Source organism: Ascidiella aspersa, chromosome 3, assembly GCF_963924565.1.
Source record: "Ascidiella aspersa chromosome 3, kaAscAspe10.2, whole genome shotgun sequence".
Classification (NCBI taxonomy): Eukaryota; Metazoa; Chordata; class Ascidiacea; order Phlebobranchia; family Ascidiidae; genus Ascidiella; species Ascidiella aspersa.
Window position 1 is genome coordinate 18,452,656 of NC_139449.1, and position 66,372 is coordinate 18,519,027.

Here is a 66,372-nt window from a genome sequence, read left to right on the forward strand (position 1 = left end):
TTTAACCAAGAGCTAGCCAACCTACAAAATCTCGCCCTATCTCATCCTACAATTTTAAAGGCAAAATAAACATATTTATTCAGCACCTAGAAAAAAAATATTTTACAACCACACTAATACAGGTCTATATTTTAGGAATATCAAAAAAAAAAATTAAAAATTAAAAAAAATATTAATATTGAATATTAATATTCGCCGAATATTAAAATATAAAAACATTTGCCAACCGTTTAACCAACAAATTGGGGTAGACCTTGAACACACCTTTCCAACGATACTCCACATGATGCCACTGATATGGGGGATAAGGGTTTAAATCGACGATAACCGATATTTATATTCATAAATAACCATGCGATATAATCGCCATTTTTGCTCCCAGTAGCATCCCCTCAAAATGAAGAGAAATTTTCACTTGCCAACCGTTTAACCAACAAATTGGGGTAGACCTTGATCACACCTTTCCAACGATGCTACACATGATGCCACTGATATGGGGGATAAGGATTTGAATCGACGATAACCGATATTTATATTCATAATTAACCATGCGATATAATCGCCATTTTTGCTCCCAGTAGCATTCCCTTAAAATGAAGTGAAATTTTCACTTGTCAACCGTTTAACCAACAAATTGGGGTAGACCTTGATCACACCTTTCCAACGACGCTACACACGATGCCACTGATATGGGGGGTAAGGGTTTAAATCGACGATAACCGATATTCGTATTCATAACCGATCGCGATAATCGTAAAACACCTGTAGCTCACACAGTTCGCATTGGAAATGGGCGAAATTTCAGCACGGCGTTTTAGTCTAGCGTACCTGACCAATGAAAAAAGAAAATTCGAAAAATTTTAAAGTTTAGAAAATTTCATTTTTACAATTGAATATGACCAATATCGCGATTTTTGCTCCCAGTAGCATCCCCTTAAAATGAAGTGAAATTTTCACTTGCCAACCGTTTAACCAACAAATTGGGGTAGACCTTGATCACACCTTTCCAACGACGCTACACACGATGCCACTGATATGGGGGATAAGGGTTTAAATCGACGATAACCGATATTCGTATTCATAACCGATCGCGATAATCGTAAAACACCTGTAGCTCACACAGTTCGCATTGGAACTGGGCGAAATTTCAGCACGGCGTTTTAGTCTAGCGGACCTGACCAATGAAAAAAGAAAATTAAAAAAATTTTAAAGTTTAGAAAATTTCATTTTTACAATTGAATATGACCAATATCGCGATTTTTGCTCCCAGTAGCATCCCCTTAAAATGAAGTGAAATTTTTACTTGCCAACCGTTTAACCAACAAATTGGGGTAGACCTTGATCACACCTTTCCAACGACGCTACACACGATGCCACTGATATGGGGGATAAGGGTTTAAATCGACGATAACCGATATTCGTATTCATAACCGATCGCGATAATCGTAAAACACCTGTAGCTCACACAGTTCGCATTGGAACTGGGCGAAATTTCAGCACGGCGTTTTAGTCTAGCGGACCTGACCAATGAAAAAAGAAAATTAAAAAAATTTTAAAGTTTAGAAAATTTCATTTTTACAATTGAATATGACCAATATCGCGATTTTTGCTCCCAGTAGCATCCCCTTAAAATGAAGTGAAATTTTTACTTGCCAACCGTTTAACCAACAAATTGGGGTAGACCTTGATCACACCTTTCCAACGACGCTACACACGATGCCACTGATATGGGGGATAAGGGTTTAAATCGACGATAACCGATATTCGTATTCATAACCGATCGCAATAATCGTTAAACTCCTGTAACTCGCACAGTTCTAAATGACTTCTCACATATAGTATCAAAGAAAAAATGGCTTTGTTCTAACCACGTTCTCACATTCATTGTCTTTCTTTAAGCATTTAGAAGTCTCTGTGCCAGACTATTGTTTTCGTGCCATAGTATTTGTTATCTTTTCGCACCATCTGCTCGTGCCGAACGTGTAAAGCGAAAATGTGTAAAGCGAAATATAAAGTTGAAGCGCAGCACTTACCGCAGGCGCAGGAGTCTCCTTTTTTAGGCCGCTGGTTGAAGGGGTGGATGTCCGTGCTCCAACGGTCCTCTAGAAGAAAATATAGCTTCGAGTTAGATTAAGATTAAAAGTATTAAAAAGACAATATAAAGTTGAAGCGCAGCACTTACCGCAGGCGCAGGAGTCTCCTTTTTGAGGCCGCTGGTTGAAGGGGTGGATGTCCGTGCTCCAACGGTCCTCTAGAAGAAAATATAGCTTCGAGTTAGATTAAAAGTATTAAAAAGACAATATAAAGTTGAAGCGCAGCACTTACCGCAGGCGCAGGAGTCTCCTTTTTTAGGCCGCTGGTTGAAGAAGTGGACTTTCGTGATCTAACGATGGTCCACTCATCTTCCTTCCTCTGCAAGTAAGTTCCGTTTAGAAGTCCAAACTCTCAACAAGTATTAAAAAAACCTTTGCAACATGACTTACCGCAGGCTTGGGGTCCTCCTTCGTAACACTGCTGGTCGATGGCGCGGACACCTGTGCTCCAACGGTCGTCTGTAAGTACGTTTAAAGGTCCAACTTAACTGTATTGGTAAATGCTAAAGATTTTACAAAACCACTTACTGCAGGCTGGAGGTCTTTCGTAGCCCCGGTGGTCGACGCCGCTGGCTTCCTTGTTGCCATGGTTTTCCACTCTCCGTTCGTCTTTAAGAAACATATGTTTCAATTAGCATAGTTGAAATAATTTTGTTATCTGCTGAATTAATTTGTTATCTGCAGTCCTACCTCATTTGCGTGAAAACCAAATTCGAACATCGACGAAAAGGGGGTGCTTCCTCTTAGTGCCTTGGGAAAGATCTGAGAACATAAAAAAGGTAAAAAATATGTACTTCACTTAGGTAAAAATATGTACTTCACTTACCACAGACAAAGCACCATCTTGTTTGGTGTGCACGACACGAACCTCCTTGGTCGCTTTGTGACACACCTGAAAAAGGGATGTGTAAGTTTATAATGTAGCCTACTCATGTTTTTCATAAATTAGTTTTTAGCGTTCAAAATGACATTAAATTAAACACCACATATACATGCACATATGCTCACTTCCGTTGTGGGAAGAGCCGGGAAGTTGCTGAGGGTTCGCATCAGGGGAATCGGAACCTCTGTTGTGGGAAGAGCCGGGAAGTTGCTGAGGGTTCGCATCAGGGGGTTCGGGACAGCTCTCTTCTCCTCCTCCGCCAAGCACCTGGTGACTCTCTCTTCAATCTGCAAAAAATAAACACGGACAGCACTCAGGGAAATATGGAGGCTGTCGGACCACTTCCCATTTGCGAAGGCTCCGCCCCTTCTTCCTCGACGCTGATCCTCATCGCGCTGTTCAACTGCTGCACCATGCAGCCCTGGGGAGTCAACTGGGGCAGCACTCCGGTGTGGAAGATCTAAGTGCAACAAATTACAATAAGTTCACATGAAAAACGGTAACCTGTACACAAAATGACATATAACAACCTTCGCTCCTGGATACAGCGCTTTCGTGAGGCGGATCAGAGCTCTCGTATCCTCCAAGATCTTAGAAACAAGTCTAAAAAGAAACATAGTAAAAAAACGTATATAAGGTAAACTAATAAAACATTATCAAACAATACCTTGAAGGGGAGGCTGATGCTTCCTCCGGGCTGCTGCTGACCACGTCGTTAGTGCCAAGGCCAATAACGACGACAGCAACTCGATCCAGTATTCGGCTGTTTGACAGCTCGGTAATACCATGCCTGGTGGTACCCCCGGGAATACTCACGGCGCATACATCGAACGCGAAGTTCGACGATGGCCTTACGTGGCAGGGCTCGACCAAGTTCCGAGCATTGCTGTCGGAAACATAGAGGAGCCGTTTGCGGGAGCTCGGTAAAGGAACCTTCCAGCTCACTTGCTTCCCGCAAATTCCTCTGCCGTAGTTCTTCGCTGGAGGCCGAGTACCTTTAACCAAGGTTCTAACCTGTGATAAATAACAACTATGTAAGCTACTGCGAAAATGTAAATTATTTTAATGAAAAATATATACAAAATTCCCCATACTCTTACCTTGCTCTAGCGGAAAGTAGCATCGTCGGTTCGAATATAAGGCATTCTATTTCACAGAATGTTATAGAAATTCAATAATTTTGACAGTATAATGGTACTTAGAGGGTCTTAAAGACTAGAATTAGAACGACTTTACGCACGCGTTATATAGAAGGTCTCTCGTTGATTGCTTGAGCCATTGATTACAGGCGGTTGAGCCCGAGCGGGCCGATCAGACGCTGATACCGACCATGCTAACAAACAAATTAAAAACTGGTAAACAACTTTGGAGTAAACAACTTTCTGGTAAACAACTTTGGAGTAAACAACTTTTTGGTATGTACCTAGGCTAAAATACCATTCTTAAACAATGAAATACATTTAGGATATTGAATAATTAAAATATAAACATACATTTCCTTTGTTGGGATGTACAGCACTGTTTTGGATGTATAGCAAAGTCCAAAACGAAAATTACAAGTTCAGAAAATATTTTGACCTTTGCTAAATTTTATGACATGGCCGAAATATGTCGTAGGCCTGCTCATATTTGTGAGACCTTGTCGCGTTTGACTTGTCAAAACAGATGTTTACTGAAAATTGCGATCTAGTGGATATATTAAACCTGGAATACTACAAGTAAAGCTCAGAAGTTTCTTAATACTGTAATAATTTGACAGTGAAACAGAGTTTTTAAATAATGACATTCTACGTACTTTTTTCGCTTTACACGTTCGGCACGAGCAGATGGTGCGAAAAGATAACAAATACTATGGCACGAAAACAATAGTCTGGCACAGAGACTTCTAAATGCTTAAAGAAAGACAATGAATGTGAGAACGTGGTTAGAACAAAGCCATTTTTTCTTTGATACTATATGTGAGAAGTCATTTAGAACTGTGCGAGTTACAGGAGTTTAACGATTATTGCGATCGGTTATGAATACGAATATCGGTTATCGTCGATTTAAACCCTTATCCCCCATATCAGTGGCATCGTGTGTAGCGTCGTTGGAAAGGTGTGATCAAGGTCTACCCCAATTTGTTGGTTAAACGGTTGGCAAGTGAAAATTTCACTTCATTTTAAGGGGATGCTACTGGGAGCAAAAATCGCGATATTGGTCATATTCAATTGTAAAAATGAAATTTTCTAAACTTTAAAATTTTTCGAGTTTTCTTTTTTCATTGGTCAGGTACGCTAGACTAAAACGCCGTGCTGAAATTTCGCCCAGTTCCAATGCGAACTGTGTGAGCTACAGGTGTTTTACGATTATCGCGATCGGTTATGAATACGAATATCGGTTATCGTCGATTTAAACCCTTATCCCCCATATCAGTGGCATCGTGTGTAGCGTCGTTGGAAAGGTGTGATCAAGGTCTACCCCAATTTGTTGGTTAAACGGTTGGCAAGTGAAAATTTCACTTCATTTTAAGGGGATGCTACTGGGAGCAAAAATCGCGATATTGGTCATATTCAATTGTAAAAATGAAATTTTCTAAACTTTAAAATTTTTCGAGTTTTCTTTTTTCATTGGTCAGGTACGCTAGACTAAAACGCCGTGCTGAAATTTCGCCCAGTTCCAATGCGAACTGTGTGAGCTACAGGTGTTTTACGATTATCGCGATCGGTTATGAATACGAATATCGGTTATCGTCGATTTAAACCCTTATCCCCCATATCAGTGGCATCGTGTGTAGCGTCGTTGGAAAGGTGTGATCAAGGTCTACCCCAATTTGTTGGTTAAACGGTTGGCAAGTGAAAATTTCACTTCATTTTAAGGGGATGCTACTGGGAGCAAAAATCGCGATATTGGTCATATTCAATTGTAAAAATGAAATTTTCTAAACTTTAAAATTTTTCGAGTTTTCTTTTTTCATTGGTCAGGTACGCTAGACTAAAACGCCGTGCTGAAATTTCGCCCAGTTCCAATGCGAACTGTGTGAGCTACAGGTGTTTTACGATTATCGCGATCGGTTATGAATACGAATATCGGTTATCGTCGATTTAAACCCTTATCCCCCATATCAGTGGCATCGTGTGTAGCGTCGTTGGAAAGGTGTGATCAAGGTCTACCCCAATTTGTTGGTTAAACGGTTGGCAAGTGAAAATTTCACTTCATTTTAAGGGGATGCTACTGGGAGCAAAAATCGCGATATTGGTCATATTCAATTGTAAAAATGAAATTTTCTAAACTTTAAAATTTTTCGAGTTTTCTTTTTTGATTGGTCAGGTACGCTAGACTAAAACGCCGTGCTGAAATTTCGCCCAGTTCCAATGCGAACTGTGTGAGCTACAGGTGTTTTACGATTATCGCGATCGGTTATGAATACGAATATCGGTTATCGTCGATTTAAACCCTTATCCCCCATATCAGTGGCATCGTGTGTAGCGTCGTTGGAAAGGTGTGATCAAGGTCTACCCCAATTTGTTGGTTAAACGGTTGGCAAGTGAAAATTTCACTTCATTTTAAGGGAATGCTACTGGGAGCAAAAATGGCGATTATATCGCATGGTTATTTATGAATATAAATATCGGTTATCATCGATTTAAACCCTTATCCCCCATATCAGTGGCATCATGTGTAGCATCGTTGGAAAGGTGTGTTAAAGGTCTACCCTAATTTGTTGGTTAAACGGTTGGCAAATGTTTTTATATTTTAATATTCGGCGAATATTAATATTCAATATTAACATTTTTTTTAATTTTAATTTTTTTTTTTGATATTCCTAAAATATAGACCTGTATTAGTATGGTTGTAAAATATTTTTTTTCTAGGTGCTGAATAAATATGTTTATTTTGCCTTTGAAATTGTAGGATGAGATAGGGCGAGATTTTGTAGGTTGGCTAGCTCTTGGTCAAAGCCCAGCATCTGTTTCAGAAACGCTTCGCAAAAATATTAGCAAGTCTACGGCGGTTGTTTTCCAGGAATGTTTCTATACATGATTGAATTTTTGAAGGTTTTTTCAGAGGGTTTATAGAATGGCAAATCGGTTAGAACCTGCTAGGTTTGGCCGACATCGGTCGTCGCTGGTAAAGTAAGTGAGAAATAGTTTTGCTTTTGAATCTTGAATTGTTCGCTTTAGTTTGCATAAAATTTAACTGATAAACAAATTGAAAAAACATTTTTGAAAAGCTTTTAAAAAAATAAACTAATTTTTAGAGATCTGACCCAGGTCGCTGCGGATGTGGTGCTTTCCCTAATCAGCGACATCGGATGTATACTTTCTATGGCTGGACTTCTCTTCACAATTATTGTGCATCTTATCAACCGGTTCGTGAATTTTTAACGTACTTTTTACGAAATAATTACTATCTTGAACGGTAAATTAGAAAAAAGGGTGTGAACAGCTGATGGTTATAAAACTTTTTCAATCTTAACACTACTGGCAAAATTTATCATTAAACGTTTCAAAGAATTTCTTTTGTTTGTATGATAATACTCATGCTGTTCCATCTAAGGCCTAAACTATATTTTTGGCTGTTTTAATTACGTGAACGCAAAAAAAGTTCGCATTTGGCGCGAACATTGCCCTCGTTTGGCCATTGTTGTGTCTCTGAAGCATATCTATTCAGCCGAAAGGTACTATGGCATGTTGCACTTCACTGTATGACTTTAAGTTTGGCAAACAATTTCTATTAACTTGGATTATAACATACCGTTTTTTATAAAAATTTCCCCCAGTTCAAAAAAACAATTTTAAGAAGTTTTTTCTCGCTTTTCAATTTGATTTTGAGCTGCATGTGTGCACATGAGTTTGCTCCAAAACAGCTCATCTATGTAACAGTGTTGGAGTAAGAAAAGTAGACATGTGCACTCCCAGTCCCCCAGACCATACTTCAGCATACCCCATATGTATTTCTTTATGTCACAAAAAATTGTGCGCCTTCAGCGCAACTTTTTGCTGATCCATTTACTTCCTAATGGTCTTGTTTATCGCCTAAATATGGCAACGTTGATACATTCCTTTGACGAACACATCATTTAAGTTTTGGGGCACGACGAAAATCCGAATAATTTATGCCAAAAATGCTTGTCACCAGAAGGCTAGCAAGATTCTGACAGCCTGCCAAGTTACCTGCTATTAGGGTTCCTCTTTTTCCCGGATTTTTTTACTCCCGGGGAAACGGGATTGAAAAATAAAAATTCCCGGGAATCCCGGCGAAAAAATTATACCTAATTACGTCATAATGATGTTTAAAATTATTTTATATCAGCTTTAAACATTTTATTAAGCTTATTTATGTTCTGTAGTATTGCTTCTGCAATACACGATCTCAGTCAATAGTCAATACTGACTCCAAAGAACACAATCAGGCGCAACAATCGGCGGAAAAACATTAAATTACCGTATATCGGTTGCAATTGTGAACACACAATAAGATCTAAAAAACAACAATATCTAAAGCCAAATATAGAAAACCATAGTACTAAGACCAACGCCCATATAATAAAACCAAATACGCAATAATATCTAAATTCAACGTAATAAGGCCTGAATGGCCAAAATAACGCCTGTAACTGAAGGTAAAGGGTATGGGACAATCGGGGGCCATGGGTGTGTCATCGGCCGTTCGGTGTCGACGTTTGTAAGCCCTAGTTTGACCGGCGCCGCTGTTTTCATACGGGATTTTTGCACCTGTTAGGAGCTGGGTAATGGGTGGGGTTAGAAAATGGGTTAGGGTTTAAATTATTAGGGGAGTTGGTGATCGACTTAGTTGTGTGGTTTGGAGTTATGTAAAGTGTTGTTTAGGACTTCCGATTTAGACGGTATTACAACTGTTAGGTATTAGGCCCTAGTCCTATTTTGGTCTTATTCCGAAGCAGTGACGTGCGGTGAGGTTCCTAGATAGTGAGGCACTAATTTCTTCACCTAAGTTTTGAACAATGTCTCAGCTTAGCTACTAAATCTTACTCCAATTTAGTTAAATTTTGTAAGAAACAATCAATTACACTACAAGAAGTCACATAGCCTACACGAGTACACGACGAAGAAAGGTTTCATAGTTGTGACGTTATAATTGCGACATGCCTCCAATCATAGCTAAATCGTTTAATATGTTTTCTGGGCGACTTTGCGAAAGAAAAAGGCACGCATACAGCGTATAAAACTTAAGCGCTGCCTTTCTTCGCGTATTTCGCCATATTTAGTTTTAGAAAAAGTTATTTCGTTGGAAAACGGTGAATGGGTGGAGTAAGAGACCAATGTCATTTAGATAAGAGGTGTTTAGACTTGCATTTCTGCAATTTTCAGCTCATTCTGCAATAAGGAAAAATATTTGTCGTTCGCTAAACTTGGTTAGGTGGCGTTATTTTGCGTAATTCGCAGCAATTACTCTTCGAAAAAGTTATTTCGTTGGAAAACGGTGAATGGGTAAAGTTAGAGACCAATGTCATTCAAATAAGAGATGTTTAGACTTGCATTTCTGCAATTTTTAGCCTATTTTGAAGTAAGTATCAAAAAATAGACATTATTGGTTTGTGGTAAACAGACACACGATAGGGTAACGCGGGAATACAAGACGTATCAAATAGATCAGGGACGGCGAACCTTTTTATCGCGCGGGTCACAAACACGACCTTAATCCTTACAAAATGCTCAAATGGGTCATTTATTTAATTATTTGCTAATTTGCTACGAAATTTGCTGCTGCGTCGTTTTAAGTATCATTGCTTGCGTTGGTAATTTTTGTATGGTTTCAAATTCGGATTACCACAAATTTAAGAAGCTAAATAGGTTAGTTATGCTGGGGCATTTTTTATGGGATTACAGAATTCAGCAGAAAGCTTTTCAGCATTGTTTATTCTTTGTCTGCGAACTCTTAATTACGTTTTACAGCGATAAATAAAATGTTTTCAGTTGTCTGCTTTTCTGCACGCATTTGTTGAAGTGCAGTTAATGTAGGCATAATCGCCACCCTAAAACAGTTTTGCACGACCCACAGATTGGCAGCCCTGATTTAAACAGTATAGTGCTATCTAACGAAAAATTGTTTTTTTTTTGAATTTATCCTTTTGATGAAAATGATTGATAACATTTCGGTATTTCTAAAGAGGCAAGTGGGTCATTAAAAATCTGTGGCGGGTCACTTAGTGACCCGCGGGACAGTGGTTCGCCATCCCTGAAATAGATTAAACGCGAAAGGCCGCTAGCACTTGGATCGGCGCTAGGTCACGCGTCAGGAGACAACGGCCACGTGTGTAGTGACATCAAATTGGGCAAATGTAGAAGCGAAAAATAGGAAAATAACCATAACGCTACAACCAAACACCAAACTAATCTGCTTAAGGCTTAACGGGAATCTGGGTTTACTTTCTAGTATGTGTTGTTAAAAAACTCTCTTATACTTTTTACTCCGTTTTCTTTAACCAAAGCGTCTTGAGCCCCTTGCACTCTATGAGCCCGACCCGACAGTATGCTACGACAGTTTGTTTAGTTTCGATTTAGTGGAGTTCAGATAGTACGGCGGTCATGTCTCCCCTGTTGAAATCTACACAGGGTTCTTTAACATTCTTGTGATAAGATGTCGCGTTTTGGTTAAATTTTGTAACATCATGTCATAAAATTTATATTGCCCCCTTAAAAATACCTAGATCCGCGCCTTATAGTGTCGAACTTATAATGTTGAGTTTCCTCAAAGGATTGTGAGAATTTGTCATCGAAATAAGACGTCAAAAGTATTAAAACTCAAGGCTTCTTTTCGGTTGTGTTACAGAACCCTTTCTCTTTTAAAATTTTGACCAGAACAAAACGCATAACAAAGATTTGTCTTAATAAATAGAGACACAATAAGTTACTGTGTTTTTTCAACAAATCTATATATTAAAAAGAATTCGAGAAGTATTTGGGTCGCGCGACCTTGGTACTAGTAATTTTGGTTCGCGTGCCAAAAAGTATTTGCAAACCCCTGCTTAAAACTGTCACAAACAATACTTTAGGTTAATAGGAATCAAATAATTTTACAACTAATATATTGTTTTGTATTCATGAGCAGTGCCACAACACTAATATATGGTGTCAAACCATCTCTTTACTCGTTCCTTAATAGAGTATACCCATAGTTTTATTAGTTTTTTAGTCTTTTGTCCCTTTAAACAGTTTGTGTGCATTGCATTGAATTTTAGTCAGCAGTTGCTCCGAAATTGATAGGCTTTTACCGTAAATCAGTGGTCGAACTGTGGGCCGCGGCCTAAACCAGTGTTGTAAACAAGTTATTTTGAAATGACTTAAGTCCCATGTCCCAGTCAAGTCATTCGTAAATTAACTTAAGTCCAAGTCAAGTCTTTTCAATAAATAACAAGTTAAGTCCAAGTCCAAGTCATCGGTTGCCCAAGTCAAGTCTCAGTCAAGTCATAATTAGAGCAAGTCAACTTCAAGTCAGAACTTTAAACTAATAATACACTCGTCCGATTGTGAGCAATAACTCAAGTAAACAAGAACATAAATAAAGCAAGCAAATTGTTTTATATGCAAAAATTAAGATAAATAACCCAATTTTAGAAAAATGCCTAATGAAAACACTTTATTTCAACGTAAGTCATTTGTCCAAAAGACTTAAGTCAAGTCAAGTAATTTTGCCCAAAAGACTTAAGTCAAGCAAGTCATTTGAAAACAGCGACTTAAATGTACTTAGGTCAAGTCATTGACTAAAGTCATTACAACACTGGTGTCCACAGCCAAACGCTTTGGGGACTTCTGTACACTTCTTACAAAATACAATTTTTACCAAAACATATATCTATAGTTAATGCAATTTTATATTCAACATGTTGTAATATGGCTATTGTATCGTGAGTAAAACAATTACGTAATGTATGCACATTTGCGTTTCTTGCGAACTTTTTATGCGATTTCGACTCCACCTGTGGAACATGTGGGATATATCTACGGCGGCAATATTTATGAGTGCAAACGCTTGAATTTGAGACACGCTTTTAATTTTAAACTACAATGAAATGCCCCAAGATTGATGCAGGAGCAGCTCGTATTGTGTTAAATATTTCACAGATAGAAACGCAAACATCTGACAGTAGTAAAAGATTAAGGGAGTTTGCGATGGCTTTCTGTGTAGCTGTTGGTAACTGATTTACAAACTTTACAACATTCACGTCGTTAACACGTCTGTAGCAAAGCCGTCTACTGTTTCCGAGGCCGCGACTTTGCAGGGTTAGGCTTAGCTATACGTAATAAGAACGGTAGAATTATCAAAAAAGTAAGTTGTACAGCCTTGGTGTTTATAAATCAGGCTGGATCAACAGTTTTAGCGCAATCGATGATTAACTAACAGTCAACCAAAGCAGCAGTTTAAGTGCACAGCAATTGCAAATGAGTTTGTTTCATAAGGCCGACAGTGGGTGAAATGTTCCAACAAACTATAATTGGGGCTGCCAAACTGTATTTTAGCCCAATTTTACTTTGCAAAAATAAAATAATTTTAAAAATAAATAATGAATTATTATTCGAAACGTTCACAAAATGCCACCTTGAATTTTTTGCGCGCCCTTCACGCTAACAGGACTCAAAACCAAATCGTGCGCACACTGTGCAACAACGCGGTAATGTAATGTTTTATTTGCAAGGTGAAATATAAAACTTCAGCAATATTGTAGGACATATAATACTTGTGAGATATAGCCGACTACGAAGTGCTGTTAGCTTTTATCGTTTACACCATCACCGAAGGTAGAGTTGAGGCCCTGAGAGGAAGCAAGGGAGACCAGAGAAAGTTAGGTGTGGTCTCAGACGAGAGACAGAGCGGTCTCTAGAGAAGACAGTGCGGTCTCCGGGCGAGAAGAGTAGACATAGACTCATAGAGCATATAAACAGATACAAGAAGAAGGCGATATATAAAATACCACAGGAATATCGTTGGGCAGATAATGTTACCGCTAGGCAGAGGTAGAGCCTCTACAATATCATTCATTCTTTCGACGCATTTTTGATTTTCTCAACAAACTCGATTAATAGACCGAAAATGCTTTTTGGCGAAGTATATTTCTCTTAGCATGCTATGAAAATAAAATGGCCACTTTTGATGACGTCAAAACAAAGTTTTAATATATATTTGCAACATTTTTTTACGTTAGAACTTCTCCGAGATTTAGTTCCCGCACAAGTTTAACCAATAACAGCAAATTCCTTGAGGTAACTTAAATTTTTGTGAACGTTTCCACGCTACCTTTCCCACCCCAAATAAAAGTTTGAGATCTACCCTGTTTCTTTCAGGTAGCGTCTAAATAAAATGAGAAATTTTAGACGACGGAAATTTTATTTAATTATATTGCTGACTACTCTAGCTGTGACTGCTGTCCTATTATCTTATGCAAACGCTCTAACAATTTTCAAGCTTCACAAAACGTTCACAAGGTCCGACATACTTTGGCCTGAAACCAAAATAGCTTCTAATATTTACGAAGAAGAGCCCGCATTGCTCAGGCCTGAAGGTCACAGCGTTGACAAAGTCGGTGAACTGGGTGATCCAGTAGAGTTGAACTTGAATAGTAGTGAAAAGGAGGAACATGATCGATTGTGGAATATTTACGGAATCAACCACTTGTTAAGTCAACGAATTTCTCTACATCGAAGGTTGAAGGATCCAAGGCCAAGAGAGTGAGTTGAGCTTTGTCGGGTTAGGGTTCTTCGTAAGTTTGTTTGGTCTTATTTGATTGGCGTAAACTCCTTTTTCCTCCCTTACGACCCCAATAACTGTTAATTCGTCCCCAGCAAAACCACGACGTAATCTATACCTTTTTGTTTATTATTTCGATGTACCCCGCTGACAGAAAATAAAACCTACAGGCAAAGTGTGGTTAAAATAAAAAAAAGTATGTAACACTGCAACAGACACATCATCTGCGCCAAAGGCCAAGACTTGGTACAAAATTTGGATGCGCTAATTGTCTGACAGTTGAGTTTGTTTGAACGTATGATACATAGGTATTAATTTTATACCTGTGTAAAAATACCTTCCTTGGCGTATATTTCTTTAATAGCCACGTAACAGTGATGCAACAATAGACTTAGATAATGGGCCTAATAGACTCTTTACCATACCAATGATTACAGTTAATTAATTTTTTTTACCGCTTATAACAGACTAAATAACTTATTTTTTATCCATTTTTTCTCGCCAATTCCTCCCTGGACCAAATTTCCTATCCAAATTTACAAATTCCCCCCTAAGGGAGCCAAGTGGCTCCCTTTGAGTGCCACTGCTGACTGCTCTATAGGGTTTTACTTTGCTGATTTAAATTATTCCGAGGCATGATTTAAAATCTTTATCTGGTTAGATTTGTGCCATATTACAATGTGACAATGTGTTATTACAATGGCTTTACCAATTTGTTTTGGTAAGATTTTGTTTTTAGCATTTTTCCCTCCTACTCAGACTAGCCTATGCCATATTCCAGCAATCTTTCGTCTTGTTTCGAAGTAATAAATAAAGTCCACGCTTTGTCGATTGCCCTCTTTTCAGTCCCGCGACTAGATTTTGCTATGGTTGGTGTGCTGTGGTGTATTGGTAAAATACTGTTCGTAAAACGGTCGACCTGACTACGCTCGTTAATTCACATAGGACTGCTATTTTTAAATACCGACTATATGCCTATATCGAATATGTATATCATGTTTCTTTTTTGCAGGTGTCGATCCCATCAGGCAAATTACGCAATTTTGCCAAAAACATCGGTTATTATCGTGTTTTACAACGAAGGATGGACCACACTTTTACGTACAATATACAGTGTTTTACATAACACCCCAGATGTACTTTTAAAAGAGATAATTTTGGTTGATGACTTTAGCAACCACGGTAATATTTCGTCCATTTTTAAAAACAGTTCACATCGCTATAAAGGCCTATAGCAGGTCTTGGTTTGTTTAATTCATAATACACTTTATGTGCAGAAAATTTGAAACAACAACTAACAGAGTATTTAAGATTTTTACCTAAAGTCCGCTTGAAACGAACAGCAAAACGCGAGGGCCTTATAAGAGCACGGCTTTTTGGTTTGGAACAAGCAACAGGTATATTTGCCATAAGTTAGCAAAATGATTGTTTATATTAGTTGTCGAATCTCATGAAGATTTATCTTTAAACTATATGGCTAAACCGAAATATCTTGCTTATCAGGAAAAGCTCATATATACGAATCAGCTAATGAGTATGAATTCTGTACAAACATAGTAAGCCCTGTTGAAAGATTGTAACCTGTGATCCAAACTTTAGTGGTCAATAGTTTTATCTAAAATGTCGGGTTATCAACCTGTGCCAAATTAAAACTGCTATCCTTCATGCAATGATCTGACCTCTAAAAAATGTTACTTCCAATTGATGACAGAGCACTTATAAATAATGTAGTTGTATCAATGCTTATAGGTGAGGCGGTGGCTTTTGTGGATTGTCACTGTGAATGCACATTACGCTGGCTTGAACCACTTTTGGAAGAAATTGTTAAAAACAACGCAACAATTGCAGTTCCTGTGACGGACGACATTGATTCAAGGACCTTCAGGTACGACCCTTTCGTGTGTTAAACCAGGGTTTCCCAAACTGTTGGTGGTCCGCGACGACTGCACAGGTGGTCCGTGGCGATATGACAATAAATTAAAAAGTTACACATATACGTTGTACAGCAGGGGTAGACAACCTAATGGCCTGTTATTTATCCGACCCGCAGCTTCTTTGACAAACTAGACACGAGTCCATTTCTCATACTTTTGACTATTTTAACTATGTAAGTGCGAAAAATGTTCGCGCTTTGCGTTAACGATCTTTATTCATCAGGTTTGTTTACGTTAAGATGCTGTCATTTGAACTAGATTAGCGCTTCTTGCGCTGATGAAGACTGACTGTCAAGTGCCAAAGTGCTTCGCGTACAAACGGAAAACGTATTTAAAAAAAATGGACATACATTTTTATTTTTTATTTTTGAAATGTAATAACAACTTGCAAGAAATTTGAAAAAAATGCCGGTTGAAAAAGCCTACAAAATCAAAGTTGTTCGTTCATGCAGATACTACTATGGGTATGGTGAGCCAAACATTGGGGGTTTCACCTGGCAGCTATATTTCCACTGGAGATCTATGAGTCAGGAGAAACGTAGCAAAAGGAGATCTTTGGCAGAACCAATCCCCACTCCTACCATTTCCGGGGGACTTTTTGCAGTCAATCGAAGATATTTTCAGCACATTGGAACCTATGACGAAGGTATGCAGATCTGGGGTGGTGAAAACGTCGAGCTTTCATTCCGGGTTTGTTAATATTTTTTAATAAACTTTTTGATAAACGTTTGCAATTTCCACAAGAATTTTCCAGCAAAACTCTAGGTGCCATAGACTAAATGTGTACAATTATGATCAGGGCTTGGCACTGTTAATCAATATGCTGTTGCCATGGCCGCCCGCACGGTGGGCAAGGGGTGGCTCTTGCCCCCCCCCCCCCCTGGAATTTCAAAATGCGATTATTAGTATTATTTATAAGTGTAATATGTATTACTTATGAAGGTTAAAAATATTATACATTTATCCATTGCCCCAAGTGGCGTATCCAGGGTGCGGGGGTTCTTACCCCCTTTTTCTATCGTTTTTTATTCGTTTTTCTCATGGTTTAACCAACTGTTCGAAAGTAATTGGTTCACGCGTCTTAATCTCATGCGAAAACAAAATCGAGCGCAAAACGCCGTTTTTCGTCTTTTATTTGGTCGACCGTAAACGCTGGATAGTTTTTGTCTCTTTCGTTATTTGTTGAGGTTGACTGATTAGGAAGTGTGTATTCGACAATTGACAACGCTAAGTCAAACCTTTTTTGTTTTTTTCCCGCTAAAAAACGTCGAGTTATACGCAGAAGTCGCAGCATGTTCATCGCTGTTCGGTCTATGCGCTAATATCCGACGTTGGTGTAACATCGACATTTTTTTTGTATTTTTTTAACTGAAGCAGATTCTTAAAAGAAGATAATGGTGACTGATTATGGTGGCGCGTTTTAAAGTCTCCATTTTTAAGTAATGATAGTTAACGCAAAATTATGCTCTTCAAGCATACTCTAGGACCACGTGCTAAGTGTGCAATGGACACAACTTATTTCCCTCAATCGCAGCTTGTAATTTAGCTGACTTGGCACACAGCTCGGCGCAAATGTTGCGGTAAACGTGGCGTAATAACCCTCGGGAAAAACGTTCTTCGTTTAGTATTGCAGGTAGTGAAAGACGTGCTTGTAATTTAGCGCTAGTTCCGTTCTTGGAACTTGAAAACTGCGCTGTTGATAGTCGAATTATGTGTGATTCTACCACAATTAATCACACATATTTCACGGTCTTGGTTTGCTTTTTTTTGCCCGAAGTTATCGATTGCACACCGTGATTTCGCAGCTGGCGCCTGACAGGATTGTCGACGACGCACGTGCTCGCTTTTCCTGTACGTATTCGACTGTTTCTGAATGTTTTTTTTATCACGTCTTGCAATCACCATTTTATGACGTCATACTGTCACTGTTTTAACGTCTTTATTCATTAACGTCGGACGAAGTTGAAAATTCAGGAACGCCCCTTTTTGATTTTCTGGTTACGTTCCTGGTGCCCCTGGCTGTTGCTGCCAGGCATTGTGTTAATGGTACAATTCTTCTTTCGGTCAACGTTTCGACCACCTATAAGATTGCCCGAATAGGTGGTCGAAACGTTGGCACTTTAATAAAATTTTGCCGGAAGAACAATTGTACCATTGGCACTGTTAACTGCTTTTAATTTAGTTGTACGTAGGTTTGAGTAGGATAGGATAGGATAACGCAGTAATGACCTGTATAGCAGAATTTGTCAGTTGGGTGTCAACGTTAAAAATAGAATAATGTAAGAAGAGTGAAAGCATTTTGCCGCGGTATTCGAATGATTCATTTTGTCATTTCAGACATGGATGTGCGGCGGCAGGGTAATTATCATTCCCTGCTCCCATATCGGACATATATCACGTGACATTATGACTTATCCGCGCGATCATTTCTGGCAAAACGTAAGGAGAGTGGCCGAAGTTTGGCTGGACGATTACAAGAAACACTTTTATTTGCGCGCACCTCCAAACGAGTTAAAGGTATTTTCATCATAACCTATATATTGATACTTTATATTTGGGATAACTACAATTTATAATTAAAAAAACAGTATTTTGCGAAATTGAGTCACCAAATGCACACATTATGTTAATTTTTTAGTTTAATATTATTTGTTATATTTACTATTTATTGTGGCTTAGAATATCTTAGGTTTTGAGATTTGTCTTTGATTTTTTAACTCAACTAATGTCGTTTGCGCAGAGAAACGGTCACACTTCTCTTATTTTAAAAAGTTTAAAAATGCATGAAGTATACTTTGAAAAAAGTATCTTGGTTGTGGATGAAGACTTCTTCCACGTGGCATTTACGGGTCTTTACATACGGAAGGCCCAAGTTGCAAAATTATACCTACACGACAACCTGTAGCCGAATTTAGACATACGAATAGTACGAGCAAACCAGTGAAGCGACATTATGCCAATCGTGGTTGGTGCAACTTCTACAAGCCTTAATGATCGATGCTCCACGGCAGTGGCGTAGCCAGCCGAAAATTTTGAGGGGGGCAAATAGTTGGAAATTGTTGTTCAGCTTTTGTCATTGTATTAACTGCCGTAACGAACACAAATAACAATGCTAGCAAACCGTTTCGAGCAGCAACTGACTTAGTGTTAACGCAATACTCAAAAAACAGTCAAAGAGGAAAAACTGTCTAAAAGTATTAAAAGTACATTAATGTATAGTAAATATTATATTAACTACATCGTTTGTGACGTAACAATGCATGACAATTACAGCGTGGCATGCCTGTGATTGTTATTTTATACTACGTGAACATTGTTTTAAATTGCTATTCAGACTTTCAAGCACCCTTTTATCATAACGAATCATAACATTTTACTTATAATCCTACTTTACTTTTACCTGTAAAGAAAGGCTACGGTGACGTATCTGAACGAAAGAAATTACGTGAAAAGCTGAAATGTCACGATTTTAAATGGTATTTGGACAAAATATACCCGGAGCAACGCGTACCTGAAGATATTCCAGGCAGCTACGGCAGTGTTAGTATAAATAACATGTTTTTAGGCCCAAATTGTTTTATTTGAAAATTCGTTTATAGCAAAATGTATCACATGACCATATGATTATAAAAAAAACTTGTATTGTGTCTTAGATAAGCAACGTAAAAATGAACAAACTTTGTTTGGATGCTGCTACTTACGCGGGTGGAATATCGAAGATTATTACGTACCCATGTCACGGACTTTCAAACCAGGTCAGCATTCATGACGTATTAATTTTATTTTTGAACAATCATTGGAAAGACCATGGGCGCCGAATTGGAGTTTCTTAGGTTGCTCAATCCCCCTAAAACATTAACAATTCATCCTTAAAAGACTGTATATATATTCTTGATGCGTATACAATTCGGGTCGTTATTTCCACATAAATTTCTACAAAGGTAATTCAGCAAAATACCTGCCAAGCCAATAGTACTTCGAGTCGTTTTTTTATTATTTTAAAGCTTACAGTTCTATCATAAATACTTTTGTCATTTAAAACGAAACTAATAAAACCATAAAGAGATATTCCCTAATATGCGAAAGAGGCGCATTTCCGTTTCGTACTCCGAATACAAGTCACGTGTCAGCGTCCATGTCACTTCATATTTGGCAAAAATTGGTGGAACCCCTGTAAAAAACGAAAGTCGGCGTCTATAAGAAAGCCTATGTGTGTTTATTCTTTTTTTCTGTCAATTGTCTAAAATTTTCTATTAACTGCAGTATTTTTACGATCAACCTTCTTAAATTTGTGTAAATCAAGAATATTTAATATTTAGGCATTTTGTCATAATTAGGCAACCCCGATCGAAGGACATGTATTAACGATAACCGCTATTTTGTTTGTCTTTAAGTAAAATAGATCAACTCCCTGTTTAAAAAAATACGGTCACGTTTAATTACTAATATCTCGTAAAAATTTAAATGGCGATTTTTGACAGTTTTTTGAACTCACCAAAATCGGTGAACTGCGCATAAACTCCGTCTCCGAAACGTGTGCAGTTGCTACTGATAATGCAATGTTGGTAGCCGAGTGCAAGTCGGACAGAGGAATCGAAGATACGAAGCAACTATGGATATTTCAAAAGGTGAACAACATCTAGAAATGTTGGAGGATCAAAGTTTTATCCCGGCGGCAAACGTCATTTCTTGAAAAATAGAAATATTCTATTTAACACTTACCAGAGTTGATGATTAAAAACGTTTTTAGTGCATGTCCAAAGTGGTTTTTGAAAAGCCAATAGTGTAAGTAGATGTTAGTGTTGAAATGGACAGAATCCTGTTATGGAGGTTGTAAAGAAAGCACAACAAAATACAACATAAGCTTCATTTGTCAGCGAAATTTTAATTTAATTATCTTTTGTTTACCGTATTATGTGCAATAGTTCGACTTATTTTTGTCTATTTTTTTTACATTTTTGCGAGGTGTTCATAAAGCAATGCTTTTTTTGTCAAATTGCAAAGCTCAGTTTTTACGTTATTAGCAGGGGCGTTACAAATGCGATCCACTGGTTATTATGTAATTTTACATTTTTTATATAGAATAGTACGAAGTGTTTTTAAAACTAGCTAATCGCCAAACAACCATATTGCCTCTAAATAAACCTATGAAGCAACCTTTTTTCAGGCTGGTGTGATCATGAATCGAGGGACAGGAAAATGTGTGCAAACTACAGGTTTGGGTAAATTGATAATGACAGACTGTGATGAGTCGATCAAATCGCAGCGTTGGACTTGGCGCGGCGAAACGCATTGAAGGTATCAAGAGAAAACCACGTTACTTCCATGATATTCAAGTTATTTGGCATTCCCCTCGAAGGTGACCGAGGAACATTATCAGCGACGGTATATTTTCATATGTTGCTCCTGTCATGTGCCAATATTTTCTGTTCTTCATCAGGTTACTTATACTATACGTATACTTAAAATGTCTGTCGTACATGTACTAGTTGAGTGTTCCTTTTTGCGTTTGAAATATTTTTTGCAAATGGAAAAGTCGGTCTTATGCTAAAATAGAACAACAAAAATGTGATATAAAGGTAGTTTATTTCAGGGTGTCCAAGAACAAAATCTTGTTATATAATTAGTTTTCTTATCATCGAATAGCGTGCATTCAAGTCTAAGTCAGAGGGTCGAAACCCTGAACCGAACTGGAACTGAACCGGAAATTTTACGAGAACTTGACCCTTAACCGGACCCGAACCTGTCAAAAAAGCAATTTAATTTTCTCTTCAGCCCGTCACAAAAGACTAAAGTCAAAGTTAGGTCATTTAAAAACAGTTACTTAAGACAAGTCATTTTTGGTGGTAGGCCTATTCCCCTGATGTATACTTTGCCAAGCGCCCAGTGCCACATTGCGCGAAAGATTTAAATTTGTTATTTTTTGCCAAATCTCGTTTCAAGTGACTATTGCTGAAAACAATAGACGAGACAGACATGCCAAACAGTAACCTCAGTAGTGACGGTAATATGTGTGTGCTGCGACTACAAGATTTCAGAGCAAGGTTAAGCAACGACATTGTACGAGAGTTAGCTTTACCGAAACAAGCAGCTAAAATTTTGGCTTCTATAGTTTAGTTTAGGTTAAAATGCCATTCTTGATTTAGAGGCCAATGATGAAACAATGAGAATTTAGTTTTATAAAAAAATCTTTATTGTTTCTATTACAACATAATACCGCACAAATTGGCGCACACAATTCGTTCACCTAACTTAAATGCTTCATTAATGCTCGTTTTTATAAGGCAACAAATTGGTTGTAGGGACGGCAAATTGCAAGTACATGTTGGGCGGCCGATATCGCCCCTTGCCGTTCTTTTTTGTCTCTAATTGAGTTTTTCTGTTGTTTCAAGTTTTTAATCGAGGTTTTAACTCTGACTTTTAAGATGTTTTACTTGGAACCCGTTTAAAGAAAGATTCACACTAATTTAGACAAATTGAATAACTTTAACTCCAGAACACAAAGGATTTACAGCTGGCCGCTAAATGAAAGCACAGAATTCTGTTTGCACGCGCGAGTTGGTTAAAGTTGATTTATATTGGTCTTCCTTCCGCCGTCCCTTTCGACGGTAACCTCTGTTTAGATATTTTAGGACAAAGCTGGAACTGGTAGTGCGACTAAACGTTCTTTACCGTCGAGGTTAAAAAGCTTTACAATATTGGATAGATTTTAGGTGATATGATAGAAGCTTTATTAATAGCGAGCATATATTTGCACTGAGTTTGCCTTATTTTTATTTCTTCTCTTATATCCTGACATTAACCTAAAAAAACGTGAAAGGTTCTGCTCAGCTGTGGCGTTTTGTTGTTTGGTTTGTTGGCCAGCAAGTTAAGAAAATGCCGGGTTTAGAGGTGGCAAAACGCAATTTATCCTTCAATTCACTTGGAAAAGAAGAAAGCTTTCCTTTGCGAATATGGACAAAAACAGGTAGATTTTGAGTAATAATTTTAAAAATTACCTAATGCCAAGGGCTGTTTTCAGCCATCCAAAACATTTCGACCTCATATCCAGTGCGGTTCAAGATCGAATAACGTAGGCTGAGCAGCCAGCTCGACGTTGTTATTCTAAAACTGTATTTTTTTCCCTATATGGCCTTGCTTTATTCATTAAAAAGCCTATAGGTTACTGTTTGATATATTGATAGGTCAAAATACAACAACCATGAGATAAATACTAGTTTAGGACATGCCTAAATTTGCCAAATAGAACACTTAACTACACTGTTTTTTTACCTTACAATATCAATGCTAAAACCAAATACAATATTTTTGAAAAATTTGTTTTCGCATATCAATGCTAAAGGTTTTCAGGCATTCTGTCGAACGGAATGTGTGTTTCATGTTCCATATAACAACATGTGTGTTGCGTATAATCACCTCTCGGTGATCAGGCGACAACAATGGTCCACCAACGAACGGCAACAACGAGAAGGCTGAGTTTTGTGAGGGCGAGGAATTCGACGAGGTTGGAAGGTACGAGGATTTTCACACGATCGACTGGCTCCGCGAGTACAGTAGGAACAGACTCCGCTATCGCCAGATCTACCTTCGAAAGTACGAGTCCTGTTTCAACCGAATTCGAGTGTGGCATGACGCCTGTTCGGCATGGCTGCTGGTCTTCCTCATCGGTCTATCTGCCGGTGGGTTGTTTAACTGATTTTCATCTAACGCAGACAGCACGCTGTGCGTTGCGCTGTATATGGATTAACCACTTCCGCTTCAAAACTGTCACGCCACTCTGCACTCTACTGCGATTTTGGAAAACATGACTTCGGGAAAAAACAAATTTTTCCAGAACCATTTTGTCTTTTTGCCCACGCCTTTACGAATAAATATACATTTGGTAGCTCTTTCAGAGTTATAATGTCATTATAGGGTTACGACTTACGATCTAAATAAGGGTAAGTCTCTTAATTAGCCCCGATTTTTTTCACTAAGTGAAATGTAAGCTTCAATCAGCTGAGCGCGACTTATAATCCTATAGTTTTCATTAAAAAAATCGAGCCCTTTGCGACCTTAATTTCGGACTTATCCTAGTTGTTTACTGTGCTTGCAATAAATAATATGTTGTTGCTTTAAGGAACTTGTGCCGGACTGATTGACACCACGGCCAAGTGGTTGGGCGATTTAAAGATCGGAAAATGTAGTACATTTTGGTATATGGACAAAATGGCGTGCTGTTGGGACGTGGACAATTCGACCAACGGCAATTGTCCAGAATGGCAGACTTGGTCCGAAATATTCGGCCTGATGTCGATGGTACGTTTATTTTACTGCAAATAAATTGGCCTCTTTTAAGGTCGGTTAGTTGGTCTCAATATTAAATTTCTCCTTTTTATAAACGATACCTTAAAGCGATTTTGTGACGGCCTGTTCCTACGTTTGTGCATAAACTAAGACGACTTGTTTATTCTGAGTCTTATGTATGTTTTAACCAACATTTATTGTTTGTAGATAATTGGGCATAAAGTCCATGATTATATACTGTATTGTATTTGGTATAGGCCAGGGATGGCGAATCTTTTCATCACGCGGGTCACAAACATGGCTTTAATCCTTACAAAATGCACAAGTGGGTCACGCATTTAATTATTTGCTAACTTTATGTAAAATTTTGCTGCGTCGTTTTAAGTGTTAATTTGTTTGAGTGTTAAACTGGGTTGGTAATTCAAGGTTTTGGTATGATTTCCAAATTCAGATTCCCACAAATATTAAGAAGCTAAATAGCTAACAAATGCTGCAGCATTTTTATGGGATTACAGGAGTTCATCAGAAAGCTTTTTTGCATGGTTTATTGGTTTAACCAGGGTTTTTTAAACTTTTAGTCCGCGAACTCATAGTTTCCCATAAAGGATCACAACCCGATACAATTTACAGCGATAAACAAAATGCTTTTAGTTGTCTGCTTTTCTGCACCGATTTGATAAAGTGCAGTTAATGTAGGCCTAATCGTCACCCCTTAAACACTTTTGCACGACCCACAGATTTGCCAGCCCTGATTTAAACAGTATAGTGTTATCTAACGAAGAACTTTTTTTTTATATTTGTTCTTTCATGAAAATGATTGATAACATTTCGGTATTTCTTAAAGGAGACAAGTGGGTCATTAAAAATCTCTGGTGGGTCACTTCGTGACCCGCGGGAGAGTGGTTCGCCATCCCTGGTATATAGGCCTATACGCATTTCTGAGCGCTTGGCAAGAATCTGAATAAAGTTTTTTGACATGCAGAGTGTTGGACAGATATACGCTTTTAACTACTTCGCCTACATCGTGGTAGCTATAATGTTCTCAACGCTTGCCGCCGTCCTGGTAAAGGGCTTTGCTCCTTACGCTTGTGGATCTGGAATTCCCGAGGTTCGTTGCATGTAATGGACAAATAGAAATGTCTTGTTCACAAAATCTGGTGTTCATAAAACAGCTCATACAAATCTGCAACATCTGACTTTGTGATGTCCAATTTTAGTTTTAAGCAATGTAGGCTATATATAGCATTTCTAATGTATTCTCAATGCAGACAAAGACAATTCTAGGCGGATTTATTATCCGGGGTTATCTTGGCAAGTGGACGCTTCTTATCAAGTGCGTTACGGCTCCCTTGTCAGTAGCCTCCAATCTTAGTTTGGGAAAAGAAGGCCCACTTGTACACATATCGGCTTGCTGTGGAAATGTGTTCGCCGCACTTTTTCCGAAGTATTCGCGAAACGAAGCGAAAAAACGCGAAGTGCTCTCAGCCGCTGCTGCAGCTGGCGTTTCGGTTGCTTTCGGTGTACCTGTCGGTGGAGTGCTCTTTAGTATGGAAGAGGTAGGTAGATTGCGATTTGTATACCGAATAGCATTTAAATTTTTAAGTGACAGTAGCTTTGTACAGGCAAACTGTAAAAAAAACTATATATATAAATTTATTTTATTAAGATCAATGCATTCGGAAACGATTTACCATCTAAAAAAGCAATAATCGGGATTGAGATGTTTTGTAAATATAACTATGTAATAAAGGCACGATCCACAAATTCCTATAGGTAGCTACACCCGATTGATGTTTTCTAAAGGCGTTTAATGGTATGTATGTACTGTATTCTCTAATCTCTATACAAAACGAATAAACGCAATGTATCTGTGTTTGGTCCATAGGTGAGTTACTACTTCCCCATGAAGACGATGTGGCGTTCGGTTTTTTGTGCCATGGTCGCAGCATTCATACTTCAATCGCTCAACCCCTTCGGCCCCAACCACTACGTCCTCTTCTACGTTACGTACACCCGACCATGGCTTCTCTTTGAGCTTGTGCCGTTTGCCATATTAGGAATCATGGGGGGTCTTTACGGCGCAGCTTTCATCCACGCTAACTTGGCCTGGTGCAAGTTCCGAAAGGACTCAAGGGTAAGTTTTGGAACCAACTCAAAATATGCAGCGATAAACTCACCACTTATACATTCAAGAAACAAAAAAGAACGAATATCGTTGGACATGGTAATTACAGCTTCCAAAAAAAACACAAAAAGAGTAAAATCTATAAAAATGGATAATTAAACAATAAAAATGTCCGATAATTTCGTATCCGAACCAATACACCATGGAAATTAGTAGTAAAACTATCAGAAATTCTAATTTAACAAAATGGTTGCGATTTTCTATTTTTTGTGTTACCTGAAAGATGTCATGTGAAAATTTAATTGTACGATTTCGTCGGTAAAAAAGCCTATTGTTGTGTATATAAATCGTTGAACAGTTGTAAAAATGTGGTCAAAGAAAACTGTTTAGTTCAACAGTAACTTTATTATGTTATTGTTATTACCCTAATGAATCGGTATTTCCGAGATCACTGCGTTATTATGAAAAATACTAATTTTGCCAGCTCGGACAATACCCGATCCTGGAAGTGATGGTTGTCACTCTGATTACTGCTGTTGCTGGCTACCCAAACCCCTACACAAGGATGGGCGCCACACCAATGATTTACGAACTGGTTAAAGAATGCCATCCGTATGAAACCAATAACCTCTGCGACTACATCAAGCCGGTAAAAACAAAAAGAAGCACTAAAATGTTTTTGTAAAATAATGCAATTGTAAGAAGCCCATACATTTTATCTTGGAATAAATTAAACAAATAAATATTCAAGATGCAGATGTTCGAGAAAATTCGAACATATCGTGGTCAAGGACAATCAATAAAATGACCGAAATTTACAGAATTCCAACGTCACCGATCTTCACAATGCGCCTATCGGGGACGGTCTGTCAACGGCTGTTTGGCAACTCTTCGTCGGCTGGGTTTTTAAAATGATTATCACAACTTTTACTTTCGGTCTGAAGGTAGGATTTGTTTTTAGTTTTATTCATTTGACAAGCAACCCGACGATATCACGGTAAAGCACTCAGCGGGCTGCAACAGACCTCAATTTTTTTAGAGACTCACAATCGACTGGTTCGGTAAAATAGTCACAAGAACACTTATTAACACTTTGAGCGTTATTTGCATTCCAAGCCAGTGACGGAGGTTCATTTGTTACGTTAAACGACGCTTTATTAGGCACAACAATTGGTCATTTTAATGTTCCGCTTGTGTGCAACAGCTACTGTAATGACGTAACACATATTCAACGCGATCGACCAGGCGAAATGTGGCGACAGACCTGTCTATCGCGATCGACGCGTTGGCAACCCTGAGTATATAGGATAGAAAAAAAAGCGATCACATCTTAAAATAAAAATGCAAACAAAACTAAAACAATCAAATTGGCTTACTTAATATTTAAGTCACAAACGGTACGGTGCCATGAAAATCACAATGTCTCTCAGAAAAAGTTAGTTACCGAAATACGTGTTAAGAAACAAATATACATGACTTTACTTTATAATGAATAACATTTTATTTCTAATATTAAACTATATTTAAGTATAATTTTACATGTCATAAAGCATGACAGCGCTGTATAATTTGTACAGATTCCAACCGGACTGTTCATTCCCAGTTTGGGTGTTGGCGCTCTTATGGGTCGGTTAATGGGAATAGCGGTGGAACAACTCGTGTACAGGTTTCCTCATTGTCCTTTGTGGGAGAGCAGTTGCCACGAGGGCCACAGCTGCATCACACCTGGACTTTACGCGATGGTGGGAGCCTGTGCTTCTCTTGGTAAATAAAAGTTTTTGCTGCTCTTTTGTAGTATTGTGAAGACTGAATTATGTGTATTTACACTAGTCTTTGGGGCAAAATGTTGTTAATTTGCCAAATTGGAATATAAATTAGATACTGTAATCAATTGACTTAATAGTATTTTAAACGATCGGGCTTACTTATTTGCAAATTACTTTAAATGGACTTAAATCATTTCAATGTGCCTTGAATATACTGTTCTCCTCCAATATGTCAATCAAATAACGTAATAGCTGAAAACCGTTTTAATCATATTTCGGTAGTACAAATAATCATATTTCAGTAAATTCAGTATGTTGTAAGGATTTTTTTGTTTTTTTTGGCGCACCTGCTTACATGTGCCATGAGAGTCTGGCGTCATACAGCTTAGAGAGTTTTTAAACGTTACAAACTTTTATTGTTCATGTAATATAAGGGTAACCCAGTATTTTTTCTGCCTTACCGTTATTGTTCGAGATTGCAGGTACTATACTTACTGCTTGTTTATTCCCACAGGTGGTGTAACCCGTATGACTGTCTCACTGGTGGTTGTCATGTTTGAAATGACGGGCGGCCTGCAGTATATCGTGCCACTGATGTTGTGCACTATGTGCAGCAAGTGGGCAGGAGACGCGTTCGGCATAGAGGGCATATACGACGGTCACATAAAACTAAATGGATATCCGTACATGGAGAGCAAAGAGGAATTTACGCATACATCTCTGGGTAAAATTGTTGTCATTTTTTTCGTTTGTCACGTGTATATATGTATAGTTCTTAACTTCAATGTACAAGAAAAGTCTTGATGTAATTAGAATATATATTATGGTAAAAGCTTTTACATTGTTTAACAAAGACGGGGAAAAATTAAAAAAATCTTTAAAAGACGTGGAAAAAAATTCCCGTTTATTGAAAAGTAACATTGCCTTAGCGTTTCGAGGGACTGTTTTCATGAATACCCTTCGAACTCTAACATAATTCTATAACGCGGTAAGAATTATTCACAGATCAACTAAACAGGGAAGGGATTTTGTGCGAACGTTACAATAATATTGCTATCTATATAGGCATTGATATTAATGCTTTTATCTCGTTATTATGATCATACAAACATTTAGCCAAAACAATATTTGGGAATATAGTTTTCTATGCAAAACTATTGAGTGAATTTGTGATGTTTAGTTGATGACGTCATGCACCCGAGGGGAGACGACCCCCCACTGACCGTGGTAAGGCAGGAGATGACAATGGGAGAGCTGGACAACCTGGTAAAAACGACGAGGTACAATGGGTTTCCTGTAGTTTCATCAAGGGACACTTCGCAACTCATCGGTTTCTTGTATCGAAAAGACTTGATTCTTGCTTTGAGTGAGTTATTAGCTTATTTTTGGATTGAACTGTTGATAAGATAAACTTTACGTGATAGTTATACACCTGTCTGGTAAACCAGCGAATTAGCTGTCAAACTACAAACGATACTTTTGTTTGACATGTTGTAAGTATAGCTGCAAGCAACCACATCATGTAATTTAGAAAACGCGTGGGCTCACAGCCAAAATATCGACGTTGGATCAAACGTTTTCTTCACCCTAAACGCTCCCGCTTTCTCAAACATGTCAATTGACGACCCTACCCCAGTACGCTTGTTCAACATCGTCGATCTCAGTCCTGTTACTGTGACCACGAACACTCCAATGGAGATAATTGTTGAAATGTTTGAGAAGCTTGGTCTTCGACAGGCGCTTGTCACACACAATGGGTAGGTTTATAATTAACTTATACTTAAAGCAAAATGTGATCTAAAGTTATCTCAAAAATAAGTTTGGTAGAGAAATTATCTACTCACCGTTTTATGACGGCTGAAACGATATATTTGTAGCTTTAAAATGAATCACAATAAAACACATTGTAACTGTACAAAACAATTGACAGAAAACTTGTTGCAATCGTGACCAAAAAAGATGTGTTACGGCATATTGCCGAGGTGGATGGCGAAGACCCTGATGGAATATTATTTGACTAAAGCTGAAGCTTGTTCTTTCTATATTTTATTGCTTGATTTTCGTTGTTGTGTTTGTTTAAGTTTACGTTACTTCACATTGAATCCTTCTTGGTTATTTAAACTCTGCTAACGCACAAAATACTCAAATTTAATATTAAATTTACAGGCCACCTTACCCTAATTAAATGTTTATCAAAATGTTCGAAAGTTTGACACACACGTGGTAGTTTACAAGTTAAAAGCAATTGTAACCTAGATGTAGCATTTTTCGAAAGTTTTCACATTAAATACCGGCAGTGGTGGGATTAAATTTTTTTGTCAGCCGGTTCTATCATAAAAGTCATATCTTTCAGCCGGTTCTGTTACGAAAAGTCATATTTTCCGGAAAATAGTTAAAGTAGTTGCAAGAACAGGAGGCAACCCCTGGTTCCAGCGAATGTTGCGAACTGCGAACCGGCTTAATCCAATCACCACTAAAAGCCACTCTAAAAACCAGCAGTCGTCTCATGACTTCTACTAATGACGCAACAGTTAAATTTTTCAGACAAACAACCACCAAAGAAAAATTACTACAATTATGAAAATTAACACAATGTATGACTGTTACGTGCGACCTGGACCATTGCATGTTTTAAAAAAAAAAACACGTGACCTACTTGGATCTCAAAAATCAATGTACCGGTAATATGCAAAAATCCATTGACAGTAACGAGTAATGCTAACCGGTTCGCTGATTTCATAAAGTTTCTATAGAACCGGTGCGAATTACCGGCTGAATCCCACCACTGAATACCGGCAACGAACCATATTATGGAATTACCGGTACAGCCTATATGCGATTAAGCCGATTTAATAAAATATGTAGGCCTATTAGGCTTGTTACTGCCCTAATTGCAAAGACAGCACGATAGTTTTCTATAATCATTTTCAAAACGAAATTAGATGGCATGCACAGACACTGGAATCGGCCTAATAATAGTTTAATAAACGTATTAGATCAAACATTGTTTTGTTTTATAGCAACTCAAGTCAAAAATAACATAAAAGCTGCATATAACAAGCAAATTCTTTTATGTGCAAAGATTGGGCTAAATAACGCAATTTTATAATTAAACGAAACAGTATAGACTTTCTTGTCTCAGTCAAAATCAGTCACTATAGGTTCTAGTTTATAAAAGAGAAATATATTTCGCCAATCACGGCATCATCAGCCTCTAAACATCGAATACAAAATAATGTAAACACTTAAACCATGGTGGTAGAAATTAAAAATCATAGGAAAATAATCATAGAACCAAGAGCAACAAACTACGCGACCAGGTTAAAAATGTATAAGATAAAATTATAGGTTTAATTGCTTAATTAAAACAATTTATTTTAACCCAAGTCATTTGTCCAAATGACTTAAGTCAAGTCAAGTCATTTAAAAACAGTGACTTAAGTCAAGTCATTACAACACTGGTACAAATGTAAAAAGTTTTGTGCTACACGTGTCCCGCGGTCCGCAAGAGGATGCCCCTAATTTTATAGGCCCAAAAGATCAATTGAATAAACTAAGTGTTGACCTGTTTACACGAACTTTTGACGATGTTTACGTACAGCTAAAGGGTCAATGACCCTCACAACTTACTTGCCCCAAATCAGCTACATAAATGTCTTTATATCGAGTAATGCGAAAATTGATCGTGTGCCTAAGCAGGCGTCACGTCTCCTTCTAAAGTGAGTGAACGCAGTTTTTGGCGCTTTAATCGGTCGTTTTGCCGCTATCTTTTTTAATGCCAAACTGCACATTGTGCACGAGTTCGGCCGGTAACAGGTAGATTTTGGGCTAATTGGAACATGGAGTCGGGATGGGGCACGCGACCAAGTCCCATGTAGCCTAACTTTGTAATGTCCAGTTTTGGCGTAACTTCGCGTTTAACGGAACTTTGTGAAGTTATCTGTGAAAAAAGATTACAGCTGCACAAAGCAAAAATTCTGGATCCAAACCTGCCGAGAAAGGATCCAAACCTGCCGAGAGAAAGGCTTCTAACGGAAACCTTTGCATCTTAAAATTGATACTGACGACCGCCCTATTCCCAGGGAAACGGGAATTATCTTGTAAAATTAGTCTAGCCAAAGTTAAACAAAGTTCAGGTAGAAACGGTATGTTCACTTCATTTGGCTATTTTTAATAATAATTCAACCTTGATGGGACTTTGCTACGTTCATTCGTATTGCCCACCAGTAAACAAATACAACGTAAATTGAGCCTGCAGCATATCGAATTTTAGATTCAAGTGAAGGCCAAACAGCTCTTGCTCTTTAAACAGTTGGAAATAGAAACCCGGATGGCAATGCAATGACACGGTTCTTTTTTCCCCAAAAACAGTAACATCTGTGTACAACAATTTATTGCACGTATAGTTTAGGAAACTTAACAATTAGGAATAACGATCAATACAGACCAACAGTTATAGTATCTGGTATCTGTCTTAACGACTTATGTGCCTTAATCAGGGCCGTAGCAAGGATGCCGTAATCGAGCAAAGGAGAAATTCTTCAGCGAAACGGAAAGTTTCCCCTTTGTCTGCCACAGGAATCCGTACCCGGTAAGTTTATACTTTTCCTACTTTATCATTATAAATCCAACGAGGCTACGACACTGCAAAAATGCTATGGACCGTAACGGAATTAATATGGCGTGGTTGCTGCAAATTTTTGACGATCGAAGTCAGAACTTGCGACAAAAGCGGCATGCATAGAAAATATGGGATGTGGTATTGTCTTCTCCAACAGAAAGTGGGTGCAAGGTTTTGATTTCGCAAATCCAGCAAACAAAATTAACACAATCAGACGGTACAAGAAGCAACAACAAAGTTTTACGTTGGCAACGCACATTTTGAAGCGTTTTTTTTCATACCACGCCCCAAGCAAAACGGCGAGAAGATAAATTGTCGTAGTAATGCGATTGCGCTTTTGTTGCGAATTCAAAAATAGGATACACGGCGAACAGTAACGGTTGCTGAAACAACAGAGAACATTTATCATTTTTGGCTTAATTGCTGATTGAAATGGCAACGTCGGCACTGTTATACTATTTGGTAGAAGGCAAAAAACTGAAAAGAAAATCAAAAAAGCAGCACGAATTAATAGAACTCACAGAGCTAATACAGACAACCAGTTTGTTTTATCACGATGTGCTACTTGGCGATCAGTTGATAAGAAAAGTCGTTAACGTACAGTCGTACATCCAGATACGTATTGTTGAATGCAAAACTACCACAGACAAGTACCAGAAAGTACAATAACGCAGCTCTTAAACAGATAAGACATTTTGTTGTACAAACTAGGTAAAAGTTGCGCAGAGCTGCTACTTTCATTTTTATGAGAATCCTCTCTTATATAATACATAATACAGAAGTGTTGGATCGCGATAGAATAATAGTAAAAGCGATGACCACTTGATCAAACTACTATCAAACTACCTTACTCCCAATACCTTAAGTGCCAGCAACCAAAAATGAGGCGGCAAATGAAATGACAGAAATCGAGTTTAATGAGTGAAGTAAATTGTGAATAAGAAAGAACATGGTGAAACTAATAATGCATGGAATATTGTACAGTATAACAAACAAATCATTTAGATTATTTTTTTAATTGATAAATTTGACGAGGTGCAATTTAATGAGAACAAATAAATGACGACAAGGGAATGAAAGAAACCAAAAAATACTGTTCAGTGATAAAATCATGAAACATAAAATTAGCAAATTAGCTATCCATTTACTACCAATTGAAATGAATGTTTGCGTCTGTTAGCAAACGATCACTGTATGGACATAAAACTAATCAGAAAATTATTGCAAATCACTTAACCACAATGAATGCGTTTTCACGTCGAATTTAGGTTAGCCGAAAGTTGAAGAACGGGAGTCGGATCGGCGGCAGCAGGTGACGTTGCTTCCCAATTCGGCAAAGTATCGCCCGAAGTCCGGTGGTTCGCCGCATCAGGCGCATCGGCGTTTGGGCTCGGTTCGGCGAAGTGATCGGCGACGAGATCCGGCCTAATCACTGACTCATCCTCCTCGTCAGTTTCGGCGCCGCGCGCTGAGAAGGAAACGACCAGGTTTGAGGACTCGACCACCGCGCTCATGATCGAGCGGTGTGAGCTGCTACGGGCGCGTGTGTCGCTGTTTGGCGCTGCTGGGTCGTCGCGCCGCTTCGGCTGCGTGCTTTCCTTGCCTCCTCCGGCCGCGCCAAGGGAAAGCAGGTTGTCGGCGCTGAAGTGCTGGCCGGGCATGGCGAGCAGCGGGTTGTCGCAAGGGTCGTCGCCCAGAGCGGCCAGGATCGCTTTCTGGTCTTCTTGCGAGGCAAGACTCAGGTGGTTGATCGCCGATAAGCAATCATCATCTGGAACGAGAGAATTTTTGTTTAAAATTAAGCAGATATAACTCCCCCAGGGCAGCCTAACAAAAAAATGCTATACTCATAGCCGTTATGAATTACCTATAAGCATTTTGACCAAGAAGAAACAACTCTGCAAATATGACCTATAAGTTTATCACTATTCTTGAACATTAAGCGTCATAATTCATGAATTCACCTTCTACAGTACACGCTGTTTTCAGAGATGGGTTTCGACTTACACCTCTTTTTTTAAACACATAGAGCCATATTATCGAACATTTATTTAAACTTATTTATAAATATAACATTTTATTTAGTGTTGAAATATGGGCGTGAATTAATTTTAACGTTAGAATTTCTCTGACTGGGCCTTTGGCACGAGATATCTATATTCAAGAACAATTGCGTTTGGGTAAGTTAGGCTTAAAACCTTTAGATTTGACGTTAAACTCTACAACAAAAGCTACGAGCGACTAAGTAATCCACCTTGCGAAGCAGAGTTTCGCTTTTCTTCATTCAAGTCGAGACCCTTCCTGATTCGAAGTTGCTTTCGAAGCTTCTTTAACATGGCAAGTTTTTTCTCAAGTGATGACGTTTCGCGGTTGAGAACTTCAACGGCGGAAGGCAATCGCTCACGAATTTGCAAGCCTTGATTAAATCTGAGTAAAAAGATCAATCACTGGCAATATGTCGTCTTTCAAATGGTAATGTAATGTTAAGAAGATTTGGACGTGAAACCTTTACTCTTTAAAACAAATTTACTGCACCTGTAAGGCAGGCTGCCTACGTCTTCAAACTACAAAAATAAATCACAAGCAAATTGCCAAAAATTAAATTTAGTTATAAAATGTATTAACCAATTTTCAGGTTTAACGCTATTTGGTGAGTTTAATTTTTATACTTTGTATGATAAGCACACCGCGTGACAGCTTTAATAAAATCTATATCTTGTGGGTGGCATTCGGTCATACTATACTCTTAGTTTGCGTATAAGTTGCGTTTGGAACCTGGGATTGGAAAACGATATATTATGGACCATACTTGTAACTGATAACAACGTGAAAACGGTGTGACGTGTAGGCAGGATGTTTTCATTTCCGCACAAACCGGAATAACTGCTGTGTTTTAATTAGCATAAGTCATGAATAGGCAGCTTTTTTACGAGGCCCATAAAACAAAAATAGTTTAACGGGCGACAACAATAGTCTAAAATGCGATATTGCAATATTGATCAATAAAATAATAGACAGGTTCAACGTAATAACCATCAAAATATGTTACGCCGTCCACCTGGTCCACACTGTGCATACCAATTGGTCTAAGGAACATTAATGTATGCAACACACGTTGTTTGGAATGCTTCAACAAAGTTTATAATGAAATCCATAACCAGCATGACTCGTCAACCAAAATTCAACTCATCGTTATTGAAAAAAAAAATGCTGAGTTCGCAAAACTAAGCCACTTTAACCAACAGTACGACGTGAAATGACTGGGATTGGTGAGAAACACGTCTATTTAAATAAAGTGTTAAACGCAGAAGCACGTATGATGATGTAGCTTGGAAACCAGCGCACAACTAGGCTCTTTATAAGACTGGGGCCGAAATAAAAACAGGTAACTTTGTACATTTCAAAACTTGATAAGTTTATTGTCAGGTTTTACGTAGTAGTAGTAATGCCTGGCATGGAAACAGAACCGCAATACAATCCATTAATTATTTTCTATCACATAAAAAAGTTTCCATAGAGGACCTCAGGGATGTCCAGAAATGTAGCATACACTTGGATAATTTAAAATCAGTAGAATAACATAATTTTACCATTCGACCAATTGATACATTTACTGGTTGTTTGACATATCACGATAACGTTATTTAGATTTATATAGGTAAGGTCATTTTTGAAAAAAACAAAAAACAATTACATTAACAAAATAAAATAGTAATACAGAAATGGCATTTCAATGAATAGCATGTGTACAACACGCCAGCGCATATTCACTACTTCTCACTGCTCCTTAATGTTCACACATTATGTAAATTAGATGATATAAATTCCACAATACAGAATATGACATGAAGTGTATATCACAGTAACATTGATGTCGGGTTTTGCTCGTTAGGTTACCCTTGAAAAAGGTGGTACCAATTAATGTCGTTAACATTGTAAGAAATAAACTTTAGTGGCAGATTAACAGAAAATGATCTGTGACTAGGGCGATTCTTTTTTTGACCTAAAAAATAGGAATTTTGACCTAAAAAATTAAAATTTTGACAAATTTTGACCAGAAAATAACTTATTTTGACAAAATTTTGACCTGTTAGAAATACATTGATTTAAATAACCTAGGCGTCGTTAATCAACGTATTTTATACCAGGGTTTCCCAAACTTTTTTGCACCACGGACCACTATTTGTGAATCTGTTTTTTCGCGGACCGCAATACAAAGCAAAAAATAAATAAAACCAAATTTTATATATTTACAAAACTGACAACGTCAATGGGACGGATGAGATTGCTTCCCTCTGCTAAAAAAAAACAAAAGCTTTTCGAAATCAAAGTTGTGAATAACTGCGGCAATTTAATTATTTTTCAAAAGAGTACACATACTGTACAACAGGGGTCGGCAAACTTTTTCTAGTCGCGGGTTAAAACCAAACTCAGAAAGGTCTCTGTGTGTCGCACAAAATTTTAACTAAGAATTATGTTATTAAAATGTTAGAACAACTGTTAATCAGGCGGGCTTCGGATATGTTTTTGCACTTAAAATCGTGTTTAGTTACTTTTAAGGAGGTAGTAAATTATTGGCGCAGAGCGGGACAAAAAGCGTTTGTTAGGTTCAAAATTCGAGTCCACACGTCGTTATTCATATTGAAAAGTAATAAAACCACTTGGAGAAAACGCGATAACCTTAAATGGTTAATAACATACTGTATGTAAGTCCGGGCGCACCTGGCGAGCGCGATTTTTTTGGGGGGTATACCGGCATTTCTTTTCAAAAATAAAAAAATAAAAATTAATGTCCAATATTTTTGAACACGTTTTCCGTTTGTACGCGACGCACCTTGGCACTTGGCAGTCAGTCTTCCACAGCGCAAGAAGCGCTAATCTAGTTCAAATGACAGCATCATAATGTAAACAAACCTGATGTATAAAGATCGTTAACGCAAAGCGCGAAAATGTTTCGCACTTACATAGTTAAAATAGTCAAAAAGTATGAGACATGGACTCGTGTCTAGTTTGTCAAAGGATAAATTACATTCGCAGGCCGGATCCGGCCCATGGGCCGTAGGTTGTCGACCCCTGCTGTACAACATATATGTGTAACTTTTTAACTTTTTGTCATATCGCCACGGACCACCTGTGCAGTCGTCGCGAGATGACATTGAACATATATCAAAACAAAATTTTTTTGATAAAATGAACGATAAATTTCAAAATAACTAAACGCATTTTTATTCGATTTTGACTTGAAAAATGATGGACCTAACGTGTAAATTTTGACTAAATTTTGACTTTTTTTGACAAGTCAAAAAAAAAAATCGCCCTAGTGATGACTGATAAGGAAAAAAATCAATAAATACGGAAGTCGCCTAAATACACCTGACAGTTTACCTGTTGTACATCCCGATCCAAAACTTGACGAAATGAGGCGATGAGGGAGGTATGAGAAGCTGGTTTTCCTCACGATGGTGTTCTGATCCTCGGTACAGGGGATTCGTGTAAAGGTCCAGACGTTTCATCATCCAACCCCACAGTGAATAGGTGCGTGCCGCAAGACTAATAACATTTGAAGTATCAGAGTTAATGTTTGACGGTTAGTTATAACAAACATTTTATGAGTGGAGGACTTTGGTTTTCTACGAAAACGTACTCTCTATAAAAATATCTTGCTTGCCATGCGAGTTGGTTTAATCACAAGTACCAATAGTAGACCAAACAACTCAAACTTGTCAGGTATACATCCCATTACATATAAAGCGACTGCGTGTTTCGTCAAGCAGGGTAATTTACCTTCTCTAAACTGAAATTATGTGCACGCATATACATCGGCGTAAATTTTAGAAATCCTCAATAAATAGTTGTTTTCGAATTTGAACACTACTTAATTCAGTCTACGTGTGAACTTTCAGCACCACTGTATGCGAGCTGAGAAGCCGACCAACGCATACGTCACAACCGTTAATAGCAATGCGTGACCATACTTGGTTTCTCAAAGTGGCGAACTTTATGCTAGTATAGATCAGCAAATGGATCGTGTGGGTAATAATTCATCAGTGAATGGGAGATTATGAATAACCGGCAAAAACCCAACTGCACAATCGCTGACCGCTGCTGACTTAACCGCCCCACGCTCTGCACAACAAGGTTTGTTCTTAAACACAGGAAGCCTTATTTCAGATAAATTTACTCTTCTGTTTTCGTTAACCGGCGCAGAAAAACGTGCTGAACTGGCATGTTGATGGTCATGGCCACCGCAGGTGTGTGGCTGATAAAAAAAACACTTAATGGCGGAAAATGGCCTATTAGGTTCTGTGTAAAAAATAGTTGCCACCAATTATTATATATGATGACAGCATAACAATGTATCGTGTGTACCATAGCCGTTGCGATCTTGCACATAAGTATACTGTACTGTGTAGCACATGGGCTTGTGTGTGTTGGGTGCTTACCAGATTTTGCTGACAGGCTTTGATCTCTGTTATGATACAATTTCATTTTTAATATTTTCCGATTTATCGTCTAATAGTACAATGGCAGCTCGACTCGATGACCGAAAGGTCCTTTCGCTGTCCTTGTGTTTTTCTGTATGTTATTTTGTTTTTCAATGTTTGCAAACATGCACAAAAATAAATTGAATCTGAATCTGAGTACAAACATTCAAAGACGAGGTGAGATACCTTTAAACTGTGTATAAGTGTTAGGTCGTTAAAAAAATGCCTTCGCCTTGGTACGCGTTTTATGAAAGAGGCCCGGCCGTAGTAAATCGCAAAGATAAACTACAGTCCGCTAGTACCACTTTCGTACAAATTAGCAGAGCATTGACCCTTACAAAATTTGCAAAGTTGCGGTTCGATTCACTATAAAATGCAGATAGTAATGTTTGACTTATGGCGGTGACATTTAATTAAAAGGGTCTGATGTCAATGGGAAACCTTCAAAGGTTTGCAGTGAGTTACTCCAAACTTCTGGTGAGCATGCGACGTGTACAACCAAGGCACCGTACCTGAGATGCTGCCGCTCCTTGGCGCAGTTTCCCAGAAAGGTGCCGAATTGACAGGAGAACACGTGATCGTGCAAGTCGAACAGCAACTTTTCGTTGAACTGGAACGCACAGGGCTTCAGCCGCATCAGCTGCCAAACCGCATCCACAAATTGGGTGAAAACTGGAGACACCTCGCGGTTGTCGCCGTCCAAATGACCGCACCTGTGACGTAATAATTGTCTGTTTTGCACTTTCAATGAGATTTACTGTGCTTTAATTGCGAATTAATGCAAAGCAACTGCATCGTCTTGTTGGACAATGCGGCAGCGTTTAAATATAATTGCGTTAAACAAATGAAATTTAAATCTTCGTTTGTTGAAAACCTGTTTAGCATTTTGACAAATTTAACGATACAAGCTTGAAGCTTCACAAACATTTTAAGAGTAAAACGTATTGGTGATAACATTGTCATCACCTATTTTTATCGGATTAAGTTACTTAATACTTATGCAGGGTTGCCACACAGTGTCATGAAAAAAAATACATTCAAAGTATTTTTAAATAATTAAATAGTCTTTCAAAGTCCTAAAATTAGATCGCTTGACGATTTTTTTTATATAATTCGAAAACAAAACAATATAAATGTCATGGTTAGCGCAAAAAATACCTAGTTTTTTAACTGGTCTTACTTAACATATTAAATAAAGCCAGCACATAAAATAATTTCAAAATATATTCAAAGACTTTTAAAATACTTTGACCCTGTTATGGCAAATACGTTTCCATCGGGACATGGGGAAACCATCTCTTTCGAGCCTGTAATTACTATCCTTTCAAACAAAACATCCTTATTTCTGCCGATAAAAAAAGTTTTAAAACCGTTAATGACGAACTGCGGAAATCCTCGAAATAGCGCAAGTGCCCCAGTCAGTAAACAGCAACGCGTGCAATACATCAAGTAACAAAACACGGGAGGATGTCACAGCTGTGGTACAGTTTCAAAAAGTTTTCATGCGCTCGCATAAAACGACATGCAACGGAAACTGTACAGATATGCACTAGCCATTGTAGTAAAAGTATGATATCTGAGAAAAACAAACCAACCTACACAAAACAAACGTTTCGCGCGTTAAATAAATCAAAAAACAGTAACCCAAGTTCCAAATTTCTGCAGAATCACGGATATTGGAAATTTACGGATATTTGGAAATTTTTTTAAGATTTGTAGGTTAAAAGCTCAAACCATTCTTTTTCATAAAACGGCTTCCTGATTTAACACGTCTAATAATTCGTGCTTCACCGACCTGTGAGTAAACTTGTGACCGAAGTGGAGCCATTCTTTTTGCACCAGGGCGAGAAAGCCGTCTATAGTCCGGTAGTGCGGGTTTAGCATGATAGAGGTCAATGCGCAGGTCTGAGCTGTTCTGTCCCAGCCATCGCTGCAGTGAACAAGGACGCTACGATTCTCAACACCGACCGCCTGCGATGACAAAACTGTTTTTCATCTTTCTTAAAAGTTGTTGATTCATTTTAGTTCACTGCGAATCATTTAAACATCTTGTCTTAGCAGTTATTTTATTAAATAAAGTTGCTAGTAATTTTGAAAATATTGTATTTTATAAATTGGAAATGAAATTATAGCACTGAAATTGATGCGCAGTTTTACCAAACTCTACAATTTTAGTATGAACAAGATTTAGCATGATTAATACAGTAGAATGTTGAAATTGTGTTTATAGTTTATAGTTTACAATTGAACACTCACATTTGCAATAAAACTTGAAACTTGTAAAACACAGTGTACATGCTTTAGCCAACCACTACTGTTTACCCCATCCAACCAAGATGCCATACTGATGCTCGAGTCTTCACAAGCTGTAACAGAATTTGAACATGATTTTAAGCCTGACTTTTAATACTATACCACACATAATACAAAATGGCAATTTGAGGAACTCCCGTTATAATAGACAGATAGTCAAGTAAAAAATAAAATGATTAGTTGGGCATCAGCAGTCGTAACCGTTAGAGCAGGGGTTGGCAAACTTTTTTTATCGCGGACCCTAATTTATTTCTTTGTTTCGCATGGACCACCGTAAGCAAGAAATTTTTGACGTCATAATCACAATACAAATAGACTTCAGAAATCTGCTGATTTCAATCCAAAAAATGTGATAGTGAAATGGAGTCTAAATACATTCAGTGCAAAACCGTTTTATGTTTAACTAAACTCTTTTCTCTGAAAAATCGATAAGTCTTTAAATATACACTAACATTTCCATTAGGGCTTAATGGGCACACTAAAACCTGTTCATGGACCCACATGGGGTCCATGGACCATAGTTTAAGAAACCCATGCGATAGAGGTTTGCACAATGTATATACAAACATTAAAATAGCATTTATAATGGACAGTTGTTTTAAATAGGTTAATCAAAAGTATGCTAGGCAATCAATCAGCAAGGTTAACAATAACCAAATAAAACCAAACAGTTATAGAATACATCTATAAATAACAACTAACAACTAGTAAAAAACAACTAACAACTAATAAAAAAAACTAATGTGTATATAAATAAAAACAACTAGGTATTTCAAAGATATGATTCACTCATTCAGCCATGACAGTTTGGATTGTTAATTGGTTAGACCAGTGGTTCCAAAACTTTTTTATTTCATGGCCTAAAATTTTTTTACAAAACAGTTTGTTGTCCCCTAAATTTCACACCTCATGCCTAATTCCACATTAATTTATTACCAATGCCTAATGCCACATTAATTTGTTATTATTACCAAGTTTTTTTTTAATTATAAGGATTTTTCTGCTCTAAAATCATTAGTACAACATAAGAACTTCAGAAAGTTTCCTATCAGTCTGTTAAACCTAGACAACTCAAGTTCCGAAAGCTCTGTCCTTCACTGTACAGCTGCAAAAATCAAAAAAACGCAGTCTTTGTTTACAAAAATACATTTGATTGGTCAGACAGGGATAATTTAAGGACAATGCTTACAATTATAAGAAAAACAAAAGTTCATGTATAGTTACAATATTTTTAAATAGAAACCACCTACCTTCAAGCAGTTTATTTAAACTTGATCGCATTACATGGATATTGTCGATGCCAAGAAAATGGTACTTAATATTTTCATACACATCAGTGTTTTCATACCCTTTTCCTTGTGCACGATTTGCAACTGCATTAATCTAGAAAAAAATAACGAACAGTTAAAGATGTTTAAAGTGAAGTATAAATCATTTCTTCTGGGGTTACAAATAATAATATTTCCAGTGAAGTAATTGGGTTCAACAGTACTTTTGTAGTACATGTTAGCTACATGCTAGCCAAACAACAAATGTTGTTGGTGTGAAATTTAATATAATATTTAACTCAAAGAAATGGTTGCAACATCAAAGTTTTTTAGTTGTTCAAAGCATATATAAATAAAAGGAAATTCAATAAAACATTATACATTATATTGGTCAGTAGACAGTAATAATTAAAGTAAAAATATTTGCAAACTATATCCAAAAATATTAGAGAAATTGCAAAAAATGGAAATGAAAATGTTGATTACTATTGTTATATATATATGAAAAAAAAACAACAGAAATTGTACCATTGGCCTTGTATCAACTATATACATGAAATCATTTGGGGCTGATTTTGATCTTCTGATTAAATCAACATACGCTTCATCTTCTATAGACCGGGAATTTAGTCCAGCCATTGGTTGACTGCATCTGTTAATGTACTTGGTATTTTAACATGGGAAAAGCCAGTCCACATTATTCAATTTCAGGATGTTACCTAATATAATAAAGTGTTATTCGATAGTTAATAATTTTCTTTTTTTTTTTTGGGAATTTTTTATGTCAATTATTAAAATTTAATCCGTGATTAAAGCAATATTTTAAAGTATAATATAAACAGATTTTTACATGTTTAAAATATAGATTTTAAACATTGGAAAAGTGGATCCAAGAAAAGTGTTACTATAAACCAGTTGCTTTACAACCATTTTTTCAATTGCGGCACACGAACAAGGCTAACGAAACTTGGTGGAACACTCGCAAAATATATATCATTCGACCATAGATACATGAGCAAACATCCAAGGCAACCCAGAGTGAATGAAGCATTTTATGTGAAATGTGCTGAAGCGCCAAAATGACATATTATATTCCTTTACTTAATTTTGTGTTTATGGTCCTCCTATAACATCTTAAGCTAAATAAAGCTCTGAAAATTTTAGTTTCCTAATATAGCGAATCAGGGAACATTGGGGACTTTTAAATACTTTTTAAATAGAATAAAAAATATCAAATTTGTGTACTTTTTTGCTAATATTTTGTCAGAAAAGCAGCCAAGATTAAAAACAAAAAGTGTCAATGGTTCTACAATAGCATTGCATGGTTGTGGGCAGATCGATAGTGCTCCTTTTCGAACAACCGCAGCACACCTTGCATGGTCACCAGTATACCGCAGCATACAGATTGCAATGCACTGCTATATAACCCAACAGTATACTAACTGATGATGTTAACACTTCACTTTATTTGACAACTTTTGCATAATTATATGGACCATCATGTGGTAGTGTAACAAAGAACTGTTTACATATTAACAAATAAAGATTGTATAAAAATAGTTAGGAATTGGGTGAAATGCTATTGCAACATTATGATTTATACCCCCGGTGGATTGTTAGTCAACAAGACAATGAAGTTGATTTTCTATGTTTTTCAACATACCTGACAATTACTGAACCATTTTTATGGAGGTAGGATAAAACTGGAAGTCTTCTTTTGCTGCGAAATGCTGCACTACCAACAAGCAATGCTGGAGTTGCCAATGAAGGAACACACAGCAATTTCGGATAGGTTTCACAGAGACCTAGTACAAAATTGTCAAACACATATATGAGAGTTTTACATTTTAGTCATAAACAAAATTCAGTCGTAGTAACAAAAATATGCATCTGCTTACCAAAGTCACTATTTATTCTGCTGATTTTCCAAAATCGCGTTGGCAAACCCATTTGGAGAAAATCGTTATTAAGGCTAAACAAATCCCACCCTTCCTGTTGTGTCAGTTGCTCCTCACGGGGATTGTAGGAAAATGCATAAAGTTCTTCTGTTTTTACTGTAAAATCAAAGAGCAGTTAAAGGGGGAGTATTTTTATTAGGATTTCACACCATTTTTGTGTGAAAAATCATTCAATACTGTTAGAGCTAACCACATTTATTTTTATATATTATTCAAATGTAATAAAAATAAAGAAAATTTAAAAGCATTAAAATAGGGTATTACACTTTAGAAAACAACGAACCTGGTTTGGATAATTTCATCAAAGATGAGTATAAGTCATGACAATCACGCTCTTTTGCAATCAGAAATGTAAGCACTTGAAATGTTTTGCATCTGCAACATTACAAGCACATTTAATTCAGCAAAAAATAAACAATGATTGAATAAACATATGCAAATAAATATATATTAAAAAAAAACTACCTCATAGGTTTATACTATGATCAGAATTGTATGACAAAATTATCTTTAACAAAACTTGAATATCCGACCTAATTTTCAGTGGTGACCCAGACTGTATGAGGCTTAACTTCTCCACAGTTTGAATGTGAGTATGCACAATCCAAGTTTCATTTCTTCGGTTAAGATCAACAAATATTAAATGTGTTGCTGTGAGAAAAAGGGTTCCTTCAACCGGATTCCGATAGCGGTTGTCAACCAGACAGACATTTTCCACCTATATAGAAACATAGTAAATTGTAGGTTTTCCTAAAACATTGAGGAACACTTTTTTGTGACTTACAGTTCAAAAGTTCAAGCTAGTTCTAACAAACCTTTTTAAACAATTTTTTTATGGGATTTGCATAATAGTTAAACCAATGTACTATACAACATATTAATAAGCTTTTTAACCTTTAGCATCAAGCTAACCAGTAACTCAAGTCAACTGTAAATAACATAGTTTTTCTTACCTTTGGAGTTTTTATATATTCCATTTCAAATTATTAAAAGTACAGCAAGGAATTTGGAATCCAATCACATATGACTTCTAGGAAACCATGGTCCAATATGTTATTCTAATAACAAACTGTGAAAAAACATACAGAATTATGATACAGCGTTGAGATTGTGCACTTGCCTGCATCGGTGGATGAGAGCACAATTTGATACGAGCAAGTGCTAATGATTGGCAAGTTTCCTAAGCAAACATTATTTGTTATTAATTATTATCAGATCTAATAGGCTAAATTTGTTATATTTCCACAAAGTATGTTAAAGACTAATGACCACCAAATTAAAAGAGGTAGGTAGGATAAACCGGGAGCCTCAAAAGACTACCGGAATCAGTCAATTTATGATGTAAACAAGGTGAGGATAAAAAGAAACTATCCTTCAGTGAGAATTGAACTCAGGACCTTGGCCGTACTGGTCAGTCGCTCTACTAACAAAGCAACAGAGGCTCGGAGCCTAATTCCAGAAACAACCATGACACCACTGTTTGCAATAACAAAGGTTGGGCGGAAATTCGCAGAGGGCATGCCAACATGTTCGGAGAGTAAAATTTTGTCCGAACAAGTGCCAATTGGTAGTAACTAGCCTGACTGGCAATTATGCATATTAACCCTGGCATTTTTAAATAAAATATAAATACCATAAAATAGAAATAACATTCAGTAAAATATAAATACCCAAACTTCGCCTGATTTCTCTCTTGGTCATTCAACATACAAAAAAGGCCTACTTGCTAGCCACTGTGGAAAGTATGCATGGCAAGTGCACCCGCAAATTATTTCAACTTTCAAAAGTGCGCCCCGAAAAAAAATAAACTGCGCCTCAAATGTGTAAAATGATTGTGCTGCAAACATTTACATTGCAATGTATGCAATACAAAGTGCAGCGGAAAACCATAAAGTGCATCTGAAAAATAGATGCACTTTTTTGACCTTTGTTGCACCCAGTCACCTGGATTTTTGCACCCGCGAGGTCTCATAGAAATTTGCCACACTTTCCAGAGTGGCTTGCCAGTTAACACAAGTTCAATTAGTTTTAAATCCATGGGCGAGTGTTAATTAACACCAATTTGGTTGATTTGAGAGCGCTTTTAGCAAACATTGGTTGATTTTGTCAGACCTACTAGCCTCAATTTGTTGATCTGTGACCCTAAACACCTAAAAGTTTATGGACACCCGAGATCTCCGTGTGAATTGCCATAAAATAGATCAAAAAAAAAAAATTGGTAGGGAATCTTAGTCGCCCACAAATTGCGAGGGCAGTCACCAGTCGAGAATAACCTAACATTGCCATTTAAATAGCAATTTTTAATTTATGTATAACAAAAATATGGGCGCTGGTCTAGAATCAAACAATTTCGTCCAATGGTATATATTGCGAACAGTATTTGGGTTAGGGTGCGAGTTAGCGTAGTGATTCGGTCAAGTATTATTATTATATTTATTATCTACTGATTTCTTTCTTTCTTGCAATTTCAAATCTGACAACTCGTTTCGTCGTTGCTGTAAAAAAACTGGTAGGATTCTAGACCAGCGCCAATATGGCTTCACATATTTCGACCTTTTGTTCCGATATATCGGTATCGGTAAATGTAAGCCGATACTTTTGCCGATATTTTAGTACCAAAATATGATATCGTTTTTCCTGCACAACAAACAACGGCGCTCTTTCACTATTGTACGTGAAAAGTTATGCAAAAAAAATAAAATAATAATACCGCATACCACAACGCATATTGTTTGGGTTAGCGTTTGGGTGAGGGTGGGTCAAGTAATATTATGTTTATTATTAATAATAACTTGGCCCACCCTCAACCAAACGCTAACCCGCACCCTAACCCAAACAATATGTATTGTGGTATGCGGCATTTGAAGAAAAAATTTTTTTATTAATTTTTACGTACGATAGTGAAAGAGCGCCCAAACAACTTATCAATATTTTTATTAAAAACATTTTGGTTTTAACATCAGGTTAAGTTAATATGCAAAATAATAGTTTAATTATTAATAAAGGTATATAAACTAAAACATTATTATAAATTTTTTGATTTAATTGAAGTTTAGAAAATTTTTAAGGTATATAAAAAAATCGGTATCGGTATCGGGTATCGGTTAAAAAATGTAAAAAATCGGGTATCGGTATCGGCCCAAAAAAATGGATATCGGTCGATCTCTATTATTAATTATATCAAAAAAACTTCTTTCAACCTCAATTCTTTTAACTTAACTTGACAGTAAATGCAACAAAGATATGGATTCATAGAGTTCTTAAAATGTCAGATGTCACTATAGTATATTAAAACCGTTTTTAATATACTATAATGCAGACTTGGACAACTAGATAATTCTAGTTTTCTAATTCATTGAATTAGAGCAAAATGCGGCTAATTCTAATTCTAATCTAATTTGAGAAAACTCAAAACGATCTAATTCTAATCTAATTTGGAAACACTAAACTGCTCTAATTTTAATTCTAATCTAATCTTAAAAAGCTAAAATAAATCTAGTTGTCCAAGTCACTGTCACAGAGTCACTGATCGCTCTTTATTTTTTTTTATAGAGTTCAATGCTAACAATATTGAATAACGAACATATAAATTTAATTTTAAAATTAAACGAACAGATATGTTGTGATATATTTTTATTTAAATATTCCCTGATGATACCAACGCGGCGTAAATGTTTGTCCAACGCTAACTTTTGTGAACTTATTTATAGTTTTATTTAGCTATTATTACCATTACATCACGTTATTTTTGACCCAAAATGGCGTTAAGGTTATGACAACGGTTTTCCTATTTGTCAGGGCCCAGGGGTCGGCAACCTTTCGTTCGCAGAGTGCCAGTTTATGAATAATGTCAAAATATTAACAATTCGCGTGCCAAACATTTTTCTATGTTTGGTTTCCCACTGGCAATCAGGGCTGCGGAGTCGGTTAAAAACAACCCGAGTCCGACTCCAGCCAAATATCAGATTTCATCACGTCCCGAGGCCGACTCAGCCTCTGTATTTCACCAATTCACGTAACTAAATTAAAAAATATCCACACTATGGTCATGGAAAATATGCCACAAGCATATGCTATTCCACCTTAACAATTTACAGTTTGCTGTCTCCCTTATCAGTTTCGAAATTTGGTACTGCGCATGCCGTACACGTCGTACTCGGGTAGTTTTAACTGGTCTTACTCGACTCCCGAGTCCGACTCAGCAGCCCTGCTGTGATCTGACATCTAATTTCCGTATCTTTTTTGAAATATACTTCGATGCTTTTAAGCTGATACCTAGAAGTGTTAACTATCGGTTTCGTTTTTGTTGGTTTCTCAGTCGCACAAAACACATGTGCTTAATTTTAATGTAGAACAGTGGTTCTCAACCTTAAAGTTTAGGATTTAAACGAGTTGTAACCTACTTTTAAATAGTTGGACACAACCCTTTTTGCAGCATTGTGACATAAGATGAAGTCCAAAGTAGACAGTTAACTCTATGTTACATCACAATGCTGCAAATTACGGAACTGGCTAAGTTCTAAATTTGATGGACAAGCCACCTTCAACATCTTGCTTTGTGCAATTGATATAAATTTGTAATATATATTTGGCGGACCGGCAGGAAAGTTGACGCGGACCGGCGGTTGAGAACCACTGATTTAGAATGCCCTGCTTTTTAACGTAGTAAACGTTACGCCAAATTTGGTGCATTGTGACGTAATATGAACTGTTGGTAAACAACAACTACACCCACCAAATATAATATTAAATACAACACAGTTAAGACACTTATTTGTGACACGAACTGGCAATGTGTGCAACCATTTAGTTAGCGCTAGTGTTAGTGATGTATTAGTAATGTTAATGATGTGGTAGTGATGGTTGCACTTCCTTAAGGTGATATAACGTGAGCGTTAAATCATTTGGCGTGCCATGCAAAATCATCTTGCGTGCCAGGGGTTGCCGACCCCTGCTATATGTTATAATGGGGTGCACTTTTGACCTTAGTTGCACCCAGTCACCCCAATTTTTTTGGTTGTGCTTCTGCGCTATATTGTCTAGATCTGCCACACTTTTCAGGCGGGTCCACAGAATGAGCAAATTGGCTGAGCAAATAAATGAACAAAAAAAATTTAGTCATAATTATACTAAATTAGTAGTACAGTTAAGTGTTGTGTTATGATGACCTGAATATACTTATTCTCTAGCATATAATCTGTACATTGTTACATTTTTTAGATGACAAGCAATTAACTGTGGGATGAAATTGTTTAACACTTTACTGTCGCGATCACATAGTGGCTACACGCGATTAACAAAATCGGTGTCATGGCTTCACAGTTCAAAAAGTCGTTGGTTTTGCCATATGGTGGGACACTATTTTTGTCAAACAACTACATTTGCCCCCTTTCTGTTGCTTCCTGTTACTCTTCTTTACATAACATGTAAAGAGTTTTCTACAGTTCTACTAATTCCCTTCATTGTTATTTTCGTTCTTGGTATTTTGTACCAAGCCCAAGACTTACTTTTGTACCACCCAAGCATGCCCGAAACTTCAAGGATCAATGTGCCTTCACCCCCTGAAGCATTTCCATATGAAGAAGTGCATCTTCATACAGCAGATAATGTTAATTTACATGGATTTTTTCTTAAACAATCAGACGAAAAATTTACATCCTCGCCAACCCTTGTTTATTTCCATGGCAATGCAGGTATTATCCATAGCCATAAAAATTAGAAATAATGTAGCAATAGGGTAAACTGTTTTGTCAAAATATATATATGTGTTGTTGAATACCTTGAATTGTATGTGTAATATTAAGACAATTTGATTAGTGCTCAATCTATTTTGTAAACTTTTACAGGGAATGCAGGATTACCAAGCATAATTCCTCTTTATATGACTTGCCAAGTGAACATCCTTATGGTTGACTATCGTGGGTATGGAAGGAGCAGTGGACGACCTTCAGAGTCTGGCCTTTATATTGATGGTGAAACTGCAGTGCAGTATCTACACCAAAGGCAAGACATCGACAGCAGCAAAATTGTTTTGTTTGGACATTCCCTTGGTGGCGCTGTTGCAATTCACCTTGCTTCTGAGTCACAATGGGTGAAAGGAAGAGTTGCAGCAGTAGTAGTCGAGAACACCTTCACGAATATTCCTGACACCGCAGACCACATTTTCAAGTCGATATTTCCCTTTATGAATTTATTGCCACATTTTTGCTATAAGAATAGGTTTGACTCAATCAGTAAAGTGAAAAACATCCATGTTCCAATGTTATTTATTTTCGGTGACAAGGATGAAATTGTGTCTCCCACAATGTCCAGGACTCTGTATGAATCTGCACACAACCCACGTTCTGCCATTGTACAGGTGCCAGGTGGTTCTCACAATGATACCTGGTGTGTGTCACCTATTTACCAAATGGCTGTATCCAGTTTTTTGCAAAAAGTTTTTGCCAATCCTTTATCAATTAAGGATTGGCAATCTCCTAAAAGCAGTGAGGAACAGATATCAGTATCGTGGGAGTGGCAGCAAGATATTGCCAACAGCCACAGTACAAACTAATTGATTTTTTTTATTTTGGTTTTACATATTAGAAATATTATAAACCTTGTTTTTTTGTTTTTAAATATTATAAGCGTATTTACGTGGCTTTTTTGGTGCCTTATTGTTTTGAATGTGTGTTATCTAATTGCAGTCAACTGTAGGTTAACACTTTCAACCTTCCTGTGCTTAGAAAAAAAACACTTGTTTTAAATTGGGTATAGAATGTTACCCCCTCTTTAACTAACTTGCCAGGTACCATTGACTAGCAAAACGTTTTTTTTTTCAGTGATGTGATTCATGTTACTTTGCGCCTTTGTTCAGGTCCGGTTGTTAAAAACGACAGGGAAGGGCCACAAAAAGTTGGATTCCTGGCAAACAGTAAAATGCAGGAAGCTTCAAAGAACTAAAAATCCATTTAAAACTGCAACAACGATAAGTTGAGAAACGGTCAACATTTTCGACCGCACAACCTTCCTGGAACACCGTTAGTCAAAATTGAAATCGTGAAATTGAAAGTTACTCGTATTTAAAGAGAAACAGCTACGTTCTGGCCTGCACCCTGACGATGCCACTTTGTACTCTTTTTCCACGGTTGTTCTATTGCTGAAATGTTATACTCTCTTTGCTAAAGTTTTTAGTTTGATCAAAATTGTAAATTATTTGCGAAAGCATAAGAACAATTAGCAGACGGAGACTCTTATATTTTGTTTAAGAGAAACAATGCTAAAGTTTCAGAAAAAAAAACACTTTAAAGTTCCGTCATACTGTGACATCCCATATAAACAACTTAACTGTGCCCGGTAGAAAAAGCAAAGTTTCAAATAATAGTTACTAAGTGCTAAGTAATCGCGCGAAGTAAATTAAAATGCGTTGTTTTGGTTTTGTTTGACACAGCTTATATTTATTTTCGCGGTGATCGGAAAACATGTAGACTAAATTGTAAACCAGTTAAGGCGCTTGTCGTTATTCGACTGTTTGCCGCTGCTTACTAAGTGTTCCCAATATTAGTGTACAATCCAAATTTATTTTATAATCTGAAAAGCAAGGTTGGTACCGATGATTAAAAAAAAATTGTGACAATCTAACATGCAACGAAATGCAATACTGTGTTTTTTAAAGAAGATGTTTGAGGTATCGTGCACACTAAAATATTTTTTTATTTTAGATAAATTTATTTAGAATAAAAAAAAAAATGGAAAGCGTCATATTGACGTAAAACAGCCGTTTGGCAAAAACCTTTAAGGTCATTCGTATTTTTTTCCAAATTCTAAAAATTGATAATAAAATTAGTAAAGCAATTCTTAAGAAAAAAAAAATTAAGTACTTATTTTACTCAAATGTTTCTATCGCGGAACTTATGTTCTTTTTCGTTCGACTTAACGAAAAAAGTCAAACATAATGGCATGAAACCATCTTGCATTTTTTACGCGATGCTACTTAAACAACCAAGGTATATCCACCTTCGAATTTGCTGTGACATTTGTCTTTTATTTAATTCTACTCATTGTTTACAGCGTAGGTAATGAATCTTTTAAGCGGAACTGTTAGTTTTTTGCCTTTCGGTATTGCTCCATTTCTCGTTTTTTGCGCGCGCATAATGGCGCGACGCATCGCATACGCACACTCACTTAATTAGGCGTGGTAGTGCGCGCCTCTCACGTAAAGAATGCAATTAGCTTCTAGCCTTTGGGGCCAATTTAGTTGCTATATAAAGCTTTCGTTTTGCGGTGCATGCTGCAGTCATCACCAGCATCATTACCGAAGACGCTATACACCCCAGAGATCGAACTTTGGTATGTTTTATTTCGTAACCTTTTTGTTTGTCTACGAAGTATTGAGCGCTAACAATTTCCTTTTTCACCTTACAGAAAACCTGCACCGATTTCTCTACTGTTTTGATTTGTACCGTGGAAAATTGTACGTTCGCTATTGTCCTTGTAGAATGTAGACGCAAGCAATAATAGAAAGAAGTGCTGAGTATTACAAAGCTTGATTTCTACAGGAACCATAATAATTTGTTCAGCTTTTTTTTAAAACCTATATTTCGAACATCGTCCCTGGGGTTCGTGCATCAGAACATTACCCATCCCCATGTCGACCGCATCAGTTCGCAATATAAATACCTTAATAATGTTCGGCAGATAAAGTTTTGGGTTTAACAGACTGCTGCCTGCAGGTTCCTGTGCATCACCTGGTCCTAAAAAGCAACAAGCCTACTTAGGGTTGGGGTTTGGGTAAAGTGTTGTTTGGGCCTGATTCTGATCCTTTAGGTCTTATTTACACTTGTTTAGGACTTATTCCGATTTAGACGGTACTAGGACTATTGGGTATTAGTCATATTTTGGTCTTATTCTGAACTGTGTTTTATTGCGGGGTTGATGCTGTTCTTATCTCGGTCTTATGGATGGACTCCATTCGGTTGAACCTTCGTCTGGTCGGTCAAGGGTGAAAGGAACCGCATACTGTGGAATATAATACCGATAGTATCCGATGAGGCGAAAAACGATCGTAACTTATTTGGTAATTGATAGTCGCTGTACCATTTTAATGTTTAAACGCTGTCATCATTACGGTACATTCGATATCGCCGTGCATGCTGTGCCCCGGAAAATCGAAGCTATCTTTACCAAGTACGCACTGCGATGAATTTACGGTGTCAACACCTGCGTCACGATAAAGGCGGTCCATGGCTGCTAGAAAAACATTAATGTAACTTTCCATGCGATTCTGCCATTTTAGCAATCCTCATAGATAGATCGAACAAATGTGGTACCAGAGTTTATCACACCAAACAGCATGGAACCTCATACACCTTCGGTAGTCACAAACGCATCGTTTTATAACGTCATCTGTTGCAACAGGAACCTGCTAGTAGCCCTTTATTGTTAAATCGATCTCTGTGAAGAAACGATCACCTGCCAAATATATGGTTATCCAGTTTAACTAAGCCTGCTAAATTAGGTATCAAATGCTAAAAAGCTTCATATAGCCTCGCTAAATAATAAAAAGCGTGGAAAATATATTTTTTGGATTTCAAATATACGTTAAAACGTTTCTAACCTGCCAAAATGTTATTGTGAGGTCGTTCGATGAGAGTGCTTTCAAATGTTAGATTAGGCGACACCTTGCCGAACTTTACAGAAATAATTGCTCTATGGCGACGTAGGAAACGTCTTATCTATATCATACAGACATACATAACTTTTCTCTATACATTTTTACTCTATGGTGGTATTAAAACAGCATTCGGGTCGTAAAAAGTCTGTAATAAATAATTGATGTTATCAAGTTGTGTCATTTGCAACTTTAAATCAGTCTTTTGTCGGAAACGCCTATAGTTATTATGCTGTGTCGGGGTTTATTATTTTTATCCATTTGTAAGTAACCATTCTTACTGAACGACCTGTTGCTTTAAAACAGGGGTCGGCAACCTTTTTCTAGTCACGGGCCAAAACCAAACTCAAAAAGGTCTCGGTGGGTCGCACAAAATAATAACTAAGAATTGTATTATTGAAATGTTAGAACAGCTGTGATTTGGGTGGGCCTCGGATATTTTTTCAACCTAAAAACGTGTTTAATTACATTTACAGGGGGTTAAAGTGTTGGCTCAAAGCGCGAAAAAAAGCGTTTGTTTGGTTTAAAATTCTAGCTCACATGTCGTCATCTATACTAATAAAAAGTGTAATAAAAGAACTTTGAGGGAACGTGATAACATTTAAAGTTAATGTAGCTGAGTATTGGTTAGCCGTTTTAAGTCAAGGCGCACCTGGCGAGCGAAGCGAGCGCGATTTTTCTTTTGGTATACCGATATTTTTTGAAAATTTCTTGCAAGTTTTTATTACATTGCCGAAAATAAAAAATAAAAAAATGTTAAAAAATATATTTCCAATATTTTTGATAACGCTTTCCGCTTTTTCACGACGCACTTGGCAGCCATCCACATAGCACCGGTAAAGAAGAAGGCAGCACAAAACGTAAACAAACCGGACGTAGAAAGGTCATTCGCGCGAAGCGCAAAATTTTCCCGAATTACGTGGTTAAAATAGTCAAAAAGTATGTGAAATAACCTCGTGTCTGATTTGTGAGATGAATTACATCGATCCGGCCCGCGGGCCTTAGTTTGCCGACCCTGCTTTAAAATAAAAAAAAACAACCATAGTAGTGGTACATTAAATTGAACAGGTCAGGGTCACATAATGGTATTGTGCTAAGGCTACCATGTTCTAGGGTCTGTTCAAGTGTCTCCCTAAATACTAAATTAAAAAAATGTGAACGGGTTTGATTGTGGTGCGCTTCTGACGTTGGCCTTAATCGAGACAAATCACCTCGTGGTACCCATCCAGTCCACGCACAGCGCATCTCATTATATATGCGGTGAATCCCTTATAACCAATGGGTCGATGGAACCTTTAAATGAAAGTTTCGTTAGAAATCACCCAATAAGCCGCCCGCTGTCTCTCGGGAGAACCTCGTTTATTGCTGTAGTCGCGTGCTTTTTGCCTTATCTAACCTTATGCGCCTCATTTCCAGTCTCATGTATAGTTGCGACAGCCGCAATATCGAAAAGCTGTCCGGATTACGGCAGGTTTGGATTTATCATCTACCAAAGAAAAGTAATTCACCAACGCATCAGATGCTTTATATACTGTTGGAGTTGACCTTTAATTTAATTCAAAGGTTAATTAACCTATATTATTTTGCGCTATTATTTGTTTTAACTTGAATCCAATTTTTGGTTTTAAATAAATTAGGTATTTGAAAATCAATTTCAACTAAAAACAAGCTTAGGAATCTTAAAATAAAATTATTATTAAGTTTGCATTTAATATTTAGGATTTTTGACTTTAATATTCTAAAAGCGAAACACACTGTTTTTTAAACGTTTTGTCTTTTTGTTTTTTTTGCGATTAAGTTCGGTACCGGTAAACCTATATGAACTTTGATAACAATCTAAACATTACATTTGCGCTTCAATGCTTGCTTACCTTTCTTAGCCTATCCGTTACAGTTTACATACTGACGGGAACTGTGATTTTAAAAACTAACTATTTTAAGTAGGTTTTTCTAACACAATAAAATACCGTTCTGCTGCGTATATTATACTCCATGTTTTAATTTGACTTCGCTTTCCTTTACTCGCACGATATGCATCTTTACTGCATTCGATATTGCCAGATATTAAACAGCCTTCGCGTTCTTTCACGATTGCTCCTGCTATTGTATAAATAATTAATAGCTATACTTGTCTTGCTAAACGCCAAAATACGACGTGAGCATTACCACAATTTATGTGTGTTGGTCAGTGCAGTAAAGTTTATAAACAAAGCACTAGTCGCAAGAGGTCGCGTGTTTTTTTCTGTTTATAATCACGTGAACTTGAAACTTAAGGATTATTTACTTGGCTCTTTGCAGTAGATGTTACGCAGTGATTTTTAGATGACCAATGGGCACAACTGTTTTCTCCTTGGTCAATATAGCTGTTAAAACCGATTTAGTTTACAGCAAACTTCTATTTGACATTCGCTAACTAGAAATTATTATATCATTAATGGACTTATTTGGGGCTATACAGCTGAGATTCCTTACAAACCGGTCTTTCACTTTAATGTATGCTGGCTTGTCTAACCTTGAAAGCAGTTTTTTTAGTGGTAGCTAGATTGGTTCTTACCTTCGAATGGTTAGCATTTTAAATCGAAATATTTGAAGCTCATCGCGGACGAAAATTGCCTTAGAACGATGCCTTTGCTATTAAATACCATAATAGCAGATAAATAACTTTTTTTTGACTTTCATTTTTTGCGTTGCCATAAGCAGAATACATACAACCGATTTTTATAGCTGATTTTTTTTTTAAGCAATATGGGTGAATATGATTATGATTGTTTTATGACAGGCCACAGTCGTCAAAAATTGTCGCTCATCTATCTCTTTTTAAAATAAATTCGGTTCTTACGATTCCAAATTATAAAGAGCAATGCGACGAAAAAACATTTTTATTCTGACCTACGATAAATATCCCTTTTTACGATATATGTTGGCCTAAATGTTTATCTATATTGTAGTAACCATATTGTAGTAACCATAAACAATCTATTTTATAGCTGTATGAAACTATACCGGTAAGCCTGTTCCGTGATAGCTCTTTTCGTCTGCATAGTTTTGCAAAAATGATAACAGTAACTTATACACTAAGAAAAAATACTGAGGCTTTTTTGGAGAAAGTTTATTCTTAACTTATCTTTTGTTCATGGTTTTTTCATGGAGCTAAATAATCATTTTAAAACGTGTAGCCTTTTTAGGCCTTGCAAATCAATACTAAACCTATCCACAGTCAACTTGATTGTGCGTCATAATGAAATGAATGAGCGCCCGTAATTACCCCACATTCCCTTTGACAGGCAATTATTCAGCATGTTTTGCAGAGAGTAGAGTGGGACCAATCAAATATGGCTAAAATACTTAAAAATGAGTTCATGTTGGAGAGAAGTTTTGGGCAAAATAATCGCAATAAGATGGTTTTCTGTAATCGAAGCAAAGTCATAAATAAGCTAGTATTGTACTGCTAATGAAGTCAGATATGATACAAAATCACATTGTCTTAAATATGCTTTTTTGAAGTTGTTGTTTGTTTAATTTTCATTATAACCAATTGTGAAAGTATGCCGGAACGGTCCGCATTGGTTCCTGTATAAGAATTGCTGCCCAAATGGAGTATCGGTAAAAAAAAATTGCAGGTACGGCGACGTAACAGTATAAAATGCTGTTTTTACCAGACTATTCCGCCATCTCTTCTAATGTATTTAAAGTTTAAACTAAGATTTCAGTTCCATATTTGTGCACGACACTGAGCGACAGCCTCGGTTTTCTACGGTTGTTTGTTTTAGACATTCCGTTGTGACGTTTTGAGATCTCTAAACATTTTCATGCTTTCCGGTAGGAAAATGTTTTACTTTCACCTATGATTGTAACAGTAGGCTAGTACTGGTTCACGGAAGATTTAAAGAGAACTTTGAAGATAGTTGTGTTTTTTTGTGTTAGTATATTTTGATACATTTATTCAGTCAGTGTTGACTCGCAGTGTGAAAGTCATGATATCGTTTTTAAACTTGTCAAAGATATAACGATTTTATAGTCTTTATCGACCCTTTTGCTGGTCCATTTCTTCATTGCAATTAACTTGATTCCCAGTTGTACACGCATAACTCAGACATGCTTTAGACACGTTCAATATCAGTTCAGCATTGCAAAATTTCTTCTAAAAGATTAAGCTGATCTTTATGCGAAAAAAAATCAAACTTTTTTATTCAAAGATCTTTTTTAATCTTATCGTTCGGTAATCACTGGTTTACAACTGAAAGACGTATTAAAGTAGAGCACAATATGAGCTATCTGTAGATAACTGAAAGAAGCAATTGGGACCCAACGAAAACAATGAGAGGTGGTGTCGTCGTCAGTCGAAAATTAAAGGTAAGTTTTACGTTCTAGATTTTAGAAGATTATGTTTCCTAAACTTTGCGAAGAATTCTGCATTACATTTTCCCCCAATTAAAACACACTGCAAGGGCATTTCGGATTGGAGCGAAGCGCGAATATGCTTTATATTTAAATAAAATAAGCAAAAAATAGTATTTTTTGCAGGGCCTCGTGCCTCTCTTGATATGCCCCTGATGTGCTACGATATTTACGTGTTGTAGAACATGTAGGATAGGTACTTTAGCCACGTATTGCGATAAGGGACCTCATCCATATATATATATAGTTAAGAGGGTGCAAATCTACAAAAGCTATACTAACGTAATGATTTGTTCTACTTTCAATAGGTTAAAGTGGTTCTTAACCTTTTTTCAGCCGCTCCCTCTTTGGTAATTTTCCTATGCCTTGGGCCCCCCTACGAAAAGCAATTCGGCATTCTCAATTAAATATCACTGAGACAACTTGAAAATAGTGAAGTTTGTTGTCGGTTTGGGCACACAACAAATTTCTTGTGCTCGACACATTGATTTTTATTGAGCTGATATTGATAAACGTGTTGTTAGGGCATTTACTCCACATTTGACGACACACAATACAACGGCAATATTGCAAAAACATCATAGATTCGCGCAAAATTGTTCGAGTCCCCCTTTTGCTAGCCTGTTATTAATGCTTATCATATATAAAATATGGATAAATAATAGTTTGACCGGGGAATGACTTTTATCGTTTATCTATAAGTTAGCAGAATTCTAATTAAATAGGGCCGTTATACCTTTGTTGTTATGGAAACATGCAATGGCCCTCAAAGAGACTTTGGGCTAAAACATAGTCAACAAAAGTAGAAAACACAAGATTCGTACAACCCAAACGAAACCATTAGAATCATTGCAAAAAATTAAATATTAACTTAGAGCTCGAGCCGCCCTAAGACTTGCTTGGCGCCATTTTACTATTTCTAAATTACATGAGGAGAATAAGCGACAAGCGTCTTAAATGTTATTCCACAATGTTTATAATAACGTAGTAATGCCAATCAACGCTGGGTTTCGCCTTTTTTGTATAAATTCCAGTAGCCTCGAAAGCTACAAATTTAAAGTTTTGTCAAACGTTTAAAATAAACTTGAAATCAAATGTTTTTTGTTATAATTTGCTGCATGACATAAAGCCTGCACAAAAGATTGTAGTATTTGCTGTGGTTTTGTCATGTTGTGAGTTTAAAATAAAACAGTTTATTTTTATATCTCAATAAAACCGCTAGATGTCGCATTTTAACAAAAAACTGTTGACGAATGTCAACGAAAAATTTTCCACCAAAAAATATCGCCTTTCTGTAATTGAAAATTGAGGCTATTTAGTATTTTCCAATAAGATAAATATTTGAGTTTGTTTAAACAATAATACAGCACGAAGTTAAAGCTGAATGTCAATATATTTGATAAAGATTTTGCGCGGCGTGGCGTTTGTTAATAAAAAACAATAGGGCAAATTCATTGGCCAGATTCAGCCTAAATATATTTGGTTACCTTGAGTTTTTCGAGTAAATTTTTTCATACTGTCGCCAGAAAGTAATTTAACATAACTTAGATCTCATTTGAATAGACACATAAAGAAAAAACGCAAAATGCAAACATTTAAGAATATTTAGTTTCCTCAAAAGGACGAATATTTATCGTTGGAAAAAGGGATAAATCTTCCTAAAAGAGGATACATGGTTGCCTTTAATTACCGTGGCGCAATAGAAGACGAAAGATCATTCGGTTAAGTGGTTTCCAAACTTTAAACCTGGCTTAGCTTGGGTCAATAACCAAATTTTAATAAAAGAGTCCATGCATTTTTTACTTTTTACGACTTAAAAATTAATTAAACGTTCATTAATAAGCAAGTAACTTAAATGAAATTTCAGGCTTTAGTTCAATTGGAAAGTGTCACAAATTTAATTATTGTAGCCCCTTTGTGTGGAACTAAGCGTTAGGCCGCGGGAACTGCCGTCCGGGTCGGCTACCCGTCGCCACGGTTTCCCCTCAGGGATAGAACTTTGTGTGAATTTCGCAGCCTTAGTTTTCGGGCGCTGCGTGATATCTTTGTGTGCGATTTCGTTTTGGATTGCGTTATGTCGCATCAGCATTTCGTCGGGTGGATACCGAGAGAATCGGACGCATTTTGAGCACAGTTTGCAATCTCGTTGGTTAGAGACAAGCTGTAGCCTTATGCGAGCACTTGGTGTGCATGGTTATTTGCCGTATACTGATTGTCGTACTGTCCAATAAACGTCTTGCTCGAGAAAGTAAAGTCATTCCTATCCTTAGCAGCTACTTTGGGGATTGTGTCCCGATCTAGTCTGCGACAGCAAGGGTCGGCAACCTAAGACCAGCCGATTCGGCCCGGTAATCTAGTTCTTTCAGTTAGTCTCTTTTCCAAACCGGCCGAGGCAATGCGCAAAATATTTTGGCAAAATTGACAAAAAATTGCGCTTTGCTTTATTTTTATTTTACTTTCTTGTATAGTTTAGTTTTAAGGGATCTTTTCAGCCTAAAGAAGAGGTTTTCAACCTATGGGCCATGGCCCAGTAGTGGGCCATGACGCTGTTTTCAGTGGGCCACAGAGCTTTGCATACAGTGATGTCAAAAAGCATGTCATTATGAACACATAAGAGTCCGACAGATAAATAACAAAAACCTCGACCTAATGTTATATTTGTAACATCATTTTTTTTACAATGGCAATCGCCTTGCTTTCGTATTATTCTTTGTTACGTTTATAGTGCTGCGCAACCGGTGTGCCGCGACGTTCCAGTAGTTGTGTTAGGCCTACTTGTGTTTCAGGGTACCGTACTTTTCAATCAGTCGTATTGTAAGTATATTGACCTTAATATTTCAGGTATAAATTTATGAACTTCAATAATAATTAAAACTTTTTTGAAACCTATGTTACCTATCGTCATAAATCGAATACTGACTTAACCACCAGCAACTACCAGGAGTATAAAAATAGAACAATTGTTTTTAAATTTTACACCAGCGTGGAAAGGGAGATTAACCATGTGCTCGAAACCCAAAAAATATCATTGTAAAAATATTATTGGCATTTTATAATTAGTCTTGAGTGTTGTTTCGAAAAATATCTCAAGTTGCAAAATATAAAGCACCAATGTCTGGTTTCATTTTTCAAATGCTATCAAAAGCCCTCTGTTTTCCGTCAGCTGTTGCAAGGGAGTACAATTTTTAGGACTCTAACTGGTTTCAGAAATTTTCAGAAAGTCTGTAAAACCGCAAAATCAGAAGATAATGAAATGTAATGCGTAAAATTTCCGGCGCCTTTGGCGCATTTTATATATACTACTTCTTTTTATATTGGCTTCTGATGATATTTACTGCCCCGCTTTATATATTGAACTACTCGCCTGGGCGGTCCCAATCCACGCCACTAAGTATGGGGCAACGCAACACATTTTTAATAATGTACAAGCTTTATTAATTTATTGTGTTGTTGAAACTTTATGTCTTTCATTAAACGTTAAATGGGCCACGCCATTTTTTTACAAATTTAGTGGGCCATGAGCAAAAAAGGTTGAAAACCCCTGGCCTAAAGGCTCCAGGCATACCAGGAATCTCTCGACTATGAAAGTTTAGTCAATGTATTTTACATGCGCTTTGCAAATACATTGCTTGTAGGACTACAGGTTAAATATGACATAATTTTGTTGCTTGTAAATATGACATTACATCAAAAGTATATCTGTCCTATTTAAATTAAAGAAAAAAACAGATAAAAACACTTGAAGCACTTTCTATTGCAGCTTTATCTTTATGATTAACTGATCAGTGATCATGGATCCATATAAACTCAAACTTTTCCAAAAAGTAATTTCTGCGAATAATTGCATTAAAGCTTTACAATATGGCCATTGTAACGTAAATAACAACTCTCCCAATAAGAATTTTATAAAAATAAACGCATTGCTTGTGTGCTTCATGCTAACGTTTTACAGGATTTTGGTGGAATTAAAAATCTGTGGAGTAATTGCCTTCGAACATTTTTGTTTTATTTCTGTTTTAGTTTTGCTGATTAAATGTAAACAAACGCATTGTTTTGCGATTTTCGCGTTTTGTCGCACTTTTCTTAAATATTTTACTATCCCTGATTGAGAGATATTGTAAATGCTTTATAAAAAACGTTTAACCAACAAAATGTGATTGGAAATATTTTTACAGCTCGCCGAGACCTTGCTTAGTTTGGTGTTGACCCGCGACTGCTGGGAAAGGTTGACGACCCCTGGTTTACGAGAAAATTAAAAACTTATAAAACATATGCGCATAATGCAAAAATACTTTGTTTATATAGTAAGAACAATGAACTATCAAGACTACCAAGCCACAGGTTACATATACTCAAATTTTGTAGTGAGTTTATTGATTAGTTTAGGACGTTTCGGTCATTTTTCAAATTATAAATTATAAACAGAAATTGTAAATATAGTGAACTGGGAAAGTTGTCAGGCCGGAAACGTGTTGACGAAGATTGAAAAGGTGCGAAAAAGGAAGCACATTGAGTTTGCAACAAAGCGGCAGCTGATTAATAATGTACAAGTTGGAGGCACTTTAGCGACCCAAGTTATGGCGGTTTTGATAACTTTCGCTCTTATCTTTGTTACTGCGCTTCCCTGCAGCGGTAAAAAGGGCGCCCCTTATCGGCTTTGGGTTCGCTCATGTTTAATAGTCGTCCTTTATAAATAATTAATATATTTATAAAGTTGCCCACAATAAAACTGTAGAATTTTCACCATACGACGTAATATTAACTTTGCAGGATGATTTTCATGGAACATGCCAATACAACGTGGTACAGTTAGAGTAGGCCTACATGTTATTCTTAGCCATGCTTTTTATCAATATGAAGGCAATTCAATCATTTATTTTAAACATCATGAATGTTAGCCATGGTATAATAATTAAGTGTTTATATTTAATAAATCTGATATTTAAGAAGGCTCTACACTACAGTAACTAATATAATACTGTACAAAGCCTGATATATGTTGTGATCTTTTATTTTGATGTTTATTGACTATTTTACATAAGGCTGTTACCATTACTCACTTGGGTAAATGCCTATAATTGTGAGATTTACAGCCTTGTTTCAATTTTTATTGCGGTGAAATTAATTAAAAACAAGTTGAATTTCAAATATCCATTCCTTTAAAATAAGTATTATTTTACGCAAAAATAGGATATAAAACAAGAAGCCATTTATTTCTATTCAGCAAAACACATTGCGCATATGGTACTTCATTCGATCACCACGATAAAAACAATGGCAAGCCAGCCACGTTTTCGTTAAAAATAAGTATTTTATTTAACACAACAACCACAACAACATAAAACTGCCTCAATTTACCACATATGATTTACATTGCCCACGAGTGACTAAATACACTTCCATCATCGTGTTAGTTAAACGCCGTGTCCATATTGCAAATCGATTAATAGAATCGCAACCCAAATTATCTTTTACGACGATCCCCAGGTAGGCGAAATTCAAAATCCCAGCTCTCATTAGTTCGCCGTTTTTGCACCCTTTCCCCACGCGTCGACAATGAGACAGATCGCTCGCCCAAACTCCCGTGAGACGTCATTGCTAGCAATGAGTGGACGTGAGGCTGCCTTCCTGGGGTATCGACTGTTTCGTCACGAGCAACCTTTCATCCCAGAGATCGATCGCAAATCGTTTTCCTTTCTCGACTTTTTCGCCGCGAAGAAGCCCAAGTTTACTGGGAAAAGGCTTGATTAATGGACCCGGTGGTTTTCTGCGTGGTTTTCAAAGACGGCCTGACGAAAAATAGGCGGCGTTTATATAGGCACACTTTCGAGCCTGCCGTTTTAAATTCCGCTGCGATTAGAAAACAGGATCAAAGCTTAACATTCACACTAATACCGATATACATGCTATCGCGATGACGTGTTTAAATTAAAATTATTCTAAACTTAAATTTATTGGTTACCCTATATATGTCTTATTTCCTTATAACATACATTAAGAATTGCTCATATTTACACCTATACGTGGTAAAGGTTTCATTAGGATTTTGAACTTATTATAAGATAAGCTACATATAGTACGTGTTTTATATTTTGCGTGTTAAGTCACAATTTATTATGGTTGTGCGTCGTGTTTAATCTTATAAAATGTTAAGGCAGAATTCGGTACGATTGACTGTTCATACTTTTATATTATGCTGGGCGTCAAACAATGTTAGGTAAAGTTTATGTTGAGTATTGACGTTGTAAACGATTCGATTTGGCTTGTCAAATGTATTACACACTTGCCCACGCGAATTATTCTAAGATATTCTTTGATATTTTTAAGCTTAGAGAAAAATCGCTTTTGTAATTTTAACGAGAAACTCAACACATGAAAAACCCAAATAGAATGTCTGAAATTCCATCAGTCGACCGAAAAAGGGCTGCTTTCGTGCTTTTGAGAGAGAACCGTAAGATGGTCGCTCGCGCCTTTTTAGTTAAACGAAGACTTTGACACATTTCGGGCACTCATCTATTATTAAACAGCCGAAAGGCGCGCACTGAAATATTGAAACCCAATCCACGGGTCCATTTTATTGCCGCATAAGAAGCGGGACGTATTCGTTCGCGGTATTAACGGACATCCATCGTTGTGGGTGGAGCGGTCAGCAATAGTTGTGTAGAGATCTTTAATAGCAACTCTGCAACAGAATTAATATTATTCCATGCTTAGGCGAAAGAAAGTATGCAGTTGGAGATTTTCAGTTGTTACGGGAAGTTGTATAAAGTTGGCGAGTTTTATAAATTTAAAGTGAAAAATCTATTTTAATAATTCCTTTTAATGCGGAGAAGACAAAACGACTGCAAAAAAAGCATAATTACGATTTCAGTACGTTAGGTTTTTTTAAAGGCGACTCCTAGACAGCGTTTCACCTAATTTTCCACGGTCAATTTTCCAAGCTTGGCCTGTAACCTCATCACCGACTTGTTAAATCGAAGTGGCGAAGCGCGTTTGGGACCTGAATGCATTTTCTAATGCATAATTATTGTGCATTAGCGAGTGAGTCAGTACCCTGTCGCAGTTCATTAAATTTCGTGCAAGTTCATTTCGAATCTCGGCCCGGCGCAAATTTAATTTTAAACGAAAATCAATCATTTTTCGACAATGTGTTCTTTCGCCTTTTATTATAGTGTAGGGGCGTGTTTGCAACAGTGTATCCGCGGCGCAACCAGAGCATTTATTTGTTTTTTGGGTTTAATGCGGAAAAACTATTTTTTTTGACTAACCGCTATAATAAAATTCTCGTAAGAAAGGGTATTCTAAACGTTGATATACATTTGATCTTAAAAAATACCAAAATTTACATTTAAAAGAGATTAACTTGTTCGCCTAGACCAGTGGTTCACAAACTGTGGGCCATGGCCCAGGAGTGGGCCACAAGACTATTTTAAGTGGATCATAGAGCTTTTTGAAAATGTTGCAATTAAATATGTTTTGTTTTACTAGAATAATTGTTAGCATATCTTAAACTCTATAGGAACGAGGTCATTTTCCATATTTTTAGCTATTTGTGAACTATACGTAAATTGCAGCAAGGCAATTTTGCTATATGTAAATCAGCCAGGTTGATATATCTTATTTGGATGATTGGCTACATGGCATACAAAAAAGGTTACGGCACATGGTGGGCCACAATCTGTTTTATAAAAAAAAGTTTGGGAACCACTGGCCTAGACAAATCACAGGTGTTACTCATCTGGTTCATATTTACATCTGATTGTTTTCTATGGTGGTGGTTGTCAACAAAAATCGAACCGTTTGCAGCGTTTGCAGCACCGTTTGTTCTATTATTCATAATATTGTGGTCCGGGCCCACCGAACTGGGAGGAAGTCTCGGGACAAGT

At 37.0% G+C, this 66,372-nt stretch overlaps 5 protein-coding genes across 5 annotated transcripts in view; 3 read left to right on the plus strand and 2 right to left on the minus strand.

Moving 5' to 3' along the window:
- LOC146160539 (serrate RNA effector molecule homolog) overlaps positions 1-4,099 on the minus strand; it is a 10,544-nt gene extending 6,445 nt beyond the window's left edge. The window contains exons 1-12 of the mRNA XM_083384960.1: positions 4,077-4,099; positions 3,644-3,862; positions 3,507-3,579; positions 3,308-3,436; positions 3,102-3,263; positions 2,920-2,985; positions 2,784-2,855; positions 2,622-2,702; positions 2,484-2,552; positions 2,326-2,412; positions 2,183-2,251; positions 2,034-2,102 (exon numbers count right to left, since the gene is read on the minus strand). Coding sequence (XP_083241086.1) covers positions 2,034-2,102; positions 2,183-2,251; positions 2,326-2,412; positions 2,484-2,552; positions 2,622-2,702; positions 2,784-2,855; positions 2,920-2,985; positions 3,102-3,263; positions 3,308-3,436; positions 3,507-3,579; positions 3,644-3,862; positions 4,077-4,099 — 1,119 coding nt within the window. The remainder of the gene's footprint in view (positions 1-2,033; positions 2,103-2,182; positions 2,252-2,325; positions 2,413-2,483; positions 2,553-2,621; positions 2,703-2,783; positions 2,856-2,919; positions 2,986-3,101; positions 3,264-3,307; positions 3,437-3,506; positions 3,580-3,643; positions 3,863-4,076) is intronic.
- Positions 4,100-12,005: 7,906 nt separating this feature from the next.
- Positions 12,006-20,260, plus strand: LOC146160540 (polypeptide N-acetylgalactosaminyltransferase 4-like). Its single transcript, XM_083384961.1, has 11 exons — positions 12,006-12,132; positions 12,684-12,785; positions 13,472-13,664; positions 14,696-14,865; positions 14,961-15,080; positions 15,433-15,568; positions 16,070-16,307; positions 17,955-18,134; positions 19,026-19,157; positions 19,271-19,372; positions 20,099-20,260. Exons 1-11 carry the CDS (start codon positions 12,006-12,008, stop codon positions 20,258-20,260), a joined length of 1,662 nt encoding a protein of 553 aa, XP_083241087.1.
- A 2,233-nt stretch (positions 20,261-22,493) lies between these two features.
- Positions 22,494-29,963, plus strand: LOC146160541 (H(+)/Cl(-) exchange transporter 4-like). The gene is made up of 13 exons (XM_083384168.1): positions 22,494-22,584; positions 23,048-23,296; positions 23,737-23,915; positions 24,886-25,011; positions 25,172-25,459; positions 25,789-26,037; positions 26,513-26,677; positions 26,850-26,972; positions 27,606-27,792; positions 28,309-28,518; positions 28,975-29,160; positions 29,326-29,551; positions 29,725-29,963. Exons 1-13 carry the CDS (start codon positions 22,494-22,496, stop codon positions 29,813-29,815), a joined length of 2,370 nt encoding a protein of 789 aa, XP_083240294.1. The 3' UTR covers positions 29,816-29,963.
- A 2,121-nt stretch (positions 29,964-32,084) lies between these two features.
- On the minus strand, positions 32,085-46,518 carry LOC146160542 (phosphatidylinositol-3,5-bisphosphate 3-phosphatase MTMR8-like). The gene is made up of 13 exons (XM_083386046.1): positions 45,393-46,518; positions 44,973-45,157; positions 44,723-44,814; positions 44,380-44,535; positions 44,145-44,286; positions 43,010-43,133; positions 42,464-42,596; positions 41,157-41,266; positions 40,696-40,871; positions 39,413-39,613; positions 37,801-37,965; positions 34,670-34,842; positions 32,085-34,186 (listed from the first exon to the last, which is right to left on the minus strand). The coding sequence occupies exons 1-13, from the start codon at positions 45,414-45,416 to the stop codon at positions 33,669-33,671; spliced, it is 2,199 nt and encodes a 732-aa protein (XP_083242172.1). The 5' UTR covers positions 45,417-46,518; the 3' UTR covers positions 32,085-33,668.
- A 3,122-nt stretch (positions 46,519-49,640) lies between these two features.
- On the plus strand, positions 49,641-51,987 carry LOC146160543 (protein ABHD13-like). Its single transcript, XM_083384397.1, has 2 exons — positions 49,641-50,132; positions 50,286-51,987. Exons 1-2 carry the CDS (start codon positions 49,682-49,684, stop codon positions 50,990-50,992), a joined length of 1,158 nt encoding a protein of 385 aa, XP_083240523.1. The 5' UTR covers positions 49,641-49,681; the 3' UTR covers positions 50,993-51,987.
- The last annotated feature ends 14,385 nt before the right edge of the window (positions 51,988-66,372 follow it).

Bases quoted from the DNA above. Each gene is read 5' to 3' on its own strand.
- LOC146160542 (XM_083386046.1), bottom strand. From the start codon at position 45,416: ATGGAATATATAAAAACTCCAAAG. The intron at 44,287-44,379 runs GTAAGCAGATGC...ATTTTGTACTAG, and splicing joins CAGAATAAATAGTGACTTTG to GTCTCTGTGAAACCTATCCG. The intron at 34,187-34,669 runs GTGGATTACTTA...CTCTCGTTCCAG, and splicing joins GCGAAACTCTGCTTCGCAAG to ATGATGATTGCTTATCGGCG.
- LOC146160541 (XM_083384168.1), top strand. From the start codon at position 22,494: ATGCCGGGTTTAGAGGTGGCAAAACGCAATTTATCCTTCAATTCACTT. The intron at 26,678-26,849 runs GTAAAAACAAAA...CGAAATTTACAG, and splicing joins TCTGCGACTACATCAAGCCG to AATTCCAACGTCACCGATCT. The intron at 27,793-28,308 runs GTAAATAAAAGT...TTATTCCCACAG, and splicing joins GGGAGCCTGTGCTTCTCTTG to GTGGTGTAACCCGTATGACT.
- LOC146160540 (XM_083384961.1), top strand. From the start codon at position 12,006: ATGAAATGCCCCAAGATTGATGCAGGAGCAGCTCGTATTGTGTTAAAT. The intron at 13,665-14,695 runs GTGAGTTGAGCT...TCTTTTTTGCAG, and splicing joins AAGGATCCAAGGCCAAGAGA to GTGTCGATCCCATCAGGCAA. The intron at 16,308-17,954 runs GTTTGTTAATAT...TTGTCATTTCAG, and splicing joins ACGTCGAGCTTTCATTCCGG to ACATGGATGTGCGGCGGCAG.
- LOC146160543 (XM_083384397.1), top strand. From the start codon at position 49,682: ATGAAATTGTTTAACACTTTACTGTCGCGATCACATAGTGGCTACACG. The intron at 50,133-50,285 runs GTATTATCCATA...AAACTTTTACAG, and splicing joins TTATTTCCATGGCAATGCAG to GGAATGCAGGATTACCAAGC.